We start from the raw sequence: 70860 nt of genomic DNA, 5'->3' as shown, positions 1-70860 counted from the left end.
CCCACTCCACCCCCACTGGTTCCCTGGCTCCCTGGCATTGAGCAGGAGCAAAGTCCACAACCCAGTCCATGGATGTCACCACACCACACAGCCCTCCCTCAGCCGCAGGAACCACGCGCTGGTCCTCATCCTGCCCCAGAGCCCAACTCAGCAGAGATGGCTGGTGCGGTGTGGGGGCTGCAGGCACATGTGGGGATACTGGGGCCAGGCCTGTCTATGGGGTGACCAGCAAACCTCTATAGAGCAAACAACCGCACACATGGGCAGCTGAAGGTATCGAATTGTAACTAGAGGGAAGGGAGCCCATGGCATCACAAAACCCACAGAATGGTCGCTATATGACAAGGTCTCCTCCATCAGGGGCCTGGTCTTCAGCCTCAAGAGTCTAGAAGATGTTTCCCAAGGGTCCGTGGGGACAGAACTGAAGCTGGGCACTCACAGGGAGTACTATGATGGGCCGTTCAGGCCCAGTGGATGCATCTGGTCCCTTCATATGTAAGCCTCTGGCATCTGGGGCTCAATAAACAGTATAGTCACCCAGAGTCTATGCAAAGTAGCAAATTCCCTAGGACTGGGGATATGGGGACAGGACAACCCATATATACCTTGTCTTACCTATGATGGCTGAATTCACAAAGGGGTGGGATGCCATACTGCTTCTTTTCCTTCCTGCTAGAATGCATAGCCTGGTCAGCCATTCAAATAGAAGCTTTATCAGGAGCCGAGAAGATGGCTCAATGACTAAGAGCACCCAGTGGCTGCTCTTCCAGAGGCCTAGAGTCAATTCTAGGCACCCATAAGACAACCACATGTAACTCCAGTCCCAGGGAATTTAATTCTGGCCTTGGCGGGCACCAGGCACACATGTGGTGCACAGACATGCATGCAGGCAAAACACTCGGCACACATAACATTTTAAAACGAAAAAAGGAACTGATAAATTTCTGACATCGTGCATTTTCACTCTCATGTTTTTCTAAAGATTTACTTTTTATTGTATTTTATTACTTTTAGGGGTGTGTGTGTATGTGTGTGTGTGTTCATGAGAGTACAGGTGCCCACAAAGGCCAGAGGACTCAGCCGCCCCTGGAGCTGGGGTTACAGGAGGTGGCAAACCATCTGACATGGGGGCTGAGAATCGAACCCAGGCCCCTCTGGAAGAGCAGTTCATACTCTTAAAACAGAAGCAGCCAGGCCAGGCGTGGTGGTGCACGCCTTTCATCCCAGCACTCCAGAGGCAGAGACAGGGGGATTTCTGTGAGTCCCAGGCCAGCCTGGACTACAGAGCAAGTTCCAGGTCAGCCAGTGCTACACAGAGAAACCCTGCCTTGGAAAAACAAACAAACAAACAAACAAACAAGCTGAGCCATCTCTTCAGCCCCCCCTCAGGGAGTCACCCTCTCATATTTGGCTCCATTTGAGTTTGAAATTATTTTCCTTCAGATTTTGAAGATAATTACTTCTCTTGGGGGGAGGTCTAGAAACATGTAGAATTAATTTGTACCCCAGATTTTTAAATATTTAACCTATCTATGTGGTACAAAATATCTGTTCGTGCATCAACCCTGGCCGGGGTGCGGGGGGTCAGCTCTGTGTTCTTTTGGGCCTGTCCTCCTGGAGAGAGCCAGACTCTTCCGCTCTGTCCCTGGTGTCCCCCTCTTCCCACCCCTGCTTTGTGTTGCAGAAGTCCTCTGCTCGGCTGTGGTCCCTGACTGTTCTGTCTCTTCAGAAGTGTTCCTGGGGCTGCTCAGCCCATTTCCTGAGGCCTTTTAGCGAGCAGGTTTTAATCGCCCCAGCTTCCACTTGATCTTTTGAGGACACTGTTCCCGGCGTTTCTCAGTCGGGGGGCTCATTACACCTGCTCTGGATTCTTACTCTGGTCCGCATTCACTCCTGGCCCTGGGTCCCTTTCTCTTGCTTTGGAGCCAAGCTGCCTATCACCCACTGTGATTGTTAGCCAAGATCCAGCCTTTAAAAACAACAACAAAACAAAACAAAAAAAACAACAACAAAACTCCTTCATTTTGGTAGTGATGATTTATTCCCTCTAACCGCCATAATTAGTATTCCAAAACTAAAGTAACTTGCTTGCCTGATTCCCATCCCCAACCCAGAAGAGATGGCAATATATTTTAAAATAGTATTTTATTAATTCTTTGAGATTTCAGGCGCTGTATTTTGATTATATCCACCCTCCCCCCTGAGATGCTTGTTTATGGATCATCTACGTTACTGGTTAACCTTAGCAGTGGCCTATTGCAGGCCAAAAGAAAAAGCTCAGACAACCTTCCACCCCGAGTGCTTTCTGATGCTCACAAGGACCCCCTTCCCCGCCACCCCCCCACCCCCCCCCCCAGAATAAGAGCCTGCACTATCTTAAGTCCCTAGTTTGGTTCTAATGTGTTTTGTTCCCACCACCACTCTTGCTGATATGTGCCTGTTGATGCAGCGTTCTTAGCAGGAGGTAAAGCAGGGATTTAGGGAATTGAAATCTGTCAGGAAAGTGGGGACAAGACCCTGTGAGAGGGGCTGTTTCTTGCTCCTGGGGGGTTCCCCGCTCTGGAAACCTTAAGTAGGTTACAAATTACTACAAATTGTAGGAAGAAAATCCCACAGAGGCCCAAAGGAAAAGCGCCCAGCCAAAGAAGGAGTCCCAGGTGGGACCCATGAGGGAGAATGGGAGGGAGTCCAGGAAGGGGAGAGCCCCTCCCACCCCAGGGGCAGTGGGCCCTCCCACCCCAGGGGCAGTGGCCTGGCTTCCCTGGGGAACCACCAGGACAGTCTTGTTCTTTCTCTGTGGGAGCTGATTCTCCTTGCCCTTGTCTGTGGCCTCTACCTTGGCCTTGGCTCTCATCTCTTGCTCCCTCAGGTCACCTTCACTTTGCCTCACCATAAGCTGCTTGCCATTCCTTGGGACTGTTGCTTGCAGGTTCTCTGCCTCTGTTATGTCACTTTCTTGGCACCTGGCACTGTTGCTCCATTTGTGTTTTGGTTCTTCTCTTCCCAGGGTGCCCAAACCTTTTTTCCCATAGGATGAACTCAATGGTCCCTAGATGACCACATCTCACTCCAAGAATCCATAATAGCAGTGCTTCCGGGGAGAACTAAGACAGACAAACAGACAGACGGACGGACGGACGGACGACGGACACACACACACACCAAATTATCCAGGCTTAAGTATGCTTATGGCTCACACCACAGTGTCATATTGTATGTAGGCCAACCAGCATTCTGCCAACAGTACCTAGGCCTCTGTGCTCAAACTACCACTGTTCTCGCACCTCACCAGCCTTCTGAAACACGGTCTGCTTCTTCAAGCCGAGTACCCACACCTTCTTTCTCCCCCAGGAAACAACCTTTGCGCTGGGTGTTGTGCTCAGAGCAGGCGGATCTCTCTGGGGTCAAGCCCAGCCTGGTCTACTTTGTAACAGTAACAAACAGCTGTAACAGGCATCCCGCCAGGCCCTCTTGATCTCCAAGCCCACACTGGGGCCTGCGGCCCTGATTTGCAGCAGCTACCCACAGTCCTGTCCTTCTCACAGTCCAGGCTGCGGTCTACACATTTTTGGTTGGCATCGCTGGCTTATCAGCTTTCTTATCTTCCAGTGTGATTGTGAATTTAAAGAATCTATGTATTTTAAAAGGATTTGGGGGTGACGGGGGGAGGGGGGAGGCCCAGGGGAGGCTGTGTGTATACCATGTGCATGCAGGTGCCTGAAAGGGCGTTGGCTCTCCTGAAGCCCATAGGTGGTTGTGAGCTGTCTGGTGTGGGTGTCGGGAACAGAATCTGAGTCTTGAGCAAGGGCGGCGTGATGGCTGTATCTTGGCTATCAAGCTGACTGCTGCTGGAGTTAGCTAGAACCCAAATGGCTGGGCACACCGTCTGAAGTGAGAAGACCAAGTTCTAATCTGGACCTTAAGAGGTGGAAAGATAGATAAACCTGATCATTTGAGATGGGGAGATCCATCTTTAATCTGGACCACACCTTCTGCAACCTGTACAAAGGACAGGGAGGAAGGATGCTCTCTCCTCTCTGCCTGCTTGCTCTCACCGGCAAGACCCTTCCTCACTGGCATGAGAGCTTACTTCTTCTGGATCTCCGCATGTACTGAAGACCAGCTGAGACATCCAGCCTCATGGACTGCACATCTGGATTCTAGGACCCTCTGATTATTGGGCAGCCATTCTTGGATTAGCTGGATAGTAAATCCCCCCTCTCTATAAATGGAGGAATTAAATCTATAAGTTCTGTTGCTCTAGAGAACCCCAACTAATACAAAGGTTGGTATCATAAGTGGGGTGTAGCTGTTAGACACCTGACCATGATTTTGGGGAGGACTGTGGTAGGACTGGGCTCTAGACTAGAAAAGTCATCGGATGTTGCGATCTCAGTCTGTAGGAGCTTGGAAGATAAGAATGGTTTTTTTTTTTTTTTTTTGGTTTTTTTTTTTTTTGGGTGTTTTTGGTTTTTCGAGACAGGGTTTCTCTGTGTAGCCTTGGCCATCCTGGACTCACTATATAGACCAGGCTGGTCTCGAACTCACAGCGATCCGCCTGCCTCTGCCTCCCGAGTGCTGGGATTAAAGGCGTGCACCACCAAGCCCGGCTGGAAGATAAGAATGTTAAGGACAGGGTGGACAGTGGAGGCTTGACTTGTGAGGTTCCAGAGAGGATTAGAGACTGTCAGGGCCATTTGTTATTTTGAATTAAGACTCTGTGGGTTGGGGCTGGAGAGATGGCTCAGAGGTTAAGAGCACTGGCTGCTCTTCCAGAGGTCCTGAGTTCAATTCCCAGCAACCATATGGTGGCTCATAACCATCTATAGTGAGATCTGGTGCCCTCTTCTGGTGTGTAGGCACACATGCAGGCAGAACATTATAATAATAATAATAATAATAATAATAATAATAATAATAATAATAATAATAAAAGGCTCTGTGGGTCATTGGATGGTGGTGTTGGTGTGCCTGCCTTTAGTCTCAGCACTTGGGGGAGGAAGGCATGAGGATGGGACTGGGAGGAGAGGAGGGAGGGGGCTGAGATCAGGCTGTAAAGTGATGGGGGCGGGGCAGTAGAAAAAGGAAGAGGAGAACAGCATCAATGAGGTGGAATCTTCTGAGGAAAGTGTTTCCTGAGAGTCAGCACAGGGAAGCTGTGTTCTAGCCTTGTCCAGGGTTGTACCTTGTGCTGGCAGCTCGACAGTGTTAAGAGTCACCAGGTGGTGAAGGCATGAGGTGGTCACAGAGAGCAGCTGAAGCTTGGCACTGTGTGGCAGGGTTGGCATCCCTGAAGAGAGCCCAGGAAAGACTACTGGTAAAAATTCAGCCCGATGCCAGCAGAAGATGGCAGCATTTTGGAGATGCCCACTTTCTCTATGGGAGAAGCACTAAGAAGAGTGGCGGCCGTGGGGCCAGCTGGGGGCCTACAGGGCAAGCTGGGTGTGCTGCAGAGGGCAGAGCTGGAGGGGTGGCTCAGGCCCTTTTAAGAACCCTGGAGGATCATAAGCAGATCCCAGACATTGAACATTGTGTTATTTACACTGGTGGAGTTTGGTTTTGCTTTGATCTGATTATGACTGTGACCTGGTTCTTCCCTCTTGACGTAAGAAAGCATTTAACTTAATTTTAATTTTTTTTTTTTTTTTAAACAGGAGTCTGCAGTTGGGAGATTTCAAATGTCTAAAAGAGATTTTGGATTTTTAAAGAGACTAGATATTTTAAGGAGACCAAAAGTTTTAATGTGTTTTAATCTGCAAAAATTGTGGAACTTTTAAATTTATTTATGTTTTTAATGTGAGATCCAGGGGATAAATAAGAAAGCTGTGGCTTAAGGGTGATATGTTTGTGTCAAGTTGACAAGAGGTTCATTTGCTGGCTGGGTTTATGTCAGCTTGACACAAGCTTGAGTCACTGGAAAAGGGGAAGTTTCAACTGATAAATACCTCCATAGGATCAGGCTGCGGGCAAGCCTGTAGCACATTTTCTTAATTAGTGATTGAAGGGGGGAGGGCCCAGCCCATTATAGGTGGGGCTCTGCCTGGGCTGGTGGTCTTGGATTCTATAAGAAAGCAGGCTGAGCCGAGAAGCAGGCCAGTACGCAGCACCCCTCCATGGTCTCCTGCCTCCAGCTTCCTTTGATGAGCATCTGTGATGTAAAAAGGTAAGCGGAGTAAACCCTTTCCTCCCCAGGCTGCTTTGGTCATGGTGTTTCCATCACAGGATTGTAACCCTAACTACGACAAGCGGCAGGTGTCCTTAACCACTGAGCCATCGCTTCAGGCTCCTGGTCTACAAGCCAAACAACCTTGGGGTGCTGAGCATCACTCAGCTGTAGCTGGACTCCACTATCTCTACATCAGTCTCTACAAAATTAAACCCAGACTACCTTAGCCTTGCCTCATAGTCGGGAAAATCAAAGCTATCACAGCCCATGGCAGATGCTCAGGAAGCACGCGGGGGGGGGGGGGGGGGGGGAGGGGGGTCGCGTGTGGGAGAAGAAAGCAGAGGCCCCAGGCTGGAGGTGCAGCCTGCACAGGAAGGAGGCCTCCACTTTGCCTAGCCTGGAGGCTGGCATGCCACATAGTGACTAGCTCTTCCCAGTGGGGGTGACAGCTGGTGTGCTCAGAAAGACATGCTGGTGGTTGGGAACAACAGGAGGAGACTTCCAAGAGAGGGCAGGTCTAACCCAGGCACGACTGCGGGCTCCAGGGTGGCAGAGAAGGCTCCAAGGTCCCAGAGCCAGTCCTCTGGTGCCATCAAGTGGCCATCTCTACAAACTGTAGTTCCTCTATCAGATTGGCTTCACTCAACGGTTCTCAACCTTCCTAACGCTAACCCACCAGCACCACTTGTACATACAAGTGTGGGTTTGTGCTCTCTTAGAGACCAGAATGGCCTGCTGGGTGTCCGCCATATTGCCTTGAAGCAGGGTCTTCTGTTGAGCCAGGAGCTCACCATTTCAGCTAGGCTGGGTGGCCGGTGAGCTCTAGGGATCTACAGGTCTCTGTACACTCTCCCCGCAACATGAGGATTACAAGCATGCACAGCCATGCGTGACTTTTTTTCTTTTCTTTTACGCGTGTGCTGGAGATTCAAAACCAGGTCCTCAATCTTGCAGAGTAACTGCTCTCACTCACAGAACGATCTCCCTAGCTCCTTTATTTTGTCAATTGACGCCTTAACACAAGCGTGTGTCTATTAATGAAGCACCGCACGATGTTTTGATGCACTTGCACATTGCATAATGTTTACGGGAGGTTAACTCTGTTACTTCTGCACATATTTATGACCGTGTGGTACAAATGCTCCAAGCTCATCCTTCCAGCGTTCTGAGATAAGCAGTGTCAACCTGTCACCACATGAATCATCACAGCAGCCATTCCTGGTTCCATCTAACTGCAACTCAGTGCCCACCAGTCAACATTTCCCTCTTCTTCTCCTCTTCTTCCTCCCCCTCCTCCTCCTCCTCCTCCTCCCCCCTCCTCTCCCCTCCTCCTCCCCTCCTTCACTTCTTCTCTCCTTCTCTTCCTCCTCTTCTCCCCTCCTTCTTCTTCTCCTCCTCTTCTCCTCCTCCTCTCTTCCTCCTCCTGCTCTTCCTCCTCTTCTGGCTTTTTTCAAGACAAAGTTTCTGTGTCGCCCTTACTGTCCTGGAACTGGCTCTATAGACCAGGTTGGCCTTGATCTTACATAGACTTGCCTGCTTCTGTCTCTTAAGTACTTCATTGCCCAAAAATCTGTTGCTACGTCAAAACTGTAATTTTGCTACAAGTCGATGTAAATACCTGATGTGCTGCCCAGGGTCAAGCCCCACAGGTTGAGAGCCACTGGGAATTTGCCCAGCCACAGCACTAATTAGGAGATTGCTTGGACTTTGCATTAGGATCGCAGCTCCTCCGTGGAGCCACTCTGTTTAAGTGGTGAGTAGCTTGACTGCTGCTGGCCTGCTGGGACTCACGGTCTGTACATTCAAGGTGGCTACAGCAAATCTAATCAAGGCTATATTCACTGGGAAGGTTGTTTGTATATGGTTTCCATGCATTTTTATACTTAGAGTCTTTTTTGTTTGTTTGTTTGTTTGTTTTTCGAGACAAGGTCTCTCTGTGTTAGCCTTGGCTGGACTCACTTTGTAGACCAGGCTGGCCTCGAACTCACAGCGATCCGCCTGCCTCTGCCTCCCGAATGCTGGGATTACAGGCATGTGCCACCACGCCCGGCTACCTTAGAATCATTTTTTTAAAGGCATAAAGTTGGGCAGGGAAGGGAGGGGTGATGCTGACCATACCAAGTGAGCAGGAGGTAGCAACCACTTTGGACTCGTAACACATACAAGGACAGGAAATAAATCCAACCAAAAATCCAAGGTCCTTTCTACCTCAGTGAAATTCTTAGAGGTCAAGTAGTGTGGGGCATTCAGAGATGGTCCTTCTAAGGGGAGGGGAAAGGTTAGTACCTGGACCATCACCAAGAAAGCAGCACAGTCTTCAGTGGGCCTACTTGGGTTCTGGAACAGCACATTCCTTACTTGGGTATGTTACTCCGGCCCATATAGCAAGTGACTCTGAGTGGGGCCTTGGCCAGGAGAAGGCTTCTCAACCAGTAGAGGTTGCTATGTAGGCTACAATACCACACTTGGTACTTGAGGTAGCAGTGGCAGATAGGGATACTGTTTGGAGCCTTTGGCTGGTCCCTTTGGATAAATCAGAGGAGACCCTTGGGATTTTGGAGCGAGGCTCAACCATCATCTGCAGACAACTATCCTCCCTTTGAGAGACAGCTCTTGGCCTGCTGTTGGACCTTAATGGAGACTGAAGGTTTGACAGTGGGTGCCAAGTTACCATATGACCTGAACTGTCTGTCAGGAGCTGGGTGTTATCTGACCCATTGAGTCATAAAGTAGAATGTGTATAGCAGCAGCCCATCACCAAATGGAAGCAGTATGTACATAATCAGGCCCAAGCAGGTCCTGGGGGTGCAAGCAGCTTATATGACTAGGTTGCCCAAATGCCTATGGTTTCTGCTCCCATTACAATGCCGTCTGCTCCCAAGCATGCACCTATAGTCTCATGGGGTGTGTCCTATGACTGGTTCACTGAGGAAGACAAGAGCTTAGTTACTGATGGCTCTACACACTATGCAGGCACCACCACAGCAGAGATCAACACTAAGCCCCCAATATGGCAACATTCCCTGGGGAGACCAACCAATGACCTGGTGTCAGGTTGGCTACACTGGACCACTTCCTTTGTGGGAAGAACAAGACTTTATCCTTATTGGAGTGTGTGCTTATCTTGGTTATGGGTCTGCCTTTTCTGTACATAATGGTTCTTCCAAACCTACCAGCTCCGGGCTTACAGAATGCCATTTCCACTGTCATGGCAGTCCACACAGTATTGTTTCTGACCAAGGGACTCACTTCACAGCCCAAGAAGTGCAATCCATCGCGGCCCACTGGTCTTAACCGTGTGCCTCACCATCCTGAAGCAGTTGGCCTGACAAAATGAATGGCTTTTTGAGGGCACATTGCAGAACCAATTAGGTTCCAGAAAGCTGGAGGCCTGAGGTAGAGGTATATACTTTGAGTCAGTGTCCAAAATACCCCATAGCCAGGATTCAAGGGTCCAGGAATCAAGGGGCACAAACGGGGCGTGGTTCCACTCACTATCACCCCTAGTGGCCAACTAGAAAAAAAAATTGCTCCCCTGTCCTTAGTTCTGTTGTCCTAGAAGTTCCACAAGGGGGTGCTCCCCTATCCGGGAGACACTTGAGTGGGAAGCTTCTGATGCCCTTAAGGCAAGAGGCTAAGAGACAACCACCCCTCAATTACCGTGGGGAAATTGGATTGCTGCTCCACAGTGGAGGTAAAACGATTGTGTCTAGAGTGCAGGAGAGCCTTTAGGGCATCTCTTGGTGCCACCATGTCCTGTAATTAAAGTCAATGGGAAACTGCATCAGCCCAAACCCAGCAGGATGATAAGGGGCCAGGCCCTTCAGGAATGAAGGTGTGGGTCACTCCTCTAGGAGAAGAGGTGCTTGCTGAGAGTGGAAGAAATGCAGAATTGACAGTAGAAGAAAATAATTATAAACACCAGTTGCAGAAATGAGGGCTATAATTGACACGAGTGTTTCCTGTTTTGTTTGTGCACATATATTATACATGTGTGCATGTTATTTCCTCAACTTATCATATAATGCAATAACTTTTTTTTTTTTTTGAGACAGGGTCTCTCTGTGTAGCCTTGGCTGTCCTGGACTGGCTTTGTAGACCAGGTTGGCCTCAAACTCAGAGATCCACCTGCCTCTGCCTCCTTCAGTGCTGGGATTATAGGTGTGCGTCACTGTGCCGGGCTCATATAATATAGTATCAACTGAGATAATATCAGTAGTTGTACTTATGAGACACTAGCCGGACGTGGTGGCGCACGCCTTTAATCCCAGCACTCAGGAGGCAGAGGCAGGCGGAGCATTGTAAATTCGAGGCCAGCCTGGTCTACACTGTGAGTCCAGGACAGCCAAGGCTACACAGAGAAACTCTGTCTCGAAAAAAAACAAAGAAACAAACAAACAAACAAAAAAAAGATATGAGACACTAGAAGAATGTCCCCCAAGGGACAATCCCACCTATTCTAAATATATAATGCATTTGAGACTGCACATGGGTAGTTATATCGTGTTGGGTGTAGCTATGACCTGGTTATCATTTTCACTTGGAAATTAAGTGTGACGTAAGGAGATGTGGTTGTGTGTCAAGTTGACAAGGGGTGGATTTGTGATGTCTAACCTTGGTTGTCAAAGTCGACAACTACATCTGGAATCAGTTAAACCTTAAGTGGCTGGCCAAACCTACAAGGAGTTCTTGATTGGATCATCTGAGGCATGAAGACCCACGCTAAATCTGGGCCACACCTTCAGGTGGGAGCCTATGTAACAGGACACAGGAAAAGGAAACTTGTGTTTTGTTTTGTCTTGCCTGCTTGCCCTCATTCTCACTACCAAGTTCATCTGCCACTGTGGCATGCCATCACTGGCATTAGAACCTACTTCTTTGGGATTCCAACATAGGCTGAAGACTAGCCGGGACATCCAGCCTTGTGGATGGAACAACTACCCATAGGAAAACAGTCATTGTTGGACAAGATGGACCATGGTCTGTAAGCTACTCTGATGGTCCCCTATCAGTTCTGTTTCTCTAGAAAACCCTAATATAATTCCCTTCCCTTCCCAGGCAGGGCAGCCATGTGGCTGAGCATCCGGGACAGACAGAGGGTCTCACTGGCCCAATCTGTAACACTGCTGCACGGGGGCCATCCTGGAGCATGGCTCCTCAGCCTCTCCAACTGCCCTCCAGGGCTTCCACTTCCCTTGCCAGTCCTCAGCCACGGCTGCTTGTCTGATGACCATCTCACACTGATGGGGCAGTTCCAGCCACTGCACTCCTTGGGTACAGAATCCCAGCAGATAAGCGCACCCACTGATGCCTGGGTTTCAGGGATGCTTTCAGACCCCTGGGGTCCAGGGCTCGTACCATGGCTCTGTGAGGACAGACAGGAAGCTCGGGGCCTCCTAGGTAACGAGCACCATTTGCTGGGAGGGTATCAGAGCTTCAGGCCGTAAAGGAGTTTGCCTAAGGGCGCCTTTCTCGAGTGTCCCTAACTTGTGGAGAGGGACCCTCCTAGATCACAGTGGGGTTGGTCAGATACTGCTCTTAGCATCTCCAGCACAAAGAGGAGGACGAGTAAAGACTGGACACTAGGCCTCTCCATGAAGGGCCCCAGGGACCAGAAACTCCCTGAGCAGGAGGTAGCTCCCGCCTCAGCCTAAGCGCTGGGCAAACAGGTGTGTGTCACCAAGCTCATCTCAAATCAGCATTTAGGGGATGCAACTGGCATTCAAGGGCACTGTTTTCCAGAATCTTCAAAGGACAGCTGGGATGTGGCTGGTCAGGTGTCACCTCCCAGGGATTTAGCTGAAAGGGAACAAATGCTGAGGCTGTGGCAGCAGTTTCTAAGTCTTGTGGGAACATGGCTTTGGGAGGAGAATAGAGAGGGGCCCCGTGCCTACCTGCAGGGTTAGGAGTCTGTGGTAAGATGGTGGGGGAGGTGCTTGAGGGAAGCAGTACCTCCCTCAGACGAATGGGACCAAAAGAAACCATCAGGCTGCCAGCAATGCCACCATCCAGGCCATCTTGCCTTTGCTCCCTCCCCCCGTACGGTGTGTGAGGCACACACATAGGAGAGCTATGCCCACTTCTGTCCTGTTCATCAGTGTGTGGGACTCCCATGTGCTTACATCACGAGCAGATGGCACACTAGATGACCCTGGGGCAGGTTCTAAAGAAGGCCACAGCACAGGCTGTATGTGAGTAGCATTTATTTCTCATGTTGTCAAATGAACAAATGTTCGAGCCTGCTGACTCCTTTCTTGGCCATGAATGGGATCTAGGGCCACCAGAGCAAGAGACTGGCCATAGGCAGGGTCACTATTGGTCTCCAGAAGAGCCTGGTGGCCACGGAAAGCCACAACAGACCAAGTGGGTACGTTGAACAAGATTCCATGGTAGATGTGGAAGGGCACATGCCTGCCAGGGGAATCTCTGTCATCTGCCCCCGGCACTCCTCACCTTGCAGATCCTGGACCAGGGTACCCCCACATCTTAGAGAATACTCCTATTGTACGCAGTGAGAGGGATTGACATTAGGCCACTGCTTGAGGTCAGACCAAGTTGCCTGGGAGCATATGCCTTTCTTCCAGCCCCGCCGCAATATCAGGTTAAGGCCTCGCTGGGCTAGGGGAAGAAGGGAAGTGTGTCAAGAAGTTGTTTTGACAGAAGTATTCGTTGGGGTCCTCCAGGAAGTACCAGGGAACTGCAGCACAGCACTCAGTGGGCTGTTTGCTATCCAGTCATGAGCCGCGAGCCCCACGCTGGACCACAAGATAGCACAGCCCTCAGCAGGGCCGCTTGCTGTCCAAGATGGCCTTCCAGTCATCTGCCCATGAGTGCAGCCTGCGGCGAGGGGGCTGCAGCTGCAGGTGGTGGTTGTGGCAGGAGGTAAAGAGGATGTGCTCCCAGCTGGGGTGTGGCTCGGCCCCTGTGGAGGGAAGCAGTAGCTCAGACCAGAGACTGGGCACCCAGGTCCTAGGACCAAGTCACAAGCAGGTGGTGTGCTCACCCAACTCAGTTTGCCTGCACAGTGATACTCTATTAGCCTGCCCTACAGAAGGCATGAGGGTAAATTGAGGCACTGTGCACAGGGTGCTCTGTGCAACACTCTGGAAGTGGTCCACACAGTGAGGCTTTCAGTGGGGGCTCTGTTGTCAGCCACATCTATGCCCATGCTGGGCTACCTCAAGCCCAGGCCAGCATGCCCTGCCGTTACGAGTACCATGGTCCTTCCACGCTGTGCAGCAACTGGTAAAGCTCCTTGGGGTTGTGACCCTCCGGCTCCTGTGGCTGAAGCCCTGTGGGTCACATCACCCTAAGCCTCTGGAAGACTGTGGTTTGAGAGAGGCTGGCCCCACCCACACAGACAGACTGGATGTCCCTCTGGAGGGACTGGGCAGATAGGTATGTTTCTTTCCCCTGGCATCCAGTAACTTTAGGAAAGAAGTTGTGTCCTCCTCCTGAAGTGTCTAGAATAGACTGCTTCCAGGAGTCAGGAAACTGTGTGGACTGACTGACAGAACTCTCAAATCTCACCATGCCTGAAGCCCCACCACCTCCACCCTGCCTTGTCATCTAAATGAGCCAAGTTACTGGTTTGCTTGTTTTCTGGGAAGGGGGTCATCAGCTGGAACTAAAAGAGGGCAAATACAATGCCCAAGCCACTGTCAGTCATAGACGCCATACTGTGACTTCTTGTTATATAATGGACTTATCCTAAACTACCTTTGAGGGGGGAAAGAGGGCGGGAAGCTACTAAATATAACAGTTTGAAAACCAAAGCTGGGTCTTCGCTTGCCTCAGGAAAGCCAATAGGTCACACTCAATCTGGATAAGGCACAGACTTACTGGCTTCCAGTGGCTCTGGGTCCCTATAGTGCAGACAGGAGGAAGCTCCTGGCTGGGTGCTGATAAGCACCTGGTGATGGTGGAAAGTGGGCTGAGGGGACGGCAGGGGGAGGTACTTGGGAGAAGGGAGAATACAACTTCCCAGCCCCCCTGCCACCCCTGCTATAGGACACTTGCCTGTGATGTCCGGCCGGTCGTCTATGAGGAGGTCGGCAGAGACCACGGTCTTGTCTCTGGTCAATACAATTTGCTCCAGAAAGTCGGGGCCAAAGTGCTTCTCCACCCATGCATACTGCAGGTAACAGAGGAGAAGATGGCATTAGATGGAGCTGGGAGATGGCTCGCCTAGGACCCTGGCACTCAGAAGGGAAGGAAGCTGATATTGGGGACAAGCTCAGACAGCTCCATGCCCAGGAATTTGGACTTAGAAGCTGTGTGACCTGCACACCTGTCCCTTACACTACAGAAGGGTCACAACTCAGACGAGGACATGACATCCCCAGAGCTACATAGAATGCTCTCGGCACTCTCTCAAAGGTCAGTCACACTGGCTGCCACTGTGTCCTGGGGGACTTAGTGACTTCCTAAGGTGGCTGACTCACAAGAGAAACAACCAGCAGATCTGCCCAGTGTCTGCTAGGACTTTAAAGCAGAGACAGGTGCATTCAAACCATGTGTGACATGATACTGGGGGAGGAGGTGACAGAGCAGTAGTGTGGGAGAGAGGAGAGTTACAGGGAACTTGATTGTCATACCACTGCCAAGTGGGGTGCTGCAGACAGCTGGCATCCCGGACACACAGGCAGAGTGCATGTGTCTGCAGGACGGAGGCAGAAAGTTCAACTGTGAGAGCAGGGTAACAGCCATCACTGACAGAACATTGTCCAGTCTAGCAGGCCACACTTCCCTCTGCCACTGTGGGGCTCTGGGCATCCTCAGCCTTTCATAGGACACTTTTGGGGACTGGGAAAACACCCTTCCCTTCTTCACCACCCTAGTGAAACTGGCAGCAGATATGGCCTGACTACCCACTGGGTCTGGTTCGTTCTGGAGACCCTGGAGAGGGAAGAGTGGGCCCTGGGCCTGAGGGTCACAGCTCTGCCATGCTGCCCTATGTGCAGCCGCGTTTAGCCATTGGCTAACATCATACATCCGCCCTGATCTGCTCACAGACCAAGACAGGTACGGACTTTAATCAAGGCAGCTTCCAGCATTAGAGAACAGGAGCCTTTGTCCAGATTCCTCTGGCCCCACCTGGAGAACAAAGAGCAGCCAGAAGCCAGAAGCTAGAAGAAGATGGCTGCCAAGCATGCCACTGGCTCATATGACCTCCAGAGGGAAAGGCTGTGTAGTCACCAATGGCCCCACACTGAAGCCTCAGGCAGGTCCTTTTAGTCCCAGCTGTGGTCTATGTGACATGAGCAGACTGCATGTGGCCCCAAGTGACCTCTAGCACAGGAAGGGCTTGGAGAATAGAGCAGAGCCTACAGAGATAATAGGGCTCCTATTGGCTCATAATACTAGCTTAGCAGCGTTATGGGATGGTGGGTCAGGATGGATCAGGGCTCTGCCCCTCCTGTGCAGAAAGCTGTGTTGCACATGGCCATTTTAAAGTTATTATCAAACTCTAGTATTCAAGACAGTGCAAGAGGGACATGGATGAATGAACCCATTCAGAATGTCAGACTTGGAGTAGGGTATAAAAGGCCAGACTGCCTTCCCAAGTGAGAAACAACTAGAACGAGACACATGAAAAAAAGAGAGAGTAGAGAATACCCCACCATATGAAAAATAAACTCAAAATGGATCATGACCTACATATACGAACTAAATGTATAAAACCTCTGCACTTCAAAGAAAAATTAAAGCAGGATAGCAGCATGCAGAAGAATGGCAATGGATCTGCATCCATCGCCCTGCACAAACTCCAAGTGCATCAAGGACCTCAACATAAGACCAGAATGATGAATCTGATAGATGAGAAAGTGGGGAGCAGCCCTGACCTCACTGGCACAGGAAAGGCTTTTCTGAACAGAACTCCATTAGCACAGACTCTAAGATCAACAGTTAATAAATGGAACCTCGTGAAACCGAGAAGCTTCTTTATGGCACAGGACACCGTCATTCAGACAAGACGGCAGCCTACCAAAAGGGGAAAGATATTTACCAACTACACATCTGGCAGAGGGCTGACATCTAAAATATACAAAGTACTCAAAAAACTGGACATCAAGAAAACAACTCAATTAAAAGACAAAAAGCTTCTCACAGCAAAGGACACCTTCAATGAAGCAGAGACAGCTCATAGAATGGAAAAAAAATTATAAGCTGTACGTATGTCAGAGGATTGATAGCTAGAAAATTCTGGTGCTAAGGCCCTATTGCTGAAGACACTACATACTTATGTCATCAAACACGAAGAAAATTGAAGCTGATGCGCAACTAGAAGCTTCACTGCTACTGATTAGTATTTACGGTGCCAGAAGGCAGTATACATATTACCTGAGGAGGTAAGAATCATCATTCTCACCCAGCTCTGAATCCTGAGAATTACAGCAGTAACCTGCTACAAACTATACCCACCTGTGCTACAGTGGCACGAATGTTATGGAAGTAACCCACCAGCTTCTGATTGGCTGTGAGGCCCGCTCCATGAGATGGAACCCATACCTGAGATGGTTAATAAGGCCAAGAAATTGAGACTAGAGAGGTCATGGGCCCTAAGGAAAAATCTACAGCAATAGAAACAACTCTGTCTCTCTGTTCCCCTGGGGTACCCCTTTCCCATTTCCTCCTCTCCCGTGTTTCTACAACAAATCTAATAGCATACGTGTTGCATGGTGCACATTTCATATTTAACAATAAGTGCAGCTCTCACTGCCACCAAAGAAGCTTCTTTTTGCAGCAGATGAGGACTATTACACAACTAGTCAAAGTACAAAGAACAATAGCGTGCACAACCCCAACCCCATCTACAACACAACCCCTACAACTACGGCTCAGGACAAACAACAGAAGAGGGGCCAGAAAGATTGTAAGAATGAGCCAGGCGTGGTGGCGCATACCTGTAATCCCAGCACTCAGGAGGCAAAGGCAGGTGGATCTCTGTGAGTTTGAGGCCAGCCTAGTCTACAAAGCAAGTCCAGGACAGCCAAGGCTACACAGAGAAACTCTGTCTAGAAAACCAAAAAAAAAAAAAAAAAAAAAAAAAAAAAAGTAGAAAAAAAAAAAAGACAGTAAGAACCAGAAGACCGGGATGCTTGCTTCCAAATAGTGTCTTCACGACATGACAAAGAAGCTTTACCCACGTAACTGCCCCACCCCTAGATGAAGAGCTACAGGGAACCAATGGCTGTTGAGCGTGGGAGAATTGCTTTTCTCCAGGGATGAGCCCTGATAGGTTATCCTACACCAAGAGGCTGACTCCAGGCACATGTACATACAAGCAACACTAAATGGACTCAGGAGATGGGGGTGGGGGGGAGTGAGAAAAGGACAGACAGACAGACACACACACACACAGACAGACAGAAAGAGGGAGGAGGGATGGGGAGAGGGAGAGAGTGTGCTCATGAGTTGGAGAGGGAGGGAGGGCAGAGGAATTGGAGAGGGAGGATGGGTAGAGATGGTGTAAATACACTACTCATGTATAAAGTTCCCCCAAAATAATTTTAAAATGTTCTTGACAGTTCTCTGTTGAACAATAGACCTATTCAAGTGTTCCCAGCATGCCTAGCTCTACACTGCAAAGATGGTAGTTGGCAGCTTTGCAGACCTCAGTCTGGTAAGAGACAGAAGATACTCCAGAAACAAAGAAACAGAGCCATTCCAAGTGGTGGTAAGTGTTTTACAGGAAACCAGGGTCGAGACAGGCACGACACGGCAGAGGGTGACTAGACATTAGATGTGGTGCTCGGCAAATGTGATGGCCATCTGAACAAAGGCACACAGAAGAGGGCCACCACCAACCGCATTAGTTACTTTGCATGTCAGTGCAATAAAGAGCCTGAAAGAACGAAGTTAAGGAAGAGAGGATCGGTCCTGGCTCATGGGTTATGGGGGCAAATCTAGTATGGCAGGAAAGGCATGGGGGAAGCTTGCTCATCTCTGGGTGGACCAGGAAACAGAGACAGAGACTCTAAGGTTGGAAGGGGGGTTTCCAGCCCATAAACATGTCCCCTGGTAACCCACTCTCAGGCCCCGCCTCTTAAAGGTTCCATAACCTCCTACTGCAGCACCACACAGCAGGGCTAAGGGTTCACATGAGTCTACGGAGCACGGTTCACCTTTGTCGTATAAGTCAAGTCAAGGGCAGCAGCATAAAGCACAGAGTGGTGGGAGCACCTCACATGGAAAGTGCCAGGCAGGCTTTGAGGCTGGACCAGGCTTGTTTTTACAGGGAAGTAATTAGCATGGGGTTGGTGTGACCCACCTTATGAAGTTTCAGGGGTAACACTAACCCTACAAAGAGGTTTAAAAATGGCAGTGATAAGAAGGGAAGCAGACAGAGGCCAGGTATGTATCAGAAAGAGGACCCATAGGAAACATGACCCATTTCATTAGACATTGAGGGTGGGAGGGCGGCAGCCAGCATACAGCAGTAGGCTCACCACAGCAATGGAAACCAGTAGCTGCAGCGAAACTGAACCTGTATGTTCCCTGTGTAGCCATGGCTGTCCTGGACTCGCTTTGTAGACCAGGCTGGCCTCAAACTCACAGCGATCTGCCTGCCTCTGCCTCCCGAGTGCTGCGCCACCTCACCCCCGACTGTACGGATTTTCTTATCATCATTTCCTACACAAGACTATTGAGCAGCTGCAGCGAAGGCATTCACACTGTATCGGGTATTGCAGTCAACTGAGATGGCTTAAGTCCCCAAGCTCAGGGCAGGATGTGTACAGCCTATGCTTGTTTCTTCTGTAAGAAACTCAAGTGTCTGTAGATTTTGACAGCCACCCATGGCACCTGTTCAGTTGTTTGAGCCAGATAAAGTCAGTCCCCTGACTTTCACGGCACAAGTTTAGGGGTTCAGCCCCGCAAACTGGCAGAGACCACACTAGCCCTCCTAGAGGTTTTAATTCAAAAGATCAGTGTTGCTGAAAATGTCTGCTTATGACCAGTCCCCAGGGGTATTGACCCCAGCAGTGCAGATCCTTTGGGGACTGGTCACCTGATTCAAAGTGGGGTCCCAGCCTTCCCTCCTCACTCCACCGCCAGGAGCTGTGGATCCAACACCCACTCCCTGGGGCTGAAATGAACTCAGCCTCAGCAGATCAAAGGGTTGGGGTTGGCCACCTGCTGGCACAGCAGGCTCACATAATCCCCAGTGACTGCCCTGAGTGTGAGGCACAGGAACAGCTCCAGGCCGAGAACAGCATTGGAGCATGAAGATTTGAAGGCTTCGTGGGGGGAAACCTGACTGGAAAGCCAGCCTTCCGGGTCCACAGGAGCGTCTGAGAAACCTGCAAGGTGTGGTGGCCCAACCCTCGCCGCACAGAAAGCTCCCCACAGCAACAACTGTTTTACTTCTTTCAGTAAGACAAAAGAGCACACAGAAAAGCAAACTAACACCTCCTTGCTTAGACTTTCTTTTGTGTTTGGGGGGTGGGGTAGGGGCATGACAGATCTCACTGTAGCCTAAGCTGGCCTTGAAATCACTATGTAGCACAGGCTGGCCTGGAACATGCAATCCCCCGGTCTCAACCTACTGAATGTTGGGGCCTGAGGGTGTGGCTGAGTGTCAGAGTGCTTGCCTGGCATGTGGGATGCTCCCTGTACCACGAGGGAGAGTGTGAGAACCAATGAAAGGATGCTGTTCATGCAAGGATGTCCTTGAGCTTCTAGCCCCTTCCGGTCCAGCTCGTGAGGTAGAGCCTGAGGCCAGCGCAGAAAGGCAGGGAGCACCAGGCCGGGGCCCTGCGTCACACGGCAGCCCTTGCCTGGGACATACTCCTTACCTACCTTCTCATAGGGACAGTACTTGAACTTCTTGATGGGGCTCGTACAGATGAAGACATCGGTGCTGCCAGAAGAGAAAGGACAATGAGCCGGCAGCTGTCTCCATGCCGCTGTGTACCACCCACCTCTGCCCACTGAGCCCTGCCAGGGCCTGCGTCTGCACCTGTCAGGGGGAAACGCTCTGGTCTGTGCCTTCCCACACGAGAGGCTATAACCGCTCAAAGGTCCTGGGCAGCCACAGATGATCTACCCTGGCTACAGGCAACAAACTCTGAGGCCGGGGGATTTTCACAGGGCTAGACCCAGAAGGTTAGCTGGGCTGAGCACATAATACAGCTGAATATGCAAGCAGGGCCAGGGGCCAGGGAGAAATAGGTATTCTACAAGCACAGTGCTAAACAGATGCGGAGGGCTGGGGGGCTCAGTAGTAGAGACGGTGTGCCCCAAAAGCAAGGCTTTGGGTGCCATCTCCGGCATCAAAAAGAGAGGAGGGAGAAACTAAAGGGGAAAAAAAAATACTGTAGAGCCTACAAACAGTTGAAAGAGAACTGCATGCCCAGCTACTCGGGCGGAAGCTATCTTCCACACCCTGGCTGCGGGCTGCACAGGGAGGGAGCCAAGCTCCCATGAGACAGTCTCTCTGAATATGTGGCCTCAAGAGGGACATGGGTTTTGCATGATAAATGCACTGTCACAACTCATGCTTGGGGACCCTGACCAAGAAAGCTTCCCAGGTACCCTGCTGCTCCCTACACCCACAGGAGGGATCCCTGACCACCCCCACCTGTTTCAAACAGTCACAACATTGTTTCTACTCTGGCCGCTGGATGAGCTTGCCTATCCATCCGGGCTGTGGGAGCCGTGTTTCTCCAACTCTATTTGGTAAATTAGTCCCTGGAGAGTTCTGTGGGAGCCTGTCTGGTGGTCTCTGGGGAGTTTTGCTTGTACCCTCTCAGTGTTCAGGCAAAGAGACAACACGGATGGCAGAGCGAAAGTATCCGCCCCAGCCTCTGTGGAAGCTGCCTCACCTGAAGGTCTGAGCTTAGGCTGGCGTTTCCTCACACCCCAAACCTCAGAGGGAAGGAAGGCAAGCCAGCAGCAGCCTTCCCTATTCTCTAAGAGCTCTGGATCCGGCCAGACAGCCTTCACCAACCCTGCCTTGCTACCAACCACATGTAGCCTACCCCCAGAGCTCTGGCCAAGTCTCAGTCCCCAGCTTTGCTGGACTCAACTCTTCTATCTCAAAGCAGACAGCCTGGTCAGTCCTGACTCCTCCATGCCCCTTCCTTCATCTAAACTAAAACCTGTGAGGAGGACTCACAGGACAGAGCCTTTTATTACATCGCCGCCCCCCCCCAACCCCACCTCACCCCCTGTGTTCATCTAATCCCGCTGTCTCGGTCTTCTGAGTAGATGGGTCTACACTGGGCACCATCTGGCTCAAACTTATCATTTTAAACAGTTGTATTGAGATACATTTGGCATGTAAGCATGCATATAACGCACATACACACACGTGCCTGCATGAATGTATGTGCACAATGTGCATGCTTTGTGCCCAGGGAAGTCAGAAGAGGGCATCAAATCCAATAGTTCTGAAGTTATGGACCATTGTAAGTAGCCATGTGGGTGCTTGGAATCGAACCCAGATCCAGTTACAAGTGCTTGTCACTGCTAAGTCACCTCTCAAGCTCCCAACTCCTTTTCCTTCCTAAGCCGAATATCTCGGGTGTTTTATATATTAGTAGCGCAAAGCTGACTAATACAAGAGGACTAATCGTATATTGGATATACTAAAAATACACGTTTACCATGAATGTAACTTTTTATTGATTAAATTTGTTCTTCGACAATTTTATGTATGTAGATAATGTATTCTGATTACTCTCACATAACTCTTTTTTAAAGTTACATTTACTTACTTGTTTTGTAGGGGAGTGTCACAGCATACATGTGGAGCTCGAGGACAACTTCCAGGGGTCAGGTCTCTCTGTCCACTGTGTGGGTCCCAGGACTCTGACTCAGGTAGGCTTGGTGTCCACTACTTTTATCTATTGAGCCATCACTCTCCTCTCCAGCTTTTTTTTTTTAATCTCCCAATATAACATTTTTTAAATTTTTTACTTATTTTTATGTCATGTACATTGGTTGTTTTGACTGCATGTTTATCTGTGTGAGGGTGTCAGATCCCCTGGAACAAGAGTTACTGACAATTGAGAGCTGCCATGTTGTTGCTGGGAATTGAACCTGGGTCCTCTGGAGGAACATTCAATGTTCTTAACCACTGAGCCATCTCTCCGGCCCCAAATGTAACTTTTCTTTCAGAGGTTTGTTTTTTGTTTTTTGTTTTTGTCTTGAGACAGGGCTTCTCTGTGTAGCCCTGGCTGTCCTAGATTCACTTTGTAGACCAGGCTGACCTTGACCTCACAGAGATCTGCCTGCCTCTGCCTCCCCGAGTGCTAGGATTACAGGCATGTGCCACCAAGCCCAGCTTTAGAGTACTTTTTATTCAAAATAGATTCAAAGGAGGAGAAGAGTAAAATAACAATAAAAATGTCTGAAAAGCTGTAAGTTGGTTTACAAATACATACAGAGCTTACGTGAAATCTTTCCATCTCAACTGATGCTTCCCCTCCAAGAGCCAAAGGCCACTGAACAAAAGCCAGGCCTGGGCATAAGAAGCTGTCTTTTGAGCTGTTGGTCAGGGCTTTCCAAGAGACTCCCAAATAGCTATTGCTCCTGTCTTTGGTGAGAGATAACTCCAAGTACTGAAGACACCATGCATTTCAAAAACAGGGCCCAGAAACGCTGACTTGGAAGTGACCGGAAAGCCACATCCCTGAGGACTAGCTTTCATGGCACCACAAGGTACCTTGAAAGCTTCCAAAGGAGAGAAGCAGCCACCAGTCCTTCCCAGCTATGACACCTGTGAACCACAGCAAGACCAGCATGGCACCATAGCCCTAAAGTGCACTAGTGGCACCCTGCATTGGCGGGGACCAACAACTCTCTGCTTGGACTTAAGACGACCACTCAACAAGATGAAATCATACCTGGTACTGGAAAGCAAGCCAACTACCCAGGGCAAGGGAAGGCACGATTCTTGGCGACGAACCTGTAACCACTACTTTACTAAGCCAGCAACGTCCCTAACTACATGCTAAATAGCTGTCCTTACACTCCCAGATAAGTGCAGACCTCACTCCTCATCATGGAGACCATCACAGAATTCCACAACTGATCAAAAGTTATGAAGTCCTGTCCCAGGGGAGACACCCACAACAATGCTCCTGCACCTCAGGGACCATTTCAGAAGAGGGACCAGAAATGTTTTAAGAGCCAGGGGAATAGGGAGTTTGCTGTGAGACTGTGTCACCTACTAATGTCTGAAGTTACACCCATAAAGTCTCACCACCACGCCTGCCTAAATGTGGGCTGAGCAAGGAGGCCAACAACAGACTTGCTAAAGTGGATGGGGGAAAGCCCAGGAGGCCTGGACCCTACACAGAGAGCCCCAGGTGACTAAGGAATGCTGAGAGTGGGTAAAAATGGCCTTCCCCAGGGAAGAGAAAACTGGTGATCCAATACCAGATACCCCTGAAAATATACTACAAGTAACATTATATAGACCGAGGCAATTTGAAGCTAACAGAGCTTCTACCTCAGCCATCTGCTGACTGACGTGTGTGTGTGTGTGTGTGTGTGTGTGTGTGTGTGTGTGTGTGTGTGTAATAATTTCTTTAAAAGGTCATAAATTTGAAAGAAGGCAAGGAGTGGTACATGGGAAGGTTTGGAGGGAGGAAAGGGAAGGGAGATATGATGTACTTATATACAATCTCAGAAAATAAAAGAAATAATAAAATAGGTCAACTCCAAGGGCGAGGAACGCATGAGCACAGAAGTTCAACCATGCCTGCTTCCCAAACTCTCGCCACAGATCTTTTTTTTAATGACTTTTTTTTTTCATGTACATTAGCGTTTTGACTACATGTATGTCTGTGTGAAGGTGTCAGATCACTCAGAACGGGAGTTGCAGACAGTTGTGAGCTGCCATGTGGGTGCTGAAATTGAACCTGGGTCCTCTGGAAGAGCAGCCAGTGCTCTTAAATAATGAGCCATCTCTCAAACCTCACCACAGATTCTTTAAAAATCATTTATTCAGAATACGTCCTGATTGTTATCCCCTAACTTGTATCTTTCTGTTCACCCCCTCTCTCACCCTACTCCCCTCCTCTAGACCTGTGACAGAAGGGGACCTCCTCCCCCACCATATGATCACAGCCCATCAGGTCTCATCTGGACTCACCATAGATCTTTATAAATCAAATTCATACCATAAAACATAATGAAATATACTGTTCTTCAGGACCTGAGCTCAAGCCCTAAGATAATGTACTAACCAAGCAAGGCCTATAACTCAACTCAGACTGTAAGAATGTTGTGTTTTCCTTGTACCTGTCTAGTCAGATTTGATTTTACACATTGTGTGTGTGTGTGTGTGTGTCTATGTGTTGTGTGTAAGGGGGGTGTGGCTGGAGAGGGAGAGTGAGGGAGAGGGAGAGGTGTGGAGGTCAGAGAACAATTTGCAAGAATCAGTTCTCTCCTTCTACTATGTGGATTTTCGAGTGGATAGCTTGAGAGTCCTTTATATATAGCCCAATGAAGACCGCATCACACTTATGTCACCCAGTTTGCTAAATTTAAGCAAAATCGTGGGCAAATCTCAAAGTAAACCATTACATTTGGGGACAACTGACTTTAAACTGGGTGCCAAGGCAATGGGAGAAATAATAGTCTTTGCAACAAAAGGCGCTGGGCTAATTAGACACTCACACACAAGAGTCATTCAGCTGGACTCAAAACTCATGGAGGAAGTTGTGCGTGATGGTACCTGCCTTTAATCCCAGCACTCACGAGGCACAGGCAAGTGGATCTCCATTATTTCAAGACCAGCTTGGTCTGTACATAGCAAGTTCCAGGCCAGCCAGAGCTAAATAGTGTGAGCATATCTAAAAAAGAAAAAAAAAAAAAAAAAGAAAAAAGAAAAGAAAAGAAAAAGAAAAAGAAAGGACTAAAGGGACTGGAGCATAACAGAGTAGTTTTAATTACAGTGGCCCCCATAGGAGTTTGGTTCCCGCTGGTGGAGTGTTTATTAAGGATTAGGAGGCGTGGCCTTGCTGAAGGAAGAGTTTCAAAAACCCACACTAAGTCACATTTTAATTTGCCTCGATCTTGTAGATGACATATAAGCTCTCAACTACTGCTCTAGTGCCATGCCTGCCTGCCTGCCACCATGTTCCCCACCATGATGGTCATAGACTAACCCCCTGAAACTCTAAGCAAACCCCCAGCCAAATGCTTTCTTTTATTAGTTGCCTTGGTTGTGATGTCTCTTCACAGCAAGAGAAAAGTAACTAAGACACCTAGTATGCATAAAACTCTTGGTTCAATCCTCTGCAGTACAAAGATAGACAGATAGACAGATAGACAGACAGACAGACAGACAGACAGACAGACAGACAGACAATAGATAGGTAGATAGACAGGATTATGATATAAAAGCTGGAGAGGTATCTCGGTCGTTAAAAACACTGGTTACTTCTCCAGAGGATCCAGGTTCGACTCCCAGCACTCACATGATGGCTTAGAACCATCTGTGACTCCAGTCCCAGAGAGTCCCACCTTCTTCTTGCCTCTACAGGCACCAGGCATGCATGTGGTGCACAGACACACATTCAGATAAAACATCCACATACATAAAATAAAATGATTTGTTTTAGGACTAAAGTTAAATCTTAAAACATCTGAAAAAGAAAAACCACAATGTGTGCCCATAGTTACATCCACAACCAAGATGGCTAGGAAATATAAGACAATGACAGGTCAAGAAACTGCAGTCTTCCCAAAGATTAATGGAAACAGCTTGATGATTCTTTAAAGTATTAAATATAGAATTACCCTGTGACCTCACAGTTTTACTCTGAGGTATATGCCCCCCAAAGAATACAGCAGGTGTTCAAACAAATGCCAACACAAAAGTTCATGGCAGCGCTACTTGCAAAGTCAAAAGACGAAAACAGTCCAAATGTCTATCACCTAATGAATGAACACACAAAATGGGCAGTCTATTTGTATGAATGACTCTTCTGTTGTCAAAAGGCTAAGTACATGGTTGGGGGTATAGCTTAATGGTTACAGCACTTGTCTATCATATGAAAGTCATACAAAGATCCATCTCCAATGACACACACTCACAGAGTAAAAGAGTGAGTGTTGACAGATACTACAAAATGAATAGGCCTTAAAAATTATCAAGTATAAGGAGCCAGACCACATGCTAGATAGTGGCGCTTGCATGAACAAAGCCCTGGAAGCAGAACATGGATTAGTGGTTCTTAGGACCCACAGAAAAGCAGGAAGGAGCAGTGTGCTAATGGGTTTGACATTTTCTTTTAGGGGGTGATGAAAAAAAATCTGAAATGGACAGTAGCAATGGCTCCATAACTCTTAAGTGTTCTAAAACCCACTAGACTATACACTTAAAATGGGTAGGCTTTGAGGTGTGGGGCACATGCCAATAACCCTGTGGTTGTAAAAGCTCTCAGGAAGGCACACTGTCCACAAGTCCCCACAGGCAGAGGACCATAGAGGGTGGGTATAGGGTGAGGGCTTCGGACCACACATTCTCAGTTCACCAGAGCAAGATGATACCCCTGTCCTTTCTGAAGCCCCCTTTTGCCCACTGAGGCCTGCTGATCATCCCCTTCAGCACTTAGAAGACTGGGATGCTATGCCCTGCGTGACTGCTTCACAACTGCTAGCTGGGTGTGTCACAGGCATGCTGGTGCCCACAGCACATGCCCAGCAGGGCTTTCACCAGGGTCAGAAATGAGGATGCAATGGGCCTCTGCAGGGCTGAGGAAGGAGGGCAAGACAGCAAGATAAAAGGTACAGGCCTGGATTGCAGCATCCCAAGGGAGGAAGATATACTTACTTCTGCAGACTGGCCATCTGCTTCACAGCTTCCACAGCTCCTGGAAGAGGCTCGAGTTCAAAGAAGAAATCCTTTGACTCCCAGATGCTGATGGCTTTCTCCTGAGAAGCCAAAAAAAAAAAAAAAAAAAAAAAAGTCACCTCCAGGTCCCCACTATCTCACCACCCTCCTCTTAGAAGCATACATGGCTGGGCAGGGCTGCTGCTGGGTAGGAAGGGGGTTCAAGGTTCACCTACACTCACCCTAGACCTATTTCCTGAGGACAATCATAAGAGTTCCACGTGCTGGGGCCCCTCTATCGGGAGGGGTGTGACTTCTGTTAGGACCTAGTAGAGGCAGGCTAAGATGTCAGCTCTGGGAGAGCCACTGCTCTCAAGTTGAGGACAGTCCTACAAAGTGTGCATTTGCCAGGCTTGCCTCCAGCCAGCACACAGTGGGGCTGAAAGCATTCATGGTCACAACAAAAGAGTCACTAGAGTTGGAGGCTGAAGACAGCTTCTCAGTGCTGTAGATATGAGTACAGGAAACACCTTTGCCTGGTTATGAGAGCACCAATACCGTGTCAACTACACGAGCTTGAGCAAACACAATTACTAAGACACATTCCCAAGTTCCATCCTTGCAATCTATAAGGACCAAGGATGGCTGGTCCACAATTTAAGCACGGTTTCCTTCAAGGCCACTTAGGGGGTAACACCACCAGGACTTGAACTCACATATGGAGGCAGTATGACCCTTGCTGTAAGTCAACTCTGGGCTGGCCACCACCCTCGTGGCTTCTCTCCAACAGCAGGAAGACAAGACCCATCCCTCCCGGAGTCCTGGTGAGACAGAACAGACAGGGAGTTCCAACGCCAAGCCTATAGTGTCAGCTTCTCGGCTCCCTGTCCTTTGTGTCCTGTCCTCCCATCACTTGTTCCTGGTGAAGCACTGACAGAGGTCATTTCTTCTCTGCCCTAGCAGCTGAGGAGTCTAAGTCACCTGAAATGAGCTTTCCTTTCCACCTTTGCCACGTCCCCCTCCAAGAGTACTATGGAAACCAAAGGGACTGAAGACAAAGATGCAGCCAGCCCTCAGGAGTCATGACACCCACATCCATGGATTCAAACGACCACAGACAGAAAACCCTCAGTGAAAAATTACTGTCTGTACTTAATACTCAAGAGGCCCTTTTCTGTGTCTTGGCTCCCTTACTATCAGTATTCAAAGCCATCCTCATGGCATTTACACTGTATTCCATATTATAAGCCACCTAGAGCTACACAGGATTACACGGGCCATACACAAACACTGTGCCGCTTTACATGAAGGGTTTGGGCATCTGTACATTTTGGTACCCTAAGGGGGGGGGTTCCTGGAACGAGTCTCCCCAACACCAAGGGGCAAGAATACAAAGTAAAAATACCTACATCTATTATATATCTTTCTGGTTTAACCAGATGCTTTGACAACCAGGCCACAGGGAGGCTCTGGGGCATCCTTCAGAGAGCTGAGGTGTGAGAAAGGCATGAGTGGAAACCAGTAGGTTCCTCCCACCTTCCTCTTGCTCGCTCACCTTGCACTTGGAAGAATTAGTCGTTTTTGGATTTGGGTTAGCTATACAAAGAGCCGGTAAATCGCTGCACCTTTTCTTTGTTTTATGGTGCTGAAGATAAAACCCAGGGCCTCATGCATCCTAGGCAAACACTACTCCTCGGCTAAACTCCTAAACTTTCATCCTGTTCTTCTTTTTCTTCTCCTCCTCCTCTTCTTTATGGTGGGTTTTGAAGCAAGTCCACTTGCAGAGTCTGGGTAGACTTCATTTTATCCCATTAGTATATTCCCCAGGCTGGAGTGATATCTCAGAGGTGAGGAACATTTGTTGCCTTTGCAGAGGTCCTGAGTTCAATCCCAGCACCCACATGGTAGCTCACAACCATCTGTAAGTAACTCCAGTTTTTTGTTTGTTTGTTTGTTTGTTTTTGAGACAGGGTTTCACAGGGTAACAGCCCTGACTGTCCTGCACTTGCTTTGTAGACCAGGCTGGCCTCGAACCCACAGAGATCCGCCTGCCTCTGCCTCCCAAGTGCTGGGATTAAAGGCATGCGCCACCATCACCCAGCACAGTAACTCCAGTTTTAAGGCTTTGGATACCCTCTTCTGATCTTTGTACACCAGGACTGCACATAGCGCACATGTATACATATATATACATGCGTGTGTATACAGGCAAAACACTCACACATGTAATACTAAATAAATACATTTAATGTATCCCTACAAGAAAATTATGCCCCCCCCCAAGTCTGAACGTTGGTCGGTCATTTACAAGTGAACCCCAAGCAGTGTGGTAGTTGATTGCTGGGGCTACAGAGCTAACAGAGCATATTTCCTTTGGCTTAAAGTTTTTCGTAGTGCTCAGCACTGGGAGATGTCCGTTACCCAGGCCCTGTGAAAGCTGCTTGCAGAAGCACCATCTGAAAATGAACAGAAATGATACCGCACGTCCCTTTTAAATACCTGTCCCTCAGTAAACCACATTATTGTGGAGGTGCCTTATTTATTATGTGGGGCTCTAGGGGCTGGGTCGGGGGGGGCATTGCAGTGCCAAGATCGAACCCTGGAGTCTTACACTTGCTAGGCAACCCTCTACCATCCAGCTGTATTACCAGCCCTGTATACCTTGTTGAAATCAAAAGAGAAAACAGAATGGAGACCAGAATGCCAGAGTGGAGAGAGAGAGAGAGAGAGAGAGAGAGAGAGAGAGAGAGAGAGAGAGAGAGAGAGAGAGAGAGAGATGCAGACAGACATGTTGCTGAGGCTTGAGTCCATTGCATCGTCACTCCTTACTAACCCTCGCGTGCAAAGTGGAGGTAATAGGATCTTCCCGCACTCAAGGGAAGGCAGTGTATTGGGTGAGGACAGGAGAGAGCCCTGAGTGAAGTCCTGAGTGGATGCATGTTGCTGACATAGGCAGAGATATGTCAAGAACCCCAGAGCCTCAGACCCATGGAAGAAGGGCAGAGTCCCTGCCCCCACCCTGGCACGAGGCTCAGAAGCATGGTATAAAACCGTCCCCTGGTCCAAATGCAGTGTGTGCAGAAAATGTCCACCCTAGCTTTTTCCTTTGGGTGTTTACTACCTGCAGACTGCTCCTGTCCAGAGCCAGCTTTCTGTTTCTGTTGGGGTTTTTTTTGTTTGTTTGTTTTTGTTTTTGTTTTTTTATGGTTGAGAAGGAAGTGTTAGTGTAGCTATGAGGGAGAGTACAGGCATCTGGAAGAATCCAGACTGAACTGGACCATGAAAGGAAGGGGGCAGGGAGGAGAGAGAGAGGGGGAGAGAGAGAGAGAGAGAGAGAGAGAGAGAGAGAGAGAGAAAACCAAGAGAAACAAAGACCAAGAAAGCAAGGAGAAGAAGGAGAAAACCAAGAGCCAAGAACCTGTCTATGTATTTTTTTCTTCATTACCTCACTTCCATCAGTCCTGGGAACTGTGAATGAAACAAACCTGGTAAATAAAAAACAAAGAAGGCTCACAACCATCTACAATGAGATCTGGTCCCTCTTCTGGCATGCAGGCACACATGGGGGCAGAATACTATATAAATAATAAATAAATAAAATCTAAAAAAAAAAAAAGAATAAACAAAACAAAAACAAAACTCCTGCTCACTGTCAAGCCCTCTAGCTATAGCCCCTAGGCAGCCAACTGAGAGACACCAGAGAATTCATCCTCTAAGCCTATGCTTCGAAAATTCCCAGTTCCTCTCATAAAAACAGTGTAAGTCTCCAAATGTCTCTACCAAAAACCCTGGATATTTGTCTAGCCATGGGGAGGCGTCGCCCAAAGGCTCAGCAAAGACCTTGTGTGGTCAAGAGAAAAGGTTTACTCTACCTAGACCCTGACTCCCCATGTGACGCTTCCCGTAAATCACACCCTCTGGCATTCGGTACCCCTGGAAGTCACGCTTCCGTGGACTGTGGATAGAGGCAAAAGCGTAGGGCCAAGACACCTGTCAAATTCAGCAGGAGGAAGAAATAGCCGTGTCTGTGTAAGGGCAAGTAGACTTAGAATGCTTAGTCTATTTTTTTTTTTTTTATGTAACAAATTATCTGAGGCCAAATAGACGAAGAATTTAAAATTCACACGCCTTTGATCCCAGCACTCGGGAAGCAGAGGCAGGCGGATCTCTCTGTGAGTTCCAGGACAGCCTGGTCTACAGATCGAGTTCCAGGACAATCAAGGCTACACAGTGAAACCCTGTCTCGAAAAAAAAAAAAAAAATCAAAATAAATAAATAAATAAAATGTAAATTTAAAATTCAAGCCCAGCCTGGTGTTACAGGCTTGTGTTCTCAGCTTCTTGAGAGGCTGGAGCAGGAGGATCAGCATTTCAAGGTCTCCCAGGTTACACACTGAATTAGTTCAAGGGTAGCGCAGGGAAGCTCGTGAGAGACCAAGACAAAGTAAAAGCCTAAGAGGACCGGGGATGTAGGTCAGTGTATAGAGCTTGTCTAGTCTACAAGAGGCTCTGGGTTCACTCTCCAATACTGGGGGGAAGTGGATAATGAGGGGCAGTGGCAGGGGTAAGGGGGGAAGAGGAAGAGAGGGAAGGAAAGAGGCAGAGTGTCAAGACGGACAGGAGAGTAAAGAGACTGCTAGAAGCCCAGGTGACAGCCAGCAGCAGCAGCTGCCCTGTGGCCCTACTCCTCCACGGGGGCCCTGTTGTACAAAAGGACCCGCCAAAGGTCAATGAGGAGTCCAGCTGGCTTGGGGCTGGACAGCTGCGGCCTCAGTTTCCCCTCCCGCGGGTGCTCACGCTCAGCCCAGGCTGCAGACGTCCGTACTGCTCCGACACCCAGAAGCCGCGCCGGTCCTCCAGCGCCACGAAGGGCAGGTCCGGGAAGCGCGCGCGGAACTTCCGGAGGAAGCCGCCCTCGAAGTCCGCCAGCACGCCGTCCATGTCCACCAGCACCCGCAGGGCGCGGCTGCTCGCCCGGCTCCGCTCGACCCGTAGCGGGGCGCCGCGGGGACGCGCGCAGCAGCCGCGCAGCCTGAGCATCGCCCGGCTGGTCTCGGCGCCCTGGACCCTCGGTAGACGCAGCCTCGGCCGCCGACACCGACGCGCAGGCTCCAGCCCAGAGCGAGGCCCGCGCGCAGCCCCGCCGCCCTTAAAGGTATATGCGCCTGGAGAAGATGAAGGTGAACGTGGGTGCTGATCGCCCTGGGACATCCAGTCCCAGTCTGTGAGATCCAGGCTGGCGCCCTTCTCTAACTGCGGCAATGAAGGATGGAGGAGCCCATCACCCGGAGGAACAAACCTGAATCCGTAGGTATTTACTGAGCACTTAATTCGTTAGGCTCTGAACCCAAAAGACAAAGTTTCAGCCATCCTGGATTGTGGGTACAGGTTTGTTTTTGTTTTTTTAAGATTTAAAGAAAATCTATTATTATGGATACAGTGCTCTGACTGCATGTACACCTGCAGGCCAGAAGAGGGCGGTAGATCATATTATAGATGACTGTGAGCCACTATGTGGTTGCTGAGAATTTATCTCAGGACCTCTAGGAGAAGCAGTTAGTGCCCTTAACCTCTGAGCCATCTCTCCAGCCCATGGGTACAGGTTTTTAGACAGCCCTTCATCCTCGAGTATAGCCAGGAAGATTTTCAAATTACGGGCACAGGTAAAGGCAAATACACCTGTTGTGGGTGATCCCTCTGATCATAGATTCTGACTGTTTGCACCCATGACCTCATAAAATATAAAGGTCTCAGAGAGTAAGCCTTCAAATCTATCAAGGTTTTAAGGACAGATGTTCTGTGCCCAGCCTGACATCACGGGATTCAACAGTGAGTCTTCAAATTTATCTATAAGCTTGCTAATTGTCACCGTATCTCATGATATTAAAAAAGGAACTAATAAGTAGAATAAATATTTCAAAAGATGCAAATATGAAGATATTTTTATTAATGAAAGATCTCTGGGGACTGGAGAGGTGGCTCAGTGGTTAAGAGCACTGACTGCTCTTCCAGAGGACAGCTCACAACTGTTTGTAACTCCAAGATCTGACATCATCACATAGACATACATGCAGGCAAAACACCAATGCATATAAAATTAATTAAATAAAAATTATTTTTAAAAAATAAGATCTCTGTATATTAAGATTTTGTCTTTCCTGCTCTGGATTCCTAGCACCCTCATGGCAGCTTACAACCCTCTCAAACTCTGATCCCAGATGATGCGGCTCCCTCTTCTGGCCTCCTTAGACCCTGCATATACATGTCGCACAACCCTACATGCAGGCAAAATATCTATACACATAAAAATATAAATAAATGGGTTTTTTAAATAAATTTTTTTAATTAAAAAAAAAATAACGTTTTTAAAAATTTGTCCTAAAGTGGGATGTCTAGATTTTTCCAAAATGAGTAAGATAAAGACAAAGCTAGAAACTCGTATCACAGAAGGCCTGTGCAACTTACATGAGGCTTATAAACGGCGAGAGTAGCCAGAGGACCAGGCAATCTGCTGCGGGATTGTGTTTCCTAGAACTGATATGAGAGCTTCACCTATGACGCATCCAGAGCATGGCTGCCTAAACAAGACCAGATAAGGACACCAGCAACAGACATGCTCACCATGGGAGACAGAAATGTCACTGGACACCCACACGGTGGCTCACAATAGTCTGTAACTCCAGTTCCAGGAGATTCAACAACCCTCTTCTGGCCTCCTCGGGCACCAGGACTGTGCGGTACCCATACATATATTTAGGCAAAACCTTCATATATACAAAACAAAAATATGCACATCTTTAAAACTCACCCTTCATGTTGTCTATGAAATGCATTCTTCAAATTCATGAGAGAAGAGTCTGGAGCCATGGACTCCATGAAAGCTTCATGTGACTACAAGCTTCCTGAACCCTAACTCCGGAGTTAGACCCACCTGAGGCTAGAGAGCTTGTCACAGTCAAGGATCCCGCGTCTGCCTATTTCACAAGGTTTCAGAGGCAAAAAACAAGGGCTAGGGAGAGGAGACTCCTTGGTAGGAGCTCCCTGTAAGTTGGGCAGGGAGCAGCAGGGATGTGGTTTTCAAGAAGCCATCAGACTGAGGTGCCTTATAGTGGTGTGGCTGCCTGAGTCGTCCCTGTGCCTCTAACCCCTCAGGCACGTGCATGTTGTTAATCTCAGTAAACTCATCGGTTCACCAAGCCAGCCTGGGTGAGATATTTTCTTCGGTCTGTCACGTTTCCCCAGGAAAAGTCACACAGCACAATCCATAAAACATGCCGCTTCAACTGTGCTTTGTTGGCCAGACAAAGTAGCATAGTCAAGCCCAACTTCAAAAATGATGGAATGAAAAGAAGTGGACTAGTTGTGATTTGTCTGGGTGACTCCCACTGCAGTGTCAGTCATCCTTGTAATCCTAGCCAGGGTAACTGTCTTTCAGTAAGATGTCACTTAGTGTCCTTATGCCAGCTTGTAGCAGGAAAGGCCATCTTTCCCATGGTGGACAGTGTTTGCTGAGACCAGCAGAACCCTGATATGAGCTCGGATGGAGTGAGCACGCGTAAACATATCAGTTTCCCAGAGTCTGCTTTTGTTTGTCTCCCCCTTGCTGAGCCTGAAGTCACATCTGCCATTTTAACACAAGGTGGTGCTCTGAGCCCTGGTCGGCATTGACGCTGCTGACCACTGTACCTCAGTAGATAGAATCAACTGCCTACCGTCTAAGTCCTGCGTCCAATTCCTAGCACCATATAAATGATATAGTGAAGTGTACTGCTACTGCTGGTACTTGAGAGTTCCAAAGTTGCGCGCACACACACGTGTGTGTGTGTGTGTGTGTGTGTGTGTGTGTGTGTGTGTGTGCGTGTGTGCGTGTGTGTTTGTAGCCTTAGCACTAGATAAAGTTGGAGCTTAGAGGTTTGGGGCTTTTTCATGGTCCTATAGTTAACCTGTTAATTAAACTCATTTATTTTGCTAAGTGGAACTTAAAAGTTTTCTTCAGTCTGTCTGTACCTTCCTTATTTGGGGTGAACAATGTCTCCCCAGGAAAGTCATGTGACACACGAACACCTGCCTAAAAGGATCATATGGGGGAAACACAATGCAGATTTAAACAATGAAATGATGACGACGAAGTGCCAAAGGTAATGCCATCTTGTTCTCATCCTAGTTGGTGTTTTCTTAAAAAGTTCTCAGCCCCCTACACCCTGAGCAGTCACATCTGCCTTGGCAAGACGACTGAGATTCCTATGGCGTTAACCATGGTCCAGATGTATTAGCTAAAATAATTAATACTTATACAAACATAGCATAAACTAAAATAACTGAAGGTACAAGTCAAAAGTAATTGTCATACTATTATCTAAAATAGTTACTCTGCTCTGCCAGAAACGAATGTTCCAAGGTTACTCTGACCCTTATTTAACTTTGATGTAAATTAATGGTCTTTGTGAGCTGTGCCTTTAAAAACACTGCACTCCTGAGCTCTGGCACCAAGAAACTTTGGGACATTCTTGGCTGCTGGCTAATAAAGAACTCACACACTTTTAGTTGGCTTAATCAGAGGGACTGTGTGTACCTTCAGTGGACTATTACAAGGGGAATCTGTTGAGTCATATGTTTTGGCTAAAGGGTCCAGAATAGGATTGTTTCACACAAAGCTGGCTCTAGTGACTTAAGGATGTCACAGGACTCACTTCTTTGTCCCTGTGTTTTGAGGTACTACTGGCTCTGGTACCACCATGTTTTTGCATTTGAAGAATCAATTAACCATAGATCCAAAATATTCTTTAAATTTTTCTTCTGAAGCCGGGCATGGTGGCACACACCTGTAATCCCAGCACTCAGGAGGCAGAGGTAGGCAAATCTCTTATGAGTTTGAGGCCAGCCTGTTCTACAAAGTGAGTCCAGGACAGCCAAGGCTACACAGAGAAACCCTGTCTGAAAACCCTCCCGCCCAAAAAAAAAAAAAATTCTGAGACAGGCATGGTGGCACATGCCTTTAATGCCAGGCACTTTGGAAATAGAGCCACAGGCAGGCTGAGCTCAGTCAGTTTAAGGTCAGCCCAGTCGACAAATCCATGACAGCGGGGGCTACACTGTGAGACAATGTTCTCAAAAACAAATGACCAAAGAAATACATAATAAACAAATAAAATAATAATAAACAAATAAAAGTTTCATTTGTAGCGGACATATGTGTGCTTTTCCCTTACAGCGTACAGCATAGACTACTGACAGCAATTACATCGTGCTGGTATTAAGAGTAACCTAGGGATGGCTGGAAGTCTGGGGGAGGATGTGTATCTGTCAAACACTTCAGCATCTTATATTGAGCTGCCCAGAGTAACTCGATTTTGTCCTAATTTTGGCTCACCCACCCACTCCCCAGCCCCTTGTGTAGCACATCATCTGTGTAGATGTCCTTCTTGTTCTCATGTGGCCACACCAGAAGCTCCCAGAGGTTTTTACAACATCAAACAAATTGTTTTAATCAATTGAACTGAAACCTTTAAGACTTTTGACCCACCTGCCTGCCTCTGGTAGGATGTAATTGTGATTTTTTTTTTTTTTTTTTTTTTTTTTTTTTTACTTTATAAACCCTAACCCTGCCTTGATTTGGGGCCAAGAGTTCTTTGTGCTCAGGAGCCTGCTCTCAGTCACCCGAACTCTTACTGACCTTATCTATGTGGTCTGTAAGAGCCAAAGTCTGGTTTCCCAGACACATTTCCGAGGAGAAGTAGGGTTTGGGGGGACTCCCACCAGCACCACACTGCTCCTGTCTCCTCCTCTAGGATTAACTATATGCCCTTTGAAGCCATGCAGTGAACCTGCATACATTCCAAATGTGTTGCTTGTTAAAAGCTAGACAAATCTAAGAGTATTACACATGCTACAGAGAGGCAAGCTTTCCCTCGCATACTATATTCTAGCAAAAATGGAGGTGGCATGTTCTTTTCTGAAATGCCACGTTTGTTTGGGTCTTAAGACTTTTGCTCTAATTATGAATCTTCTGACTCTGCCAGTCATCCGGGAACCCAACTCTCCTGCCTGGCTATAAACAGGAACAGATGATTGTCAGCCAGGTCAGGACCTGCGAGTAGTAAACAAGGCCACTGTTACCCTCCACCCAGCTGTCCATAACCCCTACCCTCTCCTGGGTCTCATCTCCACCACAGCTTGTATTCATCACATGGCTGGACCTTAAGAATGCCCTTTTCAGCTGGGCACTCAGGGAGGCGGAGACAAGCGGATCACTGTGAGTGTGAGGCCAGCCTGATCTACAAAGTGAGTCCAGTACAGCCAAAGCTACACAGAGAAACCTTGTCATGAAAAACCAGAAAGGAAAAAAAAACCCACCCTTTTCTATATCCACATGGCCCCTCAGAGCCATCCAGTCTTCACCTTCCAGTAGAAGAATTCTGAAAATGGTGACAGGGGCTACTTAACATAGACTAAACTACCTCAAGGGCTCAGAGATTCTTGGAGCATTTTTGGCAGTGAGTTAGCACCTGATTTAGCAGCTTTCCCAGCAGCCCAACATGGCTGACCACTGCTCTAGTATGTAGGTAACTACTGCTGGCCAGACGGGTGCAGGAGGATCATAGAAAATGAACTCAACCTCTTATTACCGTGCTGTAAGCGGTAGCTACATGGTTGAAAAGGAAATAAGAGCCAAACCGGTCAAGAAAAAGTCAAATGCCTTGGTTTTCACCTCTCCCAAGAAGAGTACTGTCTCGGCCCAGAGAGAAAGCAGGCTATCTGGTTATCCTGTTTCAAAACCCAATGCTAGGTTTGGGAGTTCCTCAGGGCTGCGGGGTTCTGTAGGTTCTGAATACCTAATTTCTTGTCTTGTCAACATGACTTTATGAGGCCACAAAGGAGGACAGCAAGACTCTCTGCTAAGGGAACAAGGATAAGAAGAAGGCTTTTGAAGAGATCAGGAAAGCCCTCACCAATGTGCCTGCCCTTGGGACATCAGACCTGTCCACACTCTCATACATGCGCCAGCATGCTGCCATTAGGGACAGGGTCCTGACCCAAATGTTGATGTCATGGCATTGCCCAATGGCATTTCTTCCCAAACAACTTCATTGCCCAAGGCTGGCCACCTGGCTCTAGGCACTCACTGCCATTGCCACCTTAGTGTCAGAAACTGACAACCTGATTATGGGGAAAGAATTAATAGTCCTAGTGCCACACTCAGTACTGACATTAATACAAGGGGCAATACTGGCTAAGTAATGCCTGGATGGTCAAATACCAGCAAATGTATGAGAACCTGCACATTCACCTAGAAGTAGTGTGGACCTCAAACCCCAAGACCCTAGTGTTTGTTGGTCTAGACCAGCAGGACCATGACTGTGTCAAAGTCATGAATGAGGAATGGACTTAACTCTCAAGGACCCTGCATGCTGAGTACTTCACCGATGGTGGCAGTTTTGTGAAAGAGGGAGACTATCTTTCAGGGTACTCCATGGTCCACTTGAATTCCATCACTGAGGTAATATCTCTGCCAAAGAGAGCCTGAGCACAAACGGTAGAACTCGCCTCACTGAACTCAGCCCTGCTCCTGGCAGCTGGGGTGTGTGTGTGTGTGTGTGTGTGTGTGTGTGTGTGTGTGTGTGTACATACATGGGCTCTTAAATATGCCCTCTGCCCTCTGCCTACATGAGGTTTTTGTAGAACAAAAAGTATCTAACCAGCTCAGGAAGAAAAAGACAAACTACAGCAAAGAAGTCCTTGAACTCGAAGGCAGAGGCAGGCACATCTCTGTGAGTTTGAGGCCAGGCTGGTATACAAACAGATTTCTAGGACAGGCAGGGCTGTTATACAGGGAAACTCTGTCTTAAGAAACCAAAAAAAAAAAAAAGAAATCCATGAACTCATGCCAGGAGTGGCATGCCAGGAGTGCCTTTGACTCAGGCACTCAGAGGCAGAGGCAGGCAGGTTTCTGTGACTTTGAGATCTGCCTCGTCTACATAGTAAGTTCCAGGACAGCCAGGGCTACAATGTGAGACCGTGTCTCAAAATCAAAAAAATACAAAATAAGCCTAAGAGGAAATTATTGAACCCTTATATGCTGTATGCCACCTGAACAGGCGACAGCTGTATGCTTTCGGGTACATCAAGGGGGGAAACTGTAAAGACTGAGAAGTAAAGCTTGCAGTCCTCAAGGGGACAGTAGGACCATTAGCTCTGCCCTATGTACTGACTCCTAGGCCATTGGCAAGTTAGAAGTCTAGTGACTCACAGCATGAACATTCAGTTTAAGAGTGAAAGTGTGAGCCGTCTCCCAGGTGGATGGTGAGAACTTGGGAATGGCTAAGCAGCAATTCCTGAGGCCAGAGTCCCAAGCATTGTCGAAGAGTTGCGCAATTGGTGGCAAAGGGACTGAAGATCACCGGTAAGCTGTGCACACACCACTAGCTGTCCCCAGAGCTCTGGGGAGATGGAATGAGTAAAACCACAGCAGGACAAAAACTGTGTGGGGAAGCTGGGTGTGGGTGGCCTATAATCCCAGCACCCCAGAGGCAGAGATAGGTGGATTTCTGTGAGTTCAAGGCTGGCCTGGTCTATAGAGGGAGTTCAGAACAGCCAGGGATACACAGAGAAACCCTGTCTTGAGAAACCAAAAACATCATACCAAAACAAACAGCATCCCTAGTCCCTGACAATGCCCGGGACAGTGATCCTTGCCTTAATCTTTGCCAAAAGATTAGCAGAGGCTGCGTTAGTCAACTAGAAAGTGGCAAATGGCTTCTCCTGGTGTTCTTTTTCCTCTTGTGGGCAGGATAATTCGTTGCTATTGGTTGTTACCCATCTGAGCCTTAATTTCCAGGCTTAAGTCTGCCTCATGCAATCTGTACTAGTCACATGACCAGGGAGGTCACGTGACTCTATCTACACCAAGTGACATGACTCTGTCACATCCATTTCATCTGCCAAGAAAAGGTCTTAGGGGCCTGAAGACACACGAGCACCTAGTCCATCTACCAACTGGGAAGATCAATATACCCGTTTCAGCCCACAGTATCCCCCATTGAGAAGTAGACAGAAGTATGGAAAGAATCCAGAGGAACCAGACTAACCAAATCCAAGTTATTGACCCCAAACTTGTGTGATGCCATAAGCAATACCTAGTCAACTTACAGTGAACCATGTGTGGGTCTATACTGGGAACCAGTGTACAGATTTAATGGTAAGTACACGTGTGAGGAATTCTAGTTATGTCTTGATATGCCACACCAGATTGCTGTTACTGCCCCTACTGGAGCTGTGGTTCATGGACCACTTGGAAGGATAAAGGTAAAACAGCACTCCTCCAAAGGGAATTGCCACCTCCAACTGTAATGCAGGAACCTATAACAGCTTCCTTCAAGGATGAAACAGTCCATCCTGCAAGGAAGCTTCTGTTCTTTTTCTTTTTCTTTTTTCTTTTTTTGGTTTTTCGAGACAGGGTTTCTCTGTGTAGCCTTGGCCATCCTGGACTCACTTTGTAGACCAGGCTGGCCTCGAACTCACAGCGATCCGCCTGCCTCTGCCTCCCGAGTGCCGGGATTAAAGGCGTGCGCCTATGTATACAATGTTGTGTCTCATGTACACTCACATGCCAGAAGAGAGCATCAGATTACATTACAGATGGTTACAAGCCGCCATGTGGTTGCTGGGAATTGAACTCAGGCTCTCTAGAAGAGCAGGCAGTGCTCTTAACCTCTGAGCCATCTCTTTAGCCCTCAAGGAAGCTTCTTAAATAGGAAGGTAAACAACTCAAAATAGCTTCAGGAAGTCCCTGAAACAGACCGGATTCACTAGGCCCCTCCCTCGCTGAGTAAGCAGTAAAGACTTGTCTGCGACCAAGCTGAAAAGGAGACTCTAAGGCCAGACCAGCTGTCTGGAAGAAGCAGAAACCAGCCAAGCCGCCTGAAAGAGGTTTAGTCAGCTAGAAAGGATGCTATCCAGTCTGTTGAGCTGCCTGCAGACTGTGCAGTGTGTGCCAGGTTCCAACTTTTGTGAGCCATCACCAATACTGGGGTAGGCGTTGGCGAAGCAGCTGTCTTTTAGTCATTTCTGCACCTGTAAGTAACTCCTCACCTATACTCGTGTAAGTAACCCCAATAAAACTCATTGATTCTACAAATTGGACTTTGGTGGTATCCATACTTTCTGGTCTGTTATAGACTCCATATCTGGGAACACTGTGGGCATAGCATCTCCCCAGGAAAAGTTTTGTCACACAACAATCCTACATCCAAAAGATTGGAGATGGAAGAATGGCCACAAAATTGGTTTTTATTTTGGGTATAACCAAGACCCTGTGTTGGGTAAAGGATCTGAGCTCACTTGCAGGCTAGAAAACCTACCAAAACCCACCTTCAGTCCAAAAACCCATCATTCCCTGAGCACAAAATCCCGCCAATCTCTGGGCGTGGCTTGAAATTCACCAATCCCCCCACCCTGGAAAGCTCCTTCCCTAAGACGATCTACATAGCTCTGTCTACTGCTCAGTTCCCTGTTGCTTCTCACAAGCAGAGGCAGCCACCCTGTTGAGTCTCTCCCAATAAATCTCGTGTGAGGTTTGTTGTGCCATGTGACTTGGTGGTGTTCCTTGGCTCCAGTCTGCCAGGATACTTCTCCCCTCAGAGCTGTAACATATGCATTGGGGATTTCCCCCTCCGAGATCCAACACTTCTATTGGGGAAAACTTGTGTTATATATAAAATTAAAGATTAAGGCAGATGACAGAATACAAGGTACCAGGCAGATATTATGTTATACAGAGTTTATTAGATGAGCATGGGGGAAGAGGGAAAAGAGGTACCCCAGCGAGGGGGGCGGGTAAGAGAGGTAAAAAAAGAGTAGAGAAGAGGTAGAGAGATAGAGCCACGCGGAGGGCATGCCTTTTATATGGCCCTGGGCAGGTAAGCTGTGATAGGTAAGCAGTGACATCACAGGTAGGCAGACTGAAGCAGAATCCTAACATTTTGCTCCTCGGAACTGTTAACACTTACACCATGGATCCCTATTGTATTTCAAGTCACAGTCTCACTTTCGTTCATTTTATTAAGATATAAAGTTAGCATTTTTCGCATCTTTGCTATAGCAATAGAAACCCAAAGTAAGACAGAAATTGGTTCCTAGCCAAGCAGGAACTCAAAAATGTGCAGGGCTATTTGTCGGAACCCCTTAGCCTTAGATTGCTTGTTTGCTTTAGTGGGAGAAGTTTGTGGAAAATTTAACCCAAGCAGCGGCTGCTTACAGATAGACGATGAGGGGTCATTAAAAAAAAAAAAAAAAAAAAAACATAAATGTAAAAAATGGAAGAAGAAAAATCGCTGTCAGCCTAGACAGGGAGAAGCCAGAACTCCGGGGAATTGCGTGAGGTTTGATTTTCAGCTCTAGGAGAATTCAAAACCTTCTTAAATGTTATACTTTCGATTTGGGAGACTTTCCCGCACCAATCTGTTAGGTCTTCAGGCAGTGCGTATGTCCAGAAATGAGCACAACCTTGACCATAGGATTTCTGGCGGTTAGATAAAAGCCAGAATTCCTCTGAAACTTGTGAAATGAGTTTCCCTCCTTCCAAAATGAGTTATTTCCCTTGCCTCTGGAAGTGACAATGGAGCCGTGTCCGAAACATGTGGGGGAAAAAAAGTTCGACTAGGTGAAAAAAAAGCTAGGCCATTCTTAGCAAAACTGGGCTCAGAAATATTATGCTTAAATATTATTCTTTCCTCTCTTCATTAGTTCCATTTAATGTGAGACGAGATTTCACAAGAACCACACTGAAAGACGAAGGGAAACTAATTTCCGGCTATTAGCGGAACTGTTTCCATGGAGACAGGAGGGGCCCTTAGCCAGGTGAGATCTCGCGGTGCTTGGCTGGAGGAAGTGACGTAGCCTCCCTAGGCTTAGGTGGGTCACCGGGCCCCTCCTCCTAGAGCGGCCGCCTTTTCCCGCGCGAGCAACCTCTGTTGCTTGGGCCACCGGCGGGGAAACATGGCGTCTGCCCTGGAGCAGTTCGTGAATAGTGTCCGACAGCTTTCAGCTCAAGGTGAGGCCTGGGCCACAGGGCTGGACCTGCATGTCTTGGTGCCGGTGCGGATGTTGGGACCGCCCTTAGCTCTCGCCTCTCCTCCCGGACCTGCTCGGGCCTGGTGGTTAGGGAGGAGCGCCCGGCTGCGAGGAGCACTGCTCGTGCTGTCGGGCGCCGTAGTCCCTGCCGTCGCCTTCCCCTGTCTCGGGCTCTGAGGACTTTCCTTCCCCTCCCCCCGCACCCCCTCCCCCGTTCGGGCCCCTGCCACCGTGCGCTGCTTGACAGTTTGGGGGCGTGACTTCCGCTAGGAGCACTCTCGAGCGCCCATTGGTCCCTTGACCACCCCTTGTTTTCGGTGATTGGTTTAGCACCCTATCCGTCCTGCCTGTCTGGCCACCTCCCCCCCGACCAGGCCTCTCTAGTGGGGGGGGGCAGTGGGGGGGGAATCTTTTCTGGGCTCCTTGGCTGGAAGGCTTGAGCCTTAGCTGTATAGCAGCAAAGGCTCGGAATCCTCCGCCCCTATTTTGGTCGTACCCAAGTCCAAGGGAGCTTTCACTTGTCCGAATCCATTTCTGGGGCGTAGAATTGTTACTTTATGTTCTCTTTAATTTATATACTGTCTATTTCATTCATCTCTTGAGCACACATAATCTTGAGCCAGAATATTTCTCCTAATAGAGTAAAAAATGCTTGAGACAGTGCTTCTCATGGGAATACAGGAAGTACTGATAGGCTACAAGCTACCATTGACATCTCCTGCAAGGTCTGTGGGGTCTGGCTCACAATCTTCATTTGTAAAAGATACCAGGTGTGTCAAGGGCGATGTCAACCTAATTATCTTACGGCTTAAATGATGAAACCATGCACAATAAATAGTAATTCTCGCTTTCCTTACTATTGATAAAATTCAGCTCACAGGACATTTACGTACCTGTGAGTTTTGTAGGGGGTTGTTTTGTTGTTGTTGTTGTTGTTTGTTTTTGTTTTTAATAGACCATTCACTCATACCACACAAGCAGGATTAAAGTTAAGAAAAATGTAAACGTGGCAGAGTACTCCTTTAATCCCAGTACTCTGGAGGCAGAGGTAGGTGGATCTCTTGAGTTCCAGGCCAGCCTTCACTACACACCTCTGATACCCTCATCTCCAAGCTAATTAAGTGGGGCTGGAGAACAGCTCGGCAAACACTGGTCTTCCAGAGGACCTGCGCTGAGTTCCCAGCATTGCTAGTGGACTCCCAGTCACTTGTATTACCAGCCTCAGGGGTTCCAAAACCCAGGATCTTCAGTCTCCTCGGCACCTTCACTTCCATGCCCACACAACTAACAAATACAATAAAGTTAATTATAACACAACCATACAGATAGGCTCCTATACAGCTGTAGAAAGAAAAGTGCATATATTTTTTATGAACTGAAGGGAGTCTGAGGTCATCATTAAATAGCAGAAAGATGCTTAATAGTGTACAGGACACACGTCTGTGTGAGTGAGGAGAAGGGCTGCATGTGTACGTGGGTGAGCATCTCTATACATGTAGACTGTCTCTAGGAGGATACTTAAGGCGTTCATTGGTAACATTGGGTTGTCTGTAAACACAAATCATGGTTTTTGTTTGCTTTGGAGACAAGTCTTACCATGTAATCTGGGCTAGCCTGGAATTTACAGAGACCCACCTGCCTTTGCCTTCTGAGTGCTTGGATTAAAGTTCTTGGATTTGTCACCATACTCAGCCATAATATTAGGTGGGAATTTTTTTTTTTTTTTTAACAGTTTGGAGATTAATTCAACAAGCCGTTGCTAAGGCATTTTAGTCCCTTACTTTGAATTATCTGGCTACCATAATCTCTTGTTGTGCAATGAGGGCGCATAGTTTAATCATGGGGAACGGAATATGGTGAGGGCTCAGAGGGACTAAACTGATGGTTGAATTGAAGGAAGTCAGGTAGCCTATAGAAGACCGTATATATAGAAGCAGAAAAAGGGGGCTGGAAAGATGGCTCAGTGGTTAACAGCACTGTCTGCTCTTCCCAAGGACTCGGGTTCAGGTCCCAGCACCCACATGGCAGTTCACATCTGTCTAATTCCAGTTCCAAGGGATCTGACACCCTTGCCCCCACACCAATGCATATAAAATAAAATTAAATACATTATTTTTTAAGAGGCACAAACAGAGAGGATGTGGAATGTTGATTTTTCTCTTCTTGGTGTGACCAGAGTGGATTGTGGGGGAGTAGTAGGAGCCATGGCTAGAGAAGTTGTAGAAACCAGCTTAGCTCTGGAAACTGAGCTGAAGTGTTTGGATTTCTTAAAAGCCTTCGGGGTAGTTTGACTGAATTTGCACACTGTTGTAAAAGAACTTTTACTCTTCTGTTTCATTTGCTTTCTAGGAGGATTTCTGCTTCTTGTCTACTAACCTGGGCCCAGTCCTGGAAGCTTCTAGCCTCGTACAATCTAAACTGGGCTTAGAATGTTTTCAGCTTCTGGGGCTGGCTGGTTCAACTCAGCTGTTCTGGCTCAAACATCTCTCCCAGCTGACTTATTCAATCTGCCCCTGAATTGCACTGCTTGGCCTCTGACTAACTCCAGCAGTCTTTTCTAGTCTTCTGGCTCCTTCTCATTCTCTGGCTCTCACTCGGTCTTCACCTGAGTTCTCTCTCTGCAACATGACTATGACTGTTACTGTGAAACTGCCTCTTCTCTCTCTACACTGCCCCTAAGTAGCTTCCCTTTCCTCTCAGTTCTTGTGAGAGTTTGGTGTATCCTATTCTGTCAAGTCTTTCTCAGATTTGTCATATTTTCTGCCATTCAATTAAACATCACTTTAAAACATGGATGCTTTCTTCTACAAATTAACTTTACTTTTATTACTTAGGATTAAAGGCGAGCACCACCATGCCTGGACCTCAGCTTTTCTTTACCTGAAACTTGCTCTATCCCAGGCTGGCCTTGATCTGCTTACCTCTGTCTCCTAGATTAAAGGCATGTTTGCATTCCAGCCCGATCACACAGATCTAGAAGGTTCTTTTAGAAGTGATCTCTTGCCAGAGCAGCCAAGTTCTGAATTAAAATTCCTCTATACAATATGAAGTAGAATTTGGAATAATATCTAAGTAGTCATACCATTTCTTGTATGCAGTCTATACAAGAAATGATAGAGTTCCAGATTAAGACATGGAAGGGAGCCGGGCTTTGGTGGCGCATGCCTTTAATCCCAGCACTCAGGAGGCAGAGGCAGGTGGATCTCTGTAAGTTCGAGGCCAGCCTGGTCTGCCAAAGGGAGTCCAGGACAGCCAAAGCTACACAGAGAAACCCTGTCTCAAAAAATCAATAAATAAATAAATAAAAGAATAAGTAAATAATAAAATATTAAAAAAAAAAAAAGACGTGGAAGGGAAAGGAGTAGAGCTGAGAAACTTACAGAATAAAAGTAAGTACTGCTGGTTACGAGAAAGGTGGTGACAGTAAGATGTGCACTTCTGGCTTTAGGAACTGGAGATGCTTTCTGGGGACCAGAGGGAACTGGAGGTCCAGTGTTCTCTCTGACCCGCTGTGAGCACGTTGCTTGTTCTGTCCCTAGTCTTACAGGAAGACAAACCAGACCATCTTGAAGAACTTCAGCTCTGAGAGGCTGTCTGGCTAGGGTTCTTTAGTTTGGTTGGTGCCCTAACTGAATGCTAGTGTTGTTCTGTTTTGCAGGGCAAATGACCCAGCTCTGTGAACTGATCAACAAGAGTGGAGAACTCCTCGCGAAGAACTTGTCCCACTTGGACACGGTGCTTGGGGCTCTAGATGTTCAAGAACACTCCTTGGGCGTCCTTGCTGTTCTGTAAGGGCTTTTTTTTCTTTTATAGTTTTGTGCTTGTTGTAGTCAGTGCTTTCTAGTGTGCGGGTTTGTGTATGTGTTTTCCAGCAAATCATTGCTTATTATTACATTTTGTTCAATTTCATGCTTTTTGTTTGTTTGGAGGCAGGATCTCTCTGTAGCCCTCATGAAACTCACTTTGTAGACCAGGTTGGCCTCAAGTTAGAGTAGTCCACCTGCTTCTGCCTCTGAGTGCTGGGGTTAGGGTGTGTGCCACTACGCCAGACTCCAGTTTCACCATTTGTTTTGAAAGACTTACTGATTTTATATGTATGCGGGTTTTTTGTTTTGTTTTGTTTTTTTGGTTTTTTTAGACAGGGTTTCTCTGTGTAGCCTTGACTGCCCTGGACTCACTTTGTAGACCAGGCTGGCCTCGAACTCACGGTGATCCACCTGCCTCTGCCTTCCAAGTGCTGGGTTTAAAGGCGTGTGCCACTACTGCCCGGCTATGTATCCGTTTTTTTCTTGCATGTATGGATGTGTACCTCATGCATTCCTGGTGTGCAAAAAAGTGAGAAGAAGGTGTTGGATTCCCCCTGAAACTCAAGTTATGAGTGGTTGTGAGTCACCATGTGAGTACTGGGAACCTAGCAAGAGGGATAGGTTCTCTTAACTGCTCAGTGACCGTTCCAGCTTTCAGTTTTATCATCTTAACTCATTGTTTGTTTTTATACAAATTTCAATTTTTCTTTAAATTGTTTTGTTTTGCCTTTGTTTTTTAAGGCAGAGTTTCTCTGTGTATCCCTGGGTGTCCAGGCTGGTTTAATTTTTTAATTTATGTGTACTTGTTGTGGGGGCACTCTTAGAGGACAGAAGAGGAGCTACAGTTACAGACAGCTGTGAGCCACCTGACATGGGTGCTGGGAACTGAACTCAGGTCCTCAGCAAGAACAGCAAGTGTTCTTGATCTCTGAACCAACTTGCTCCTTGGAAATTTCTTTTAAAAAATAACTAGACGTTATAATTTGCATTTATCTCAGCCCCCAGAGGCTTGCCCATGTTTTCTAACTTAGAAAGAAAATATGTAGAGTGATAGAATAGGGTATGGTGGACTATAGTGAGTTATGTATCTTATGTCTGACACAGATTTTCAAATCTGTTGTAACTGGAGTTCTTTGTAACAGTGTCTTGCACAATTTGTTTTGCTGTTGTATATATAAATGGGGATGTTGTCATAGCATTTAAAATAATAAACATCTGGCTCCAGTCACTAGGAATTCAGAGACAAAAATGTATTTTTTTCTTACTGATACAAAAAAGAGCAGATAGTGTGCGTATTTTGTATACACATAAACTCACACATGCATACATATCAAATAAGATGTATGTGAAAACATACCTTTTACATGTATTTGTGTGTGTGTGTGTGTTTGCATGCATATGTGGAGGTCAGAGACAACATGGGAGAGCTGGTTCTTCCCCACCATGTGGGGTTTCAGGGATCAAGCCCCAGTCATCAGCCTTGGCTGTAAACACCCTTACCTGTGAGCCTCTCCCTGGCCCATAAAGCTTTTCTCTTTCTCCCTCTGAGACAGGATCTCACTATTCAACACAGGCAAGTCCTGAACTCACCATCTTCTTAGCCTCCCTAAGTATGAATATCTGTAACTATGGAAACATTTTGATACTGTATAGTATCTTACCATTGTAAGTAAGTTATATGCAAATACTGTGTGGAAAGACCCTGAACGTGTGTCTGAAGCCTCATTTAAACCCACATTCTTGCACAGAATGTGGAGCCCTGAACTGCTGCTTTTTTTTTTTTTTTTTTTTTTTTTTAATTTATTCTTGTTACATCTCAATGTTTATCCCATCCCTTGTATCCTCCCATTCCTCCCCCCCCCCCCTGAACTGCTGCTTTTTATAAAGTGGAAATCACATCACTTCATTGACTACTGTGAAATTGTTTCTGGCACATCTTAATAATGACAAAATGTCAAGTGACATTGTTAACTAGTGCTGTATAGATCAGCGGTTCTCAACCTTCTTAATGCTGTGACCCTTTAATATGGGGTTTTTTTTGTTTTTTGTTTTTTTCTTTTCAAGACAGGGTTTCTCTGTGGAACAGCTCTGGCTGTCCTGGAACTCACTCTGTAGTTCAGGCTGGCCTCAAACTTACAGAGATCCACCTGCCTCTGCCTCCCAAGTGCTAGGATTAAAGGCGTGTGCCACCACTGCCTGGCTAATACAGTTCTTTATGTTGTGGTGACACATAAAATTATTTTTGTTGCTAGTTCATAACTCTTCTACTGTTATGAATCATAATGTAAATATTTTTGGAGCTAGAGGCTTGTCAAAGGGTGGAGAACCACAGATTGAGAACCACTGGTGTAGATGAAAGTAGGCAAACTAAAAGATGTGGGAGAGTCTACCATTTTTCTGGAGATTAATTTCAGTAGTTATTGTTTTTAAGAGATTATGAAGTTTGCTTTAATGCAATGTTCTAATGGTGGCAGCTTTCTCTCCTGAAATTCTCTGCAAGCCTGCTTGAAAGTCTCATGGCAGCTGATGGCACCATCTGCCCACTTACTTAAGATGGGTCATCTGAGTGTTCCCTATTACGTCTGCCCCTCCCGTCATATTTTGCCTGTCAGCTAGTTCTTTCAGTATTCCAGATAGAAACAACAGCCAACTAGCTAGCCATAGCATCTTCAACCTGAGCTGCTTCCTTAGCCTCCCACCACACCGCCCTGTTTGCCTTACTTGAGTGCATTCTACCCAAAACAGGAAAAGCAACAGATTTTTATTTTGTTTGTATGTGGAGGAGGTGCCCACATATCCCACATGAATAGAGGCCAGAAGACAACTTGCTAGAATTGTTTTCCTTCCACCGTGTTACTCTTGGGGATCAGACTCACAAACTCAGGTTATAAGGCCTGGCTTAATCTCCTGAGTGCTTCGTCAGCCCTGAGAAACCAATTCTTTTGTTCGTTTGTTTCTTTAATTTTTATTTTATTTTATTTTTATTTATTTATTTATTTTTTTGAGACAGGGTTTCTCTCTGTAGCCTTGGTTGTCCTGGTCTCGCTTTGTAGACCAGGCTGGCCTCGAGCTCACAAAGATCACCTGCCTCTGCCTCCCTGAGTGCTGGGACTAAAGGTGTGCACCACCATGCCAGGCTTATATCTTTGCTTTTCGGTTTTGTAAAAATATTTATTATTTTACAGTATTCTGCCTGCATGTGAGCCAGCAGGCCAGCAGACGGCACCAGCTCTCATTATAGATGGTTGTGAGCCACTGTGTGGTTGCTGGAATTGAACTCAATAGCTTTGGAAGAAGAGCCAATGCTCTTAACCTCTAAGCCATCTCTTTGTTTTTTAAAAAAGATGTTTATTTTATTTTTATTGTGTATGAGTGTTTGGCTTGCATATACGGATTACCCCATCTTCTTACCTGGTTCCTATGGAGATCAAAAGATTAGTTCAGATCCCCTAAAAATGAAGTTACAGTTAGGAGCCACCGTGTAGGTTCTGAAAATTGAACCTTGGTCTTCTGCAAGAGTAACAAGTGCTCTTGACCACCAAGCCAATTCTCCAGCACTGTGGCGCTTAATTTCACAGAGGCAGGATGGACGTCAAGCTTAAGTTGTTTCTGTTCTTTACTATATGAAATGTAAGGTAATTTGATTCTTTTTCTCCTGTTCCTAGGTTTGTGAAGTTTTCAATGCCCAGTGTTCCTGACTTCGAAACACTATTTTCACAGGTTCAGCTTTTCATTAGTACTTGTAATGGCGAGCACATTCGATATGCAACAGATACATGTAAGTTAATAATGCTCTCTCTTCCTGAATGTGTTTTTCCTTGGCAGTGTTTACATTTTCAATATTTTGTTATTGTTTTTGTTGTTGTTACATCTAGTTGCTGGGCTGTGCCATCAGCTAACAAATGCACTTGTGGAAAGAAAACAGGTAAGAAATGTTATTCAAGTTCTGTTAAAATGTATGCTTGACTCATGAGCTAATATAGTACTCTATATCCCAGTTCTTAGATATGTGTACTTCCTTGTGAGCAGCCTTTGCCTAATGTGAGGCCCAGGGAGGCAACTGGCAGCCATGGTTAGTTTTGAAACTGCAAGTCTGGGCTGGAGGTGTGGCTCAGTGGTAGAGCAGTTGCTTGGCATGCATGAGGTACTTGGTTCCATGCCCAGCACTAAAGGAAAGAAAAATACAGAACCACCAATTAGTGTCCTTTGTACTATAGTGATGCTATTTCTTGTTTTTTCCTTTTAGCTTTTAATTATGATGATTTTCATCTTATAAAATGCTGAAAGGATAATATAAAGACTTTTTGTGCACTCTCAACTCACTCCAAGTGTTAGTGTTAGCTTTGTTTATTCCCTCCCCCACCATTGGGAAGTCAATGTAGATATTTGTTTCTTATCCTAAATACTTCAGTGGGTGCTTTCTTTCTTTTAAAAAATTTTTTTTAAAATTTTAATGTGCCTTAGTATGAGAGTGTCAGATCTTGGAGTTAGAGATAGTTGTGAGTTGCCATGTAGGTGCTGGGAATTGAACATGGGTCCTTTGGAAGAGCAGGCAGTGCTCTTAACCACTGAGCCATTTGTCCAGCCCCCAGTGGGTGCTTTCTAGGCATTCTTGTAGACCGCTGTGGAGATAGTTGGCATCTGGAAATGGATGCTGAGAAAATGCTCTCACAAAACCACAGACTCTGGCCAGATAGTCAGTCAGTGTTCTCTAGAAAAGCAGGTGTCAGAACAGAGGTGGATACACTGCTATTTCTCTTTTGTTCTCTTCCACCTGGAAAGGTTCTTAGACTTTGCCTTTGATGATGCTGACACAAATTTTAACTTGGGTGGTTTTTGGTTTTTGGTTTTTGTTTGTTTGTTTGTTTGTTTTGGTTTTTCAAGACAGGGTTTCTCTGTGTAGCCTTGGCCATCCTGGACTCACTTTGTAGACCAGGCTGGCCTTGAACTCACAGGGATCCGCCTGCCTCTGCCTCCCGAGTGCTGGGATTAAAGGCGTGCGCCACCACGCCTGGCTGGGGTGGTTTTGTTGTTGTTGTTGTTTTTGTTTTTTGTTTTAATTGGGAAATGAACTTTCAAGCTGTAGACTGAAGACAGAAGGAGCCTTGGGCATTCTATAGAAACACTAAACAGTTTGGTTAAAAGCTATGGAGCTAGTGCCAGGCATGGTGGCGCATGCCTTTAATCCCAGCACTCAGGAGGCAGAGGTAGGAGGATCGCTGTGAGTCCGAGACCAACCTGGTCTACAAAGTGAGTCCAGGAGTCAAGGCTACACAGAGAAACCCTGTCTCAAAAAACCTGGGGGTGGTGTGGATGGGGAGAAAGCTATGGGGCTGAAGAGTTGGCTTAGTGGTTAGGAGCACTGGCTGAAGACATCAGCCACTCATGTGGTGCATAGACACACATGCAGGCAGAAACACACACACACGAAGCTGAATAGTAATTCTAGCACTTGGAAGATAGAGGTAGGAGGCTCTTGAGTTCAAGGTTAAACATGATGCCCTGTCTTGGGGTGGGAGATACTATAGTCCCTTCCTGAGTTGGGGAGAGGAGAGAACTGTTACCATGTCTCTTTATTGAAAAGGCCATAGAGATAAGTAGGTGTTTTATAGCCTCGTCTTCTGACCAATGTTGTCCCTCACTTGAGCCTGAGTACTGCCTTTTATAACTGGGGGCAGGAAACTGCACCTGATATGCGCTTATAAATTCAGTGGTAATTTGTTCTTTAGGGTGACTACCCCACTATGAAAAACATCCCAGCACCATCATCCACAAGTTTAGCTTCTAAGCTACCCCACTAATCTATGGTAAACTATATGGAAAGGTTGTCTTTGTTTAACTATTAGGGACATACTAAATAGCTATGTATTTAGCTCTGTTGTCTAGACTGGCTAGCCAGCAAGCATAGGGATCCTCTATCTCTGGCTCTTCAGTGCTACAATTTTGGGGCTAACTGTCACATCCACTTGTACATGGGTTCTAGAGACTGAACTTGGATCCTGGTGATTACATGGCAGACATTTTTACCGGCTGAGCCATCTCCCCAGCCTCAAGAAAGCAGCACAGCTTATTATTCAGAGTCATTGTAAAAGGGGGGAAAAGGTTTTGATTTGAAGTATGATACTGAAATTATCCAAGTATTCAAGAAACATATTAAAACACTTTCTGCCTGAATAGAGGCAGACATTTCCTGACATAGTATGGAAACCTTATTGCTATGTAAGGAACCTATCAATTAGTGTTGTTTTTTATTTGTAAGTGACAACATAAGATCCAATGTGCTGCCAACTTTGAGAACTTATCTGAAAGAGATGTCATTTCTGACAGCCCCTTCGAGGAATTGGCATCCTTAAGCAAGCCATAGACAAGATGCAGATGAACACAAACCAGCTGACCTCAGTACACGCTGATCTCTGCCAGGTACGCAGCCAAAGTATGGGAGTCACACCCGCTCAGAGGTGTAAGGCTGTTCATGGGCTTGCTCCACAAGATAAATGGGTGCATACAGGCTGAGATACAGGGTGGGGCTTAAATGGGATCTTTGTAATGGTTGTAGCATTTTTTTTTTAATTTAAGTCATTTTCTGTTAAATTATGAAACAAGAGTAAAAATACAGGTAACTTTTTATATCTCAAAACATTCATTTATTTATTTACTTATTTATCTTATGCTAAGTAGCTCAAAACCCAAAAGATTCCCAAAAGGGGGAAATATATGATGAGGCCTCCCTGCCACTGTTGCCAGCAACAGTCCTTCTCTTCAGAGAAAACCCACGTTCGTACTTTCTTGTCCATCTCTTCTACAGACAGTTTACATATAAAAGCAACTATATATACACACTTTCTCTTAATTAAAAAAAAAAAAAAAAGCCGGGCATGGTGGAGCATACCTTTAATCCCAGCAGTCAGGAGGCAGAGGCAGGTGGATCCCTGTGAGTTCGAGGCCAGCCTGGTCTACAAAAGAGTACAGAACAGCCAGAGCTGTTACACAGAGAAACCCTGTCTTGGGGGGGGCGGGGGGAGAGGAAAGAAAAAGCCCACAAATCCCAGTAACATATGAATTTTTGTATATCTTGCTTTTTCCTATGTAATGCCTCTTGGCGATGAATCTGTGATCTATATTACACAGCATAGTGTTCTGTAATGTGAGTAGGTCGTGCCCGAGCTAGACTGCAGTGTTGGTGACATGGTGACCTTGGACACCTGTTCTTGCCTTCATCTTTCATCTTTCAAAGTGCTTTTATGACAGTGATAGCATATACTTAATTTTTATTTTACTTCATTATTATTGTTGTTTATTTGTTTCTTTGAGACAATGCTTCTGGACTTAATCCCTAACTGTCCTAGAACTTACTCTGTAGACCAGGCTGGCCTCAAACTCAAAGAGATCTGCCTGCCTTTGCCTACAAGTGCTGAAATAAAAGATGTGTTCCACCACAATGCCTGGTTATACCTAATTTTTCAAAATCAGCTGTTCAAGGAATCTACCAACATTTCCACTGTTGTTGTTGTTTAAGTTCGTTATTTACCTGTGTGCTTGCTTTCTGTATTTTAACACTTTTTTTATACTTACCTGAAGGTTTCAGTTTGAGAAAGGATTCACTTTAAAAACAAAAACAAACAAACAAACAAACAAAAAACCCTTCACTTTTGAGCTCACCATCCTAGTCTGATTTATATTTCTTGTTTTGTTTTTCCCCCCAAGACAGAGTTTCTTTGTGTAGCCCTGAGTGTTCTGGAATCAGCTCTGAAAATGAGGCAGGCTTAGAACTCAGATCCACCTGCATCACCCCCCAGTGCTAAGATTAAAGGTGTTCACCACTGCGCCCTGCCTAGTGCTGGTCTGTTTTGTTTCACTAGTCCAGTGAATTGAAAATGGACACATCTGTTCACTCATCCAGAGACTCCTGAGTTGTGGGTGGACACCTTAGTATTTGTATTTTTACTTTGGTTTATTTTTATCCTTTTTTTTTATCTCCCTGTTTTTTTTTTTTTTTTTAATAGAATCTTACTCCATAGCCCAGGCTGGCCTTGAACTTGCAGCGGTCTTGCTTCAGCAGCCTGAGTGGCAAGGGTTACAGGTGTCAGTGACCACACCCAGCAGGAGATGCTCTTATTCTAGAAGAAATGGAATAATGTGCTAATATTGTGCTATTAATCAACTGTAAAGCAAAATAGTACTGTCTTAAAAATTTTAATCTGAAGTTTTTTCTAAAACCTGCTATAGTGAAATTTAAATTGATTTAATACAAAATTGTTTACAGCTTTGTTTACTAGCGAAGTGCTTTAAACCTGCCCTTCCGTATCTTGATGTGGATATGATGGACATCTGTAAAGAGAACGGAGCCTATGATGCAAAACACTTCCTGTGCTACTACTATTATGGAGGGATGATCTATACGGGGCTGAAGAACTTCGAAAGGGCACTCTACTTTTATGAGCAGGTAATCCGGTTTTCTACAGCTGTGATGTTCTGAACGTGTGTGATCCAAACAGTCACAGAGTGTTACAAGTTCCTAGGAGAGCTAGGGTCAAAAGACAGGCAGGAACAGTGCTAGCAAGGGTGTGGGGATAACTGCAGAGAGGACTGCAAAACAACAGTCTCTTTGAAGAAGAGTTAAGAAAAAGCTCAAGATCTGGGGTGCAGTGCAGTGTTTGCCTGACTCGTTCTTAGGTTGAATCCCAGCACCAAAAACCAAACACAACACAATTACATCATTAAACACGTGGTTCAGCAATTCTACTTCTAAGAATATACTAAAGAGAAATAAAAAGCACCGTCCACATAAAAACAGGTAGAACCAAAAGGTGGGAGCAGCCCAGAGCACTCAGCAGCCAAGGAATGGGTAAGAGTGTGTGCACACAGTGGGATCATTTCAGCCATAAAGAAGGGAGGTACTGACGTCAGGATTGGAATAATTGTTAAGGCTTTACCTTAACAACTGGTCACAGGAGATCCCATATTTAGGATACCGTTTATACAAGTGTCCAGAGACAGAAAGTAGTGTATGTTTGCCTGAGGTCATGGGAGAAAAAGTGAAAAATGACTGTTTTGTGCATAGGGGTTTCTTTTGGAGGAATTGAAATGTTCTGGAAATTAGATAATGATAATAGTATTGCAAACCAGTAAATGTAGTGGAAATCACTGAATGTATATACTTGAAAGGTGTAAATTTTGTGCTCTGAGTTATATTTCAATAAACTGCCATGATGCTGACATATACTCAGGAGCCCAGTAGGCACTTCTTGAGTTCCAGGGTAGCCATGGCCTATACAGCAAGTGTTTATCTCAAAACTAACACTAGTGAGCTGGGCGCGGTGTGTACTCAGGAAGGGAGAAGCAGGCAGATTGCTGTGAGTTTAAGGCCAGCATGGTCTACAAAATGGGTCCAAGGCTACACTGTCTAGAAAAACCAAAACAAATAGAAGTGTTAAATGCTTACCTGGCAGGGGAGATACCCTGATCAAGATAGTTTCCCCAGAGTGAGGCTTCTCCATTGCACATGGGATGAGCTGACCTTGGCTACCTCCCCAACTGCAGGAAGCACACCAGGTGGTAGTGGAGGATTGGCCATCCCCCCTCCCCCATTTTATAAAAACATAAAATATTGGTTCAGCAGGTAGAGGCATTGCCTGTCCTCTTGACTGGAGTTTGATTCTAGGAACCCACATGGTGGAGAGAGAGAGAGAGCCACTCACATGGGCGTGTTCTTCGACTCCAGATAGTCACTGGTGTGTGCATAGGCGCCCACACACTGTAAATAAATAGAGTATATTGATAAAAATGGACATTAAAGTGATACATGTGGTCAGTTTGTATTCCTGGCTATGTTATACAATATCTTCACCCCTCACTCTTCTCTTGCTCAGGCTATAACTACTCCTGCCATGGCAGTCAGTCACATCATGCTGGAGGCATATAAAAAGTATATTTTAGTGTCTTTGATATTACTCGGCAAAGTACAACAGCTGCCTAAATACACGTCTCAAATTGTGGGTAGATTTATTAAGGTAAGTATTTAAAACTGATTGTCTTACATTTTGTATTTATTTGTATGTAAAGACATTGTAACAATACAGTCTTGTAATTTTATTTTATAGTGGCTTAGCTTTCCCAGCAACTTCAGATTAGGGAGTCTGAGGAGAGTCCAGGAGTGTGGTTCAGTCAGAATCTCTAGTTGTTCTAGTTAGTATACATCCTGCTGTCTTTGCTAGGCTGTTTCTCAGAAGCCGGTTTCCAGCCCTTGCTCTGGTACTTGGACTATAGGTGTTTAAGCTCTTGTAGGGGATGATTTTTTTGTTGTTGTTGTTGTTGAATTCTTTATTACATTTTAGTCAAATTACTGGAAACAGTTCTGATTTGGTTGAACTTTACTAATTCAATTGTTGGGATGTCTTACTGAAGCTCTACTTGACTACGGTCTTGTTCCCGTTCTCCCTGGCAGCCAGACTTTGGACAACATTTAAAACACAAAATAATGAAGTTTTTCGTTGTTGTTGTTTGTATTAAGTACATACAGAAAGAGGGCTGGGAAGATAGTCAGTTGGTGAAATGCTGGCTAGAGTTTGATCCCTAGGACCCATATGAAAAGCTGAGCAAAGTGAGTGGAAACAAGTCGATCCTGGGGCTCACCACCCTTAGCTCAGTCCCCGGTCCTAGTGAGACATTTTGTGTCAAAAAAACAGGTGGATGGGGCTGGGCATGGTGGCGCACGCCTTTAATTCCAGCACTTGGGACACAGAGGCAGGTGGATCTTTGTGAGTTCTAGGCAAGCCTGGTCTACAAAGGGAGTACAAGACAACCAAGCTACACAGAAAAACCCTGTCTCAAAAAACCGAAAAAAGAAAACAACAGCAACAACAAAAAAAACACAGGTGGATGAAGCTAGGTGGTGTTAGCTGAGCACATCTTTAATTCCAGCGCTCGGGAGACAGTAGCAGGCAGATCTCTGAGTTCGGGCCCAGCCTGGTCTATAAAGTGAGCCCCAGGACAGTCAGGGCTACACGAAGAAACCTTGTCTCAAAAGCCAAAAACAAACAAAGAAACAAAAAAAACCACAAATGGACAGCTCCTGAGAAATTACAATTAAGATAGACCTTTGATATTTGGATGCATATGGGTGCACATGCATAAATGAATTATGCTCAGGACCCTAGGTTCAGTCCCCAGCACTGCAAAATAAATAGCATATGATCATGATTTTTAAGTTGAGCAGTTGCAAAAGTTTATAATAATGTGACTATCATAAAACTCAAAATTTTAAGACCTAGTTGTAGTGGTGTACATCTTTAATTCCAGTACTCAGGAGGCAGAGGCAGGCAGATCTATGTGAGTTTGAGGGTAGCCTGGTCTACAGAGCGAGTTCCAGGACAACCAGGGCTACACAGAGAAACCCTGTTTCGAAAAAAGCAAAATAAAAAAATGAAAGTACCCTCAGAATTTTAGGGTTGTAAGTCTGGGTTGTTGGTTTTTTGTTTGTTTTGTTTTGTTTTTGTTGTTGTTTTTTGAGACAGGGTTTCTTTGTGTAGCCTTGACTGTCCTAGACTTGCTTTGTAGACCAGGCTAGCCTTGAACTCATAGTGATCCACCTGCCTCTGCCTCCCAAGTGCTGGGATTAAAGGTGTGTGCCACCACTGCCTGGCTGGGGCTGTAAGTTTCATGTCTTATTATTTGTTAGTAAGTGGCCACCTGAGCTTTGCCTGAGAGCCCTTATGGCTTTCAATACTCTTGGCTGCCTAGTACCCCCATGACGGGGAAGGTAGTTAAAAGTGCCCCATGGGAAAGTGATGAGTGAGATCTGTTTAAGGCAGCCATCCTCAGAACACCATAGAAAGCTCCTCAGTTCTTCCTGGTGGCCCCCAGGCGGACAGTAGACCTGCTGTAGGAGCAGGACGTTCTTAAAGCGATTGTCTTCATAGCTCAGGGACACGGCTCCTAAGACTTAGTAACTTACAGTGTGATGTTAGGAACAAGACTAGTCAGAGGTGCGTTTCAATCCGTTTCTGCCTGGTGGTGCTGCACAGGCCCTTTCACATGCATTTGGCTCTCTGCCCAGTTCCTAAATGGAAATTAAAATTGTCCCATTTTCCCTGGTAGGGGAAACAACCACCGACAGAAAAAAGACGTGTGTCTTCACTAAATTATTGATATAAATTACTCCATAGTGAATTTCTGTCCTTGGTCTTAAAAACCAGGCATTTGCTTTGGATAAAGTGTACACTGCTATAATTTTTTTCTCACCTTAATCCTTTAGCCTCTCAGCAATGCTTACCATGAATTAGCACAAGTTTATTCAACCAATAACCCATCGGAACTCCGGAACCTGGTGAACAAGCACAGTGAGACCTTCACTCGCGATAACAACATGGGCCTGGTGAAGCAGTGCCTTTCTTCTCTCTATAAGAAGAACATTCAGCGGCTAACAAAGGTGAGGTGCTGCCCGGGGGCAGCTCGGCCGTTCTTGGACCTAGTTTCCCTTTCTTTTCCTCTTGAGCACAGAGGAACCAGGTACAGGATAAAAAGTATGGCAGGATTTCTACACTAAGGGAGAATCTGTTGCAGCTGGGTTCTTAGAAAGAGTTTGATTGATACCTTTTGGTCTTTTCAGGGCTAGAGCAGGGTATTTGAGAAGAGGAGCAGGTGAAGAGGAGGAAAGGTAGGAGATACGGCTACATGGGAGGCAGAGACGTAGCCCTGAAGGGGTCACCAGGTCCAAGTCGGGTGTGGTGGGTGGCTAGTGATGGCCGGCCTTGAACTTCTTGGCCTGTGCTGCTCTCTGCTGAGACGTAAGAGTTCTGACACTACCATCTAGGCCAGAGTTAGAGAGCCACGTGTGCTTGAGTTGTAGGAGGTAAGGGAGTTTTTGTTTAGACAGTATCTTGCTACATTGCCCAAGCGGATCTTAAGCTCCTGACCCTCCTGCTTTAGTCTCCAGAGGGCTGGAGTTACAGGTGTGTGCTACCGAGTCCTGTTCTTCATTGTGATGATAAAAATGTATGCATGTAGTCCCAGGCACCTAGGCCCTGATGGAGGGCTTCTTGAGGCTAGTCCAAGCAGGGTAGCGAGACGCTGACTCAAGAAAAGAAGAAGAAGAAATATACTTCTTATTAAGTGTTTGAACTGTGAAAAGAAACATAAATTTAAATCTCATTTAGAAAATGTATGCTACAGGCAGGTGCAATGGCACATGCCTGCAATTCCCCCACTCGGGGAGGCAGAGGCAGGCAGATCTTTGAGTTTGAGACCACACAAAAATGAGTCCAGGACAGCCAGGGCTATTGAAGTGTATGCTGCAAGTAATAGGAATTTTACGAAAAGAGCCTTATATAGAACTTGGCTTTTCGGTAAGAATCTGCTAACAGCCTGACGGTGACCACTGGTGAGATGATGGGGTGTGGGTATGCTTTTGGGGGGCTACTTTATTGGTATTGAGTTCTTACATCTACCACCCTTCTGTGCTTTAATCCCTTCCAATCCCCTAACACTAAGTAGTTGAGAAAGGTTGGAGGGAAAGAGGGCATAATCCTCTTTAGACTACTTCCTGCTAAGTAAGGGGCATCAGGCTCCTTGGGGCAAGTCTGACCTTCATTGTCAGGACATTCAATTTCTTCTTCTCTTTGCACATGACCATTTGACAAACCTCAACAACAGCAACCAGCAACAGTCTCTCTTCAGAGCACTCCTGGCCCCTCTTGAGGTTCTGGCATTTATCCCCTCTGAAAAGTTGCCAGAATTCCAAGCAGAAACTACCTGCAGCTGGCAAAAAGCATGCCCCTCCTAGAGCACATGACAGTCATAGCAGCTGTGGTCAATCTGAAGCAGCCCCATACCCCACACCTGGGATTAAACAAAACATAGTCACATAACCTAACTGGGGTTTTGTTCTGGTTTTTTGTTTTGTTTTGTTTTTTTATTTTCCAAGACAGGATTTCTCTGTGTAGCCTTGGCTGTTCTGAACTCACTTTGTAGACCAGGCTGGCCATGAACTCACATCGATCCACTTGCGTCTGTCTCCCGAGTGCTGGGATTAAAGGTGTGTGCCACTACACCCAGCTCATAACTGGTTTTTTAAAAAACACCAAAATTCTCATTACATGGGGATCCACATCATCAGTAGTTGGTGCTAGGAAAAGTGTAGAAGCCAGGCTGCCTGTCGGACAGCAGGAAGTGGTGATGGATGCTAAAGAAGCAGAGCAGGGAATTGGATGGGTGGAGGTGGACATGCCGTTGGGAACATGGGGTCTAGAAGAGAAGAGGGGTGAGGAGCTGTCAGCAAGAGGAGCCCTCCCAGTAGTCCAGAATGAGGACTACTTCCTGACTCAAAAGGAAACCAGCGAAGAAAAGTTGTAAAATAAATGTCACCTGTCACCTAGACAAGTCAATTTCAGAACTAATATGGGCGGGTATGGTAGCACATGTCTGCCATCCCAGCATTAGGAAGGCAGAGGTAAGCAGATGTCATAAGTTCAAGGCCAGCCCAGTATACATGGAGAGTTCCAGACTAGCCGGGGTTACATAGTGAGATCAATCTAACGTAAGCAGGCATTGCTGTGAAAATCAACAGCCATGCTTTAACATTTTAAAATTTTATTTTCATTTATCTACTGTGAATTGGTGTCACACATCTGTGTGATGGTGTCAGATCCCCTGGAACTGGAGTCACAGACAGTTGTGAACTGTCATGTGGGTTCTAGGAATTGAATCTGGGTCCTCTGGAAAAGCAGCCAGTGCTCTTAACTGCTGAGCTATCTCTCCAGCCCCAGTTTGACATTTTGCACTAGTTACCAGCTTGTACTTTGAGGCAGCAATATAGTAAGATGTGTTTTCAGTCAAGATAAGAAAGAAGGTGTTCGTAGAAGCCTCAGCAGATAGACCTTGTATTGTGTCAATGTTGGTGTTGGCAGCTCTGTCGTCCTAAGGTGGCCAGGTACAGCGGTCATTGCTGCATCCATTGTAGAGGGGTTGTTTTTTGTCAGTGTTTGGATATTGGTTGGTTGGTTCTTTTGTTTTTGAGATGGGGTCTCATTGTATAGCTCTCTCTAGCCTAGAACTTGCCAGTCAGACCAGGCTAGCCTTGAACTCACTGAGATACCCATCTGTCTCATCCTCCCAAGTGCTGGGACTAAAGGTGTGTTCAAGCAATCCTGGCTGGATGTTAGAGTCTTCTCATGTCTCTTCTGTGTGTGTTTGTGAAGACAATTATTTGTAATCAGGGGCATGCTGGTCTCTCCACTTCTTTTCCTCAGTATGTTCTGAACCTCTCTATGGCAGCCTAAGTGTATATCATAGGTACTTACTGCAAGCACGATCCCACTAGCTATGCCCCAGTGGAAAGTGCAATCTTAATAGAGTTTTTACTTAGGTTTCCTAATGATAATAGAATGAGCATTTTCCCTATGATGGATGTCCCTTTGGTTTCCTTTTCTACATTTGCGTAGCCCTTGATTTGACTTCTGACTTCTGAGACTTGACCTTTTTCTTCCTTATGAAAGTGCCATGATGTATAGGGAATTAACTATTTCTCATTACTCCTCTAGAAGGTGAGAGCTGAGACCTTTGGTTTCATTAGTTTCCGGGGGGGGGAGGGAGATTGTGCACACACACACGTGTGTGTGCTTGTGCACATTGGTGTAGAGCAGAGACCACCACATGGGAACCAGTTGTCTCCTTCCACCATTCAGGTATAGGGGTGGATCTTGGGTTGTCAGACTTGGCTGCAGTCACTTTTACTCGGTGAGCAAGCTTGTCACCCATCAAGCCATTTTCACAAAGAAAATTGTATTTTATGTAGCAATGGAAAGAATGCTGAACACATTCAGTGTGATTAATTTACTTCTGACTTTCAGACCTTTTTAACACTATCATTACAAGATATGGCAAGTCGTGTGCAACTATCTGGACCTCAGGAGGCAGAAAAATATGTTCTACACATGGTGAGTGTGTTTTTAAATTTTTGACAGGTGGGGTTTTGTTTTTATAAAAGCGGATGGTGTTCATTACGGAAAAAATAAGGTTTAAAAAAAGCAAATACTCAGAGTCAACCCCTGTTGACATTTTGGTCTGTTTCTTTATATATAGTTAGATTTCCTAGTCATGGCTACACTACAAAGAGAAATATATGAGACAAGTAACTCTTCAAAGAGAAAAAAATGATTTAGCTCACATTTTGGTTCTGATATGAAGTGGTCTGGTTTGTCTGGTCTTGGGTGATGGTGGCACATCATGACAGGAACATGTAGGAGCAGTTCCCTCTGATGGTAACCCCAGGGTCTCCCCACTGGCCTCGCCTCCTAAGGTTTCTACTCTCCAAATAGTACCACCTTGTAGATAAAGTTTTCAGTCACAGTGAATCCTTGAGGACACTCAAACAGCTAAATGTCCAATATATATCATTGTTGTATTCAGTTAATGCTCCTTGTTTATTATATTTAAGTCACTTGAAAGATTCCCAAAATATTTCACGTATACAAAGCATAAAGTAGAGCCATTATGTTGATCTATGATAGGACCATTCATTCCACTGTTCAATATGTATGCTAAAACAACTCTCAATGTCAAAGTCTTATGGAAAAAAAAAAAAAGGAGGGGCGGGTAGCTGAACCAGTGTGCTCTGATGTTGTTGACTTACATTCTGAGTCAAGTTCCAAGCCTTATTGTGGCAGTATCAGTATGTTGCACGTGGAATAGCACTTACAAAGTGATAGGACAAACTTTGACACACTTGGCACCAGCTTAAAGCATAGATTTAGGGCTAGAGATATGGCTCGGTGGTTAAGAGTGCTTTGCTCTTCTAGAGGAACTGAATTCAGTTTTCAGCACCCATGTCTGGCACCTCATGCTACCTGCAACTCTAGCTGGCCTTCAGGGACGCCTGAGCACACATGGTACACACACAGACATACATATATAAATAAAGCCAACCTTTAAAGAAAGACAGCATAGCATAGCCCTGGGGTGACAGGTTGATGAGGCAAGGCTCTTTTTTTTTTTTTTTTTTTTTTAAAGACAGGGTTTCTCTGTGTAGCCTTGGCTGTCCTGGACTCACTTTGTAGACCAGGCTGGCCTTGAACTCACAGCGATCCGCCTGCCTCTGCCTCCTGAGTGCTGGGATTAAAGGTGAGTGCCACCACTGCCTGGCTGAGGCGAGGTTCTTAAGCCACCATTTCACTAGGTAATGTGCATAAAGGTGCACTTAAATAGGTATTCCACACACTTTTTCTCTGTTTTTCAATTTATTATTTTGTGTGTAGATGTTTTGCCTGCAGCACATGCATGCAGCGCCTCCCAGAAGCCAAAAATGGGCCTTGGCTCCCTTTGGACTGGAATTATACTATTGTGAGTCAGCTGGGTGTGGTGGCGCACGACTTTAATGCCAGCACTTGGGAGGCAGAGGCAGGTGGATTGCTGTGAGTTCGAGGCCAGCCTGGTCTACAAAGCAAGTCCAGGACAGCCAAGGCTACACAAGAGAAACCCTATATCAAAAAACCAAAACAAACAAACAAACATACTATTGTGAACCACCATGCGGGTTCTGGGTATTGAACCTAGGTTTTCTGGAAGAACAGCCTCTTAACAGTGCTCTTAACCACTGAACCACCACATACATTTTCAGAAGATGCAGATATCCGTGAAGGAACAGAATATGACAGCACTCCTTTGTATTTGCTTCCAGCTGGGTCCCTGAAAAGAAGGTTCAGTGACTCCCTGACTTCTAACAACTTGTTTCGCTGTGTTTATAATGCATCCTTTTTAAGAGCCACGCATGTAAGATGTATTTGTAGTTCATCCATTTTCAAGCTGTAGTGTTACACTGTACCTTTCTATTCTAACTATTTGGACATTTAGATCACTTTCTATTCTGGTTGTTAAGAGAACTCTGAATTCTAGTTAGTATGCTTTGGGCTGGAGCTGCTATCTCATTAACATTATCTAGTGTCCCTTCCAAGGCAAGAAATGGCCATTTTAGGCAGCTCAGTTCCATTGCTCACAAGTGGGCTAAACATTAGTCACACTGGAAATCTAGACAGAGTGGCTCTTGCTGTAGTCCTAGCAATCAGGAGCTTGAAGCAAGGGGATTGCTATGTATTCTAGTTGTGGTAGTTTCCTAGTGGGTTATAGGTCAGCCCAGCCTATAGAATATCTTCTTTCAAAACAAAATAAACATCATGGAACAATTTTTAGGGACAAATGTAGCCATCTGTGTCCCGTGTTTGCTACTGCTGTTGTAACTGATGGTCAGAATGTGGCTGTGTAAGATAAGTCCCCAGTCACTGGTACAAATAGAACAGTGACAGACGGTGAAATTACTTTGAAAGCAGCAGCAGTAAAAAGGGTTTGCCAGAAAAGGAGAACATAATTTCCACGGATGAAAAACAAATTGTAGCCTTATGTTTTAAAATGCAGTAGAAAGCTTGATTGTGGTAGTATACACGCCTTTAATCCCAGCACTTGAGTTCTAGGCCATACTGGTCTACAGAGTGAGTTCCAGGACAACCAAGGCTACACAGAGAAACTACTTCTCAGGGGGAAAAAAAAAGTTAAACCAGCATGGAGTTATCATGTGGTTATAATTCCAGCACTTGAGAGGTGGAAGCAGAAGCTAAAGCCAGATTACAAAGAAAACCAAATAAAGAAAAGACATCCAGAGATGGTGGCCATAACTTTATTCCCAGGTCTGGTAGAGGCAAGCAGATCTCTGCATGCTTGAGGGTATTCAGATCTAGAAGATTAGTTCCAAGCCAGCCAGGGCTACATAGTGAGACCCTAGCTCAATAAATAGAGGGAGGGAGGGAAAGTGTGAGGTTTTAAGGTAGATAACACATCAGTGGGTTCACTGGCCTCTATAATGATAGCTAGCATATAGCATTTACAGCTAATGCATAGATAATACTTATGTAGTTGAGCCGGAGAAATGGCTCAGAGGTAAAGAAGATTTGCTCTTCCAAAGGACCTGGCTTTGAGTCTTGGCACCCACACAGTAGCTCACAGTCCCCCGTAACTCTAGTTGCAAGAGTTACCCTCTACATTCAAAACATCCGTTTTTTTGTAAAACATCCTTTTATTGTTGTTTGGTTTGGTTTGTTTTGTTAGCCAGGCCTGTGATCCCAGATTCCGGTATCTGAGGCAGAAGAATCACACATTTGAGGTGTGTGTGTCAACAATACAGCAAGGCTTAAGCATTGCGTTAGACCTCTGCTTATATCCACCCACTAGTCTACAGGGTTCAGGGCTAAATTTTCATGATTTCCTTCTTTTTAATTCCTTCTCTTTTCTTTTTTTAGATAGAAGATGGAGAAATTTTTGCAAGTATTAACCAAAAGGATGGTATGGTCAGTTTCCATGATAACCCTGAAAAATATAATAACCCAGCCATGCTTCATAACATTGATCAGGAGGTGAGCATGGTACTTGGCTTGGGCACTTGACAGGTGATTGAGCTGCTGTATTGGAAATGTTCCTGTGCTCCAGGATTGTCTGTTTAAAGTAGTTCCCAGCTGGTGAGCACAAAAGGGGCTGCTGGAAACTCTTCTAGATTGATTGGATGGCTGCACTAAATGGGAGGTTAGATTTCCCAAATAGATTACCTAAACCTACTTTTAACTCCAAAATCAGTCAAAGGCTCTAGTAGTAGTCTCCCTGTACTCAACTACCAGCCTGTGGACTTGTTTCTGTGGGCATCCGGGTGGGAGAGTAGAAGGCATCTCCCATGCCAGCAGCAGCAGTATCCTGGGCATCTAGAGGAGGAGTGCCATGTCGACAGTGTGGCTATAGCTGTGTGTGCGCAGGCCCACTGCTCGAGTCTTGCTTCGGGTTCTGGTAATGTGTTGGTTCATCTGGCTTGTGTGGTTGCCTGTTCTTTCAATCCCGGTGCTTGGGAGGCAAATGACTTGAGTCTGAGGCCAACCTGGGTGGACTACATAGTAGTAAGACTGTCTGAAAACACCAAAATCGCCAGGCGCGGTGGTGCACGCCTTTAATCCCAGCACTCAGGAGGCAGAGGCAGGCAGATCACTGTGAGTTTGAGACTAGCCTGATCTACAAAGTGAGTCCAGGACAGCCGAGGCTACACAGAGAGACCCTGTCTTGAAAAACAAAACAACAAAAAGTGTCACCTAAAATGCTACCTTAGTTTGGGGACTAGCAAGATGGCTCAGCAGGTAAAAGCATCACACTGCCAAGCCTGAGGACTGGAGTTCAATTCCTGGGACCTACATAGTTGAAGGAGAAAATCTGACACTTAGAAGTTCACATATGCTTAGACCTCCACATATGCTTGTGCTTGCATGTGTGCACAAATAGACAAACACACTAAATAAATAAGTATACATATATATCGGTTTCAGTGATGAGGGTGCTACCATGGGTTTGACTGCAAGTATTGTTTCAACTCTGGAGTAGCATACAGTACATGCATTTATTTATTTATTTATTTAGGTTTTTCGAGGCAAGGCCTATTTATTTATTTATTTATTTATTTATTTATTTATTTATTTATTTATTTATTTATTTATTTATGTTTTCCAAGACAAGGTCTCTCTGTGGTAGCCTTGGCTGTCCTAGACTCACTTTGTAGACCAGGCTGGCCTTGAACTCACAGAGATCCGACTGCTTCTGCCTCCCTGAGTGCTAGGATAACAGCCATGTGCCGCCGCCATCCCTGGGTCTTGTCTTGTTTTTGAGACAGGGTTTCTCTGTGTAGAGCTGGCTGTCCTGGAACTTGTTCTGTAGACCAGGCTAGCTTGAACTCACAGAGATGCACCTGTCTCTGCCTCTGGAGTGCTGAGATAAAAGGCATGCACTACATGGCTTGTGTATTTACTCTTGAATCCAAATATTTTGACTTCAGAACTCCTTAGTAGAGGGGTTCCAGATCAAGGATGAGTCTCTAGCTTCCTGCTGATAATCAGTCACAGGTGTGACTGACCAAAGCCACTTATATGGTGATATGGTTCTTGTACAGATGCTAAAATGCATAGAGCTGGACGAGCGGCTGAAGGCCATGGACCAGGAGATCACAGTGAACCCCCAGTTTGTTCAAAAGGTAAAACACAGTTCTCATTTGAAATGGGTGGAGGAGAGTTGGGGATATTGCATCAAGCACAAGAACTTGGTTTCGTTTATTAAATGTATAGTTGCTCGTTGTTGTTGAAACCAGTAGCCATAAATTCTCAGAGACAACTTGTTGAGATGTGTTCAGGAACTGTCTGAAGTGTGCTTAGGGAAGGCCCCGGTTGCCTGTTGTTCTGTGGGGGCTTTCCTGCAGAGATAGGCGGAGTAGCTGGCATGCCTGCCTTCACCAGAGTCCTCTTGATAGAGTCCATTACAAACACACCACTTTCCCTTCCCCTTTACAGAGTATGGGCTCACAAGAAGATGACTCAGGAAACAAGCCCTCCAGTTATTCTTGAACTTGAACGCTTATCCTGAGGTAACAGAACTGTCACCTTGGCTTGGCGAGTGTGAAGAGGGCAGCAGGAAGTACCATGCCGGTTCCACACTGGTTCCATCTGGACATTCAGAAATACAGTTTTAACATCTTCAGTCCTATTGCTTTCAAAAAACCATTCTCTACAAAGAAGAAGAAAAAAAATCAAACTTTAGAGTCTGTTGTGGATTTATTTATCCTCAGATTATTGTTATTATTGCATTAAAAGTTACTTTTTGTTTTAATCCCTTGAATGTCAAGGTGTGTTCTCTCCTTTCTTTCTCCTCTGCAGTGGTTTCAGTGGTCCATTCATTGTGATAGAGATAAGTAGCTGGCAGAACGGTGAGAGCCACAGCAAGGCATGAGCGCTCCTGTGTCCCTGTGGCAGTGCGCTGTAAACTAGGGTGCTGAGCATCTCCTTCAACACTTCCTACCCCTGATGTGCATAAGTTCTGCAACCTTGAGGCTTTCTCCCATTTCTAATTTTTTTTTGTTTTGATTTTTGAGACGGGATTTTTGTTTTTTGCTTAGTCCTGGCTGGTCTAGAATTCAGATTTTCTTGCCTCTGCCTCCCAAGTTCTGGGATTAAAGGTGTGCACCAACCACTGGCTGGCTCTAAGTTTTCTTTTTAAATTATATTTTATTGTATATACCTATGTACTGGAGTGTTATCCTACCTTGTGGGTCTGGAAAGTGACCTCAGATGCTCAGGCTTGGCATTTAGGCACCCCCTTCCTTTCTCAAACACCTTCAGGTACTCTGCAGTGTTGTGAAGGATTTTGTTCCTAGGCCCATTAAACTTTGGGCCGGAAGTCACTGAGTACCCTCTACAATGGTGGGGAGCATTGGTGGAGTGTGGTCAGATCAAAGCACAGGAAATTTGGTCTTTAAGGGACAGGGGCGTGGCTTAGTGGATAAGAGCAAGCATAAAGACCTAAGCTTAAATTCTCAGCATCCATGTTAAAATCTGGGCACTGTTGTATGTCCCTGTAACCACAGCAAACACCAGGAGGTCACTGGCCAACCAACCTAATCAAAAGTGGTGAGCTTAAGCTTCAGCCAAAGACCTCAGGAGGGCAAAGTAGAGAGAGATGCAGGAGACAGATACGCAGTGTCTTCCTTGGGCTTCCACATGTGTCCACAGGGACACGCATATACATGCAGCGCACACATGTGGTCTTTAACAACGGTTTCTCAGGCTGGTGGGGTAACTCAGCAGATAGCACAGTGTAGTCTGACTACCTGAGCTTAGTTCCGTGGCTTTAACCCCTCAGAAGAGTGGAAAAGGAGAACTGCCTCTCCAGAGCTGTCCTCGGCCTCCACACGAGCGCTGTGGTGGGTGCATGCCTACATATGCCATACAATAAAAGGTTTAAAAACATATACCATATTAGTCTATAAATGTTAACTCTGATTTATACAGAAGTAATACTTTTGTTTGGTTGGTTTGTCTTGTTTTTCTGAGACAGGGTTTCTCTGTGGAGTCTTGGCTGTCCTGGACTCACTTTGTCACAGTGATCCATCTGCCTCTGCCTCCCGAGTGCTTGGGATTAAAGGTGTGCGCCACCATGCCCACTCAGAAGTAATACTATTAAATGTCATTTTATAGCTTTGATTATAGAAATGTATTCACTAAATAATGAGAAAGTACAATAATTTCTCTCTGGGCTGTGGTGCAGCTCAGTGATGGAACATTCACCTAGCATGCATAAAGCCCTGGATTCCATCCCTAGCACTAAACACACACACACATTTGTTTTTTCTTTAAAAATACCTATAAGGGTAGGGTTTGTGCTAGAGAGATGGCGCAGAGGTTAAGAGCACTGTCTGTTCTTCCAAAGGTCCTGAGTTCAATTTCAGCAACCACATGGTGGCTCACAACCATCTATAGTGAGACCTGGTGCGCTCTTCAGCCTGCAGGTACACATGGGGCCAGAAAGCTGTATAAATAATGAATAAATCCTTTAAAAAGGAATACCTATAAGGCCATTGAGCTGACTCAGTGGGTAAAGGTACTTCTGGACTAACCTAATGCACCGAGTTCAAACCACAGGACCCACATAGAAAGAGTGCTGACGCCTTCAGCCGGTCTTCTGAAGAACATGTTCATCTGTCAGCTGCCTCCCCCAGCACACGTCGTCCTTTGTATTTTTTTCACTAGCATGTTTTTTTGAGTCAAAGTCTCATGTCACCCTGGCTGTTTGGGAAATACCCTGTGAGCCAAAAATCTTGCCTCTGTCTCCTATGTTCTAGGATTAAAGGCACCACACCTGGCTCATTAGTATTCGTTCCAGATGTTTAAAGTTGTGTGGCCAATGGCATCTTTGTTATTTATTCATTATTAGTCCTGGGCATAGAACCCAAGGTCTCCCAAAAGCTAGGCAAGGACCCTAGCACTGAACTGGACCCCAGTTTGCATTTCCATTATTTTAAAAACTTAGGGCCAATGAAAGAGCTCAGCAGGTAAAAGCATTTGCCCCCCAACTCCTTACCTGAGTTCAGTTCATCCCACACACATGGAAGGAGAGAACGGACACCCATTAGTTGTCATGACCTGCACCTGTATGCTGTACTGCTGTGGCACGCACACACACACACACACG

The 70860-nt window shown here is 46.3% G+C and overlaps 2 protein-coding genes across 4 annotated transcripts; one reads left to right on the top strand and one right to left on the bottom strand.

Annotated features, from left to right (window-relative positions):
* Window positions 1-12464: 12464 nt before the first annotated feature.
* Nt5m (5',3'-nucleotidase, mitochondrial) lies at window positions 12465-32014 on the bottom strand. Its single transcript, XM_051167869.1, has 5 exons — window positions 31757-32014; window positions 26961-27061; window positions 19970-20030; window positions 14186-14300; window positions 12465-13088 (listed from the first exon to the last, which is right to left on the bottom strand). The coding sequence occupies exons 1-5, from the start codon at window positions 31997-31999 to the stop codon at window positions 12946-12948; spliced, it is 663 nt and encodes a 220-aa protein (XP_051023826.1). The 5' UTR covers window positions 32000-32014; the 3' UTR covers window positions 12465-12945.
* A 10825-nt stretch (window positions 32015-42839) lies between these two features.
* Cops3 (COP9 signalosome subunit 3) lies at window positions 42840-68300 on the top strand. 3 transcript variants are annotated; one of them, XM_051167808.1, is made up of 12 exons: window positions 42840-43007; window positions 46686-46815; window positions 50499-50611; window positions 50709-50758; window positions 53161-53253; window positions 55097-55276; window positions 56703-56843; window positions 59087-59260; window positions 62679-62765; window positions 66114-66227; window positions 67793-67873; window positions 68187-68300. In XM_051167808.1, exons 1-12 carry the CDS (start codon window positions 42953-42955, stop codon window positions 68238-68240), a joined length of 1272 nt encoding a protein of 423 aa, XP_051023765.1. In that variant the 5' UTR covers window positions 42840-42952; the 3' UTR covers window positions 68241-68300. The 3 variants fall into 3 exon arrangements, with proteins under 3 accessions (XP_051023765.1, XP_051023766.1, XP_051023767.1); XM_051167809.1 differs by lacking the exon at window positions 53161-53253; XM_051167810.1 differs by lacking the exons at window positions 42840-43007; window positions 46686-46815 and having other exon boundaries at window positions 50517-50611; window positions 53093-53253.
* Window positions 68301-70860: the final 2560 nt, after the last annotated feature.

This window comes from Acomys russatus, chromosome 25 (genome assembly GCF_903995435.1).
Source record: "Acomys russatus chromosome 25, mAcoRus1.1, whole genome shotgun sequence".
Taxonomy (NCBI): domain Eukaryota; kingdom Metazoa; phylum Chordata; class Mammalia; order Rodentia; family Muridae; genus Acomys; species Acomys russatus.
Note: the sequence above shows the minus strand (reverse complement) of the source record. Positions and strands in the feature narration are given on the sequence as shown.

Coding starts and splice junctions, on each gene's coding strand:
- Nt5m (XM_051167869.1), bottom strand. CDS start 31,999: ATGCTCAGGCTGCGCGGCTGCTGCGCGCGTCCCCGCGGCGCCCCGCTA. Junction 14,301..19,969: donor AGTACTGTCCCTATGAGAAG/GTAGGTAAGGAG, acceptor TGTTACCTGCAG/TATGCATGGGTGGAGAAGCA. Junction 13,089..14,185: donor CGACCGGCCGGACATCACAG/GCAAGTGTCCTA, acceptor TTCCCTCCACAG/GGGCCGAGCCACACCCCAGC.
- Cops3 (XM_051167808.1), top strand. CDS start 42,953: ATGGCGTCTGCCCTGGAGCAGTTCGTGAATAGTGTCCGACAGCTTTCA. Junction 55,277..56,702: donor CACTCTACTTTTATGAGCAG/GTAATCCGGTTT, acceptor TCTCTTGCTCAG/GCTATAACTACTCCTGCCAT. Junction 56,844..59,086: donor TTGTGGGTAGATTTATTAAG/GTAAGTATTTAA, acceptor TTAATCCTTTAG/CCTCTCAGCAATGCTTACCA.